The 72,089-nt window shown below is 34.3% G+C and overlaps 1 protein-coding gene across 4 annotated transcripts; it reads right to left on the reverse strand.

Moving 5' to 3' along the window:
• Nucleotides 1-4,087: 4,087 nt before the first annotated feature.
• ZNF507 (zinc finger protein 507) lies at nucleotides 4,088-30,511 on the reverse strand. Of its 4 annotated transcripts, XM_031954389.1 has the most exons (8): nucleotides 29,726-30,000; nucleotides 25,349-25,464; nucleotides 24,409-24,519; nucleotides 20,654-22,791; nucleotides 18,403-18,520; nucleotides 13,806-13,920; nucleotides 7,122-7,256; nucleotides 4,088-6,988 (listed from the first exon to the last, which is right to left on the reverse strand). In XM_031954389.1, the coding sequence occupies exons 4-8, from the start codon at nucleotides 22,784-22,786 to the stop codon at nucleotides 6,619-6,621; spliced, it is 2,871 nt and encodes a 956-aa protein (XP_031810249.1). In that variant the 5' UTR covers nucleotides 22,787-22,791; nucleotides 24,409-24,519; nucleotides 25,349-25,464; nucleotides 29,726-30,000; the 3' UTR covers nucleotides 4,088-6,618. The 4 variants fall into 4 exon arrangements, with proteins under 4 accessions (XP_031810249.1, XP_031810250.1, XP_003757242.1 ...); XM_031954390.1 differs by lacking the exons at nucleotides 24,409-24,519; nucleotides 29,726-30,000 and adding an exon at nucleotides 30,417-30,511; XM_003757194.4 differs by lacking the exon at nucleotides 24,409-24,519 and having other exon boundaries at nucleotides 29,726-29,999.
• Between the last annotated feature and the right edge of the window lie 41,578 nt (nucleotides 30,512-72,089).

Genomic DNA, 72,089 nt, shown 5'->3' on the forward strand with positions numbered 1-72,089 from the left:
TGATTTATTTGGGATATAAGTCCAGTAGTAACACAGTGTGATCAAAGGGTATGCACAGTTTGATAGCCCTTTAAGCATAGTTCCAGATTGCCCTCCAGAATGATTGGATGCATTCACAATTCCACCAACAATGTATCAGTGTCCCAGTGTTCCCACATCCCCTCAACATTCATCATTATCTTTTTCCTGTCATCTTAGCCATTCTGAGAGGTGTGTAGTGGTACCCCAGAGTTGTCTTAATTTGTGTTTTTCTGATCAATAGTGATTTAGAACATTTTTTCATATAACTACAGTTTTAATTTCTTCATCTGAAAATTGTCTGTACATATCCTTTGACTATCAATTAGAGACTGTCTTGAATTCTTATAAATTTGAGTCAATTCTCTATATATTTTAGAAATGAGGCCTTTTTTCAAAACTCTTGGATGTAAAAAAAAAAAATTCCCCACTTTATTGCTTCCCTTCTACTTTTGTCTGCAATTGCTTTTGTTGTACAAAAACTTTTAAACTTAATATAATCAAAATTATCCATTTTGCATTCCATAATGTACTCTATTTCTTCTTTGGCCACAAATTTTTTCCTTCTTCACAAATCTGAAATGTAGACTATTCCTTGTTTTTTTGATTTGCTTATTGCTATACTCTTTATGTCTAAATCATGAACTCATTTCAACTATATCTTGGTACAGGGTGTTAGATGTGGATCAATGCCTAGTTTCTTCCAGGCTCTTTTTTTTTTAATCATGATTTTCAGGTAGATTAATAATTTTTAATTAATTAATTAATTTCCTGGATTTATTTTCCAGGTCAGTTGTTCTTCCACCGAAATATTCCATTTTTTTATATTTTTAATTTTTTTGATTTTTTATTATATCTTGGTTTCTCATAAACTCATTGCTTTCCATTTGCTCAATTCTAATTTTTAAGAAATTATTTTCCTCAGTGAGCTGTTGTACCTCTTTTGCCATTTTGCCACTTTTGCTTTTTAAGGCATTCTTCTCCTCATTAGCTTTTTTATATTTTCTTTTGTACCATTCTTCGTTCTTTCCCTAATTTTTCCTCTATCTTTTTTTTTTTTTTTACTTGATTTTCAAAATTCTTTTTGAGCTCTTCCATAGCCTGAGCCCAATTCATATTTTTCTTGGACATTTTGGATGTAGGAGCTTTGATGTTGTTATCTTCTTCGGAAGTTTTGATCTTCCTTTTCACCATGTTAACTTTTAATGGTCAGAAACTTATTCTGATGTCTGCTGCTCATTTTTCTGGACTATTACTTGTCTTTTTACTCTTTGTTAGAGTGGAGCTCTGTTTCCAGGGTGGAGGGTGCACTGTTCCCAGCTTTGTGGGTTTTGTGCAGCTGTTTTTCAGAGATCCTTCTAGAGACCTGACCACAAGCACTGTTTTCTGTCCTGGAGCTGTGAGGAGGGTCCCTGCCCCACTGTAGCTGTGAGAAATAGTGGACTAGGGAGTCCTTTGCTACTGGGGCCGGGGCTGAGGCTGGCATTGTTGTCTGGACTCCCAACCAGTTGCCAGACTTTTGCTGCTGACCTTCCAAGTCCTTTTTGGTGTCTCTGGGCTGAGAGGTCTGGAAGCTGCTGATTCACAGATCCCTAGACCCGTTCCTGCTTTACTGGCATGGGTTAGAAGCTATGGCTAGGGCCGCATTCTAAGACCTTTTTTGCTGCCCTTCTAAGTTGCCTTCAGCTGAAAAATGTTCTACTCCATCTTTAAGTGTTCTGATGCTCTAAAATTTGTTTTCAAATTATTATTTCAAAGACTTTGGAGCAGTTTGGGGAAGAGGTTGGGCAATTCCTACCTTCCTTCTGCCACATGGGCTCCATCTCTGTTATCTTTTCCCTGATACTTGTCAGGGAAAATGGTATTCATCCTAGTCCCAAATATGTTGTTCAGCAGTCATTCAATACTTGAGGTGTAGTGAATAAATATAACTATAAAACAATGCGTATGGTGGGGTGGAGGCCTTTGATTGATCACACTCTCCTCTGGGATCAAAAGGCTGGAATTCCTCTTACTTTGAAGACCACCAAGAATGAGCATAATTAGGGATTGTCAATTTTATTTTTACAACAGATGGGATTAAATAACGTGTTATGAAGTAGATCAAAACAGCTGTGCAACTTCCACTTGGATCATCAACATGTAGTCAAGAAAGCAGATATCAATAAGGGAATCTTGAGTTGAGCAAAGTGTTAACACAACTGGTTTGTTACAGGGCTGAGATTGAGAAAATTGAATCTAGAGCAGGAAGTGTTTGCCTAGGCCAATAGTTCTCCAAGTATGGTCCGGGAACCCCTGAGGTGCTCAAATCTTTGGGAAGTTAAAACTTTTTTCATTACAAGAGAGAAATTCAAATGGTAAATATTGATAAAATCTGGATAAAGTTTTAAGAGAAAAGGAGTCTTTGAGCCCAAAATGTTTGATAATTACTGGGCTAGGACAGTACTGAGGGATGAACTATAAGTCATGATAAGCCTTAAAAGGTTTGGGGTTGAGGCATCAGAATGTTAGGTTTCAGGTGGACAAAAACATTCAGAGCTTTTAATCATGGAAACAGAAGTCCTATGACAATAAGAGCATATTTCAACTTTTCTTGAATATTCAGGTAGAGGAGCTGATTATAGGACTTCAATTTGGGTATCTAGAAAGCTAAGTGTTTGAACAAATGTAGTTCTTAGGAGTTACAGTAAAGAATACTATAAGTTTGTAGTAACTCATTGAGAAAGGTGGAGAATGAAGTTCTAGTAGGTAACTTCCACCAGGAACTGGATTGTGTACTCTGAATGTGAGGTTACTAAACGATTATATAGGAAAAATCTTAAGTATGAAAAACATTTGTGGGGCAACAGGTAGGAAAGACCTTTTGCAAAGTGAAAAAGTAACAGTCAACTATTTTTAGAAGAAAAATTTTAAAATTATTTGATTTGAAAAGTTCAAATGATTTGTATCAGGTGAGTTCATACTGGAATTTAATATAGTTAACAGAAAACGGTGATGAACCTCTGACCATTTACTCTTTGGAGTGATCCCAAATTAACTTTTCCAAGTGAAGATCAATCCAATAAAGACATGCATTTTTTAACAAAAAGTTTATTACCAAAATACAATATTAAAGTCAATACAAGACAAACTCCTGTAAAGCAAAATAAATTATTCTAACATAGTACAGTATCAGAAGGTAGTAAAGGAAGCATTGTTGAATTTGCTTCATTGTTCTGGTTCCATCATGAACACAATCCTAGAATTTTAGGCTTTAAGGCATGCAGCTTAATGTGCTGGATAATTTTATAAAATGCAGATCATCCTATTTTAATAAGATACAGTGTTAAAATTAACTGTAGTCTTTGCATGTCAGTTTTCTAAAGATTTTAATGCTTTGGCTATAAAAGCAGTGCCATAGTGTTATACAATGCTTATTTCTTAAAAAAATACATATATCCATGAATATTAAACTCAAATTTCTATTAAATATATTTTACATAACATTACTTTGAGCACCTGCTGTCACATTTTTAAGGATTAATGATTAAATAAGTGCTTGTGAAAATTGAAAAATCTATGAATCGCCCGATAGGCGTTTGCTCTTTCTTGTCAATCCAAGTACATAGTAGGATGATGAAATGTAAACATAGGGACCCACCTTTTTTGCTTCACTAGTACAGACAATTCAAGTGATTTTGGAAAGATTTTTCTTCTATCTCAAACAGAATTAAAGTATTTAGAACAAAGGTTAGTGAGTATCACTAAATTAAACTGGCTGGCCAGAGAACTGAAAATGTAAGGTTCAAGTATAGTACAGTAAAATAATTTTCTGGTTGTTAATGTGCCATAACACAAAACACAAAAGGGATTCTGGACTATCAGAGAAATAACAACATTGTTGTTTATAGGATTATCACCTCTCACTCAAGAAACTTCTTTCAAAAATTGCTTTCAGGATTTCTGGAAATCTTAATTGTGTAGAGTTATTCAACATAGTTTTGTATGATGATTTTGTATTACTGAAATCACTAATTTCTTTGTAATAAAAGGGGTTCCCACTTGTTATTTTGATGTATAATGCTACTGAAATTAGCCTTGATGTTTGAATATCTAGAATGCTTTTTTGTTTTTTTAAAAAGCATTCAATTACTTGGGTTGACAGTTAACCTCAGATATGTCACAGAATAATGGAAAGTAAAATGCCATGGAATCAAACTATGAGTCTTCATATAAGTTTAATGATTATTTTTGTGGCCATTTTCCATTACTTGTGACAATTTAAAAATTCATGATCTCATGTTGAAAATGTAAGGAACAATTAATAGAACTGGTTTGAGGGCCCTAAAAAAGACAAATTTTAAAAAATATACATTTTTTCCCCTACAGGGATTTTCCCCTCCAAAATAATTATATTAAAATGGGAACTATGAAAATGAATTTCTATGTTGCATATTTAAGGTGGGAATTCCTTAAAGTTGTCCTTCTACACTTAAAAAAAAAAAAACCTTAAAACTATATCCTCTAAATTAAATGACAGGAAATAAAAATGTCTGGCCCACAATATCAATGCTGACCATTGTGATGACAATGGTATCATTTAAAATATTTGTCTCTAATTCAAAATTAATTAGGTTGCATTTTGATTCTGAAAAGATGACACTAAGAAAATGTAAAATTCTTGTTACTCCATACACATTGGATTCAGTGATATATTACATACAAATGTTTTGCAATTAAAAAAAATCTCAAATGGACTTAAAAATCAATAAAAGGGTAAAAGGCAATTTTAATTAATGAACTATGACATTGCTGTAAAAATCTTAATTTTATTTAAAAAAACTTATGCATGTGTAACCTAAGTCATTGTCAAATTATAATGTAAAAAACACACATCAGACAGTGCTGTAACTCAAAGTATTCCATAAGGACACCTTAAAAATTTAATTCCATTTTGTAGACTTTGAAGCTTATTTGCTACCTCAAATAAGAAATGTATACATAACACCCCCAACAAATTCTAAGTTGCCCAGCATCACAGTCTTTGATCAGGAAGGTATTAGAAAATAAATGCAGAAATAGCACCATGAACATGGTGCACTGGGCGTACACCAGCCTTTCAGATCTGTAGTTACAGCTTACTTCTGTAACAGAAATTATGCATAAATACGTGATAATAAATACAAAAGAAACATCCTTCTTGCTATCACTCTTTGAAATACATTATAATAAAGTTTCTTACACCAAACTTGTAATTTGTGAAAAACTAGAAGGGAGAATTAAACCTATGTGATAGCAGATTTGAAGGCAATTGCCTTTTTTAAAAAAAGCTCTTCATATCTCTCCCTCAGAGAACATTAAACTTATATATTTTTCTTAGGTAAAACATATTCTTGAAGACTATTAAACCCTGTTTATTTAAACTTCTATAGGTGATTTGGATTTTTCAGGATACAGCACTTATGCTTATTACCCCACTTTTGCAGGTAAATATAAAACTATGACATTCATAAACTTCGCAAATTAAAAAAAAATAACAGAAACCCTCATTTTAAGTGCCATCAAATTTCTCCCTCTTTATCTTCTTAAATGATTTAAAGAGAAACCATATGTCAAGGAAAAAACTATCACATACTTTTTTTACTTAGACGATGACAGCTGTCATAAAAATGGTTTAGCAATCAACAAATGAAATTCTTCATATTTAAAGTTTTAATAAATTTCTATCTGGTAGCATGCCTGCTTTTACTTGGGAGGTGGGGTTGAATGGTCTTCCTATTTATACAATTACAATGCTCTGAATATCACTGAGCCTTTTAGTGGTAACATGAATACTGCACTTTTGTAATTATTTCCATGAAACTGAATTTCTGATTTTTAGAGGGTGATTACCTGTTATTTCTCTTTTATCCCTCCTTAAAGATGACCCCATACACATAAATTATAATACTTTAAAAATGTCTACTTGCAAACTAAATTTGAATATAGAGGTTGCTATGTTTTGTGTTCACATAAACATAGGATCAAATACTATTTATGTCAATCCTGAATGGATGATTATTTCCTTTCAGTTCAGGTATGGGATTCCAAATATTAACTCCAAAGACAATTAAGACTCTGAAAACACTCTACTGTCCCACTTGATCTTTGCTTCCCTTCTGATCTTGCCTTTCTTTTTAGTAACACTGAGAACAGATCTAGTTTTTCTTAGGTAAAATTCCTCTCTACCCCAAGAGTTATTATGCCATCAGTGGAAAGGATAGATAACCTTTGCCAAAAAACAAATGAGATATTTTCACTACAATCATTCCTGAAAACACTTTCTATCAATTCCTTTGTTCGTGTCTACAATAGGTATTTGGAAATGCAAACACTTGGCACAAGATAGAGGAACACAGGATCAATATCAACTTTGTTTTCTCATTTGCTCCCCCTAACTGAGACTATTTATTCCTCATTAAGTATTCCCCGTTTAGAGTTCTTCTCTTATTGCAATAGGGATTTAGTTTACCAAAATCACACTTTCCATTTACAAGAATATCACTCAAGGAATTTCCTCTTTATCCAGTACCTCAATTGATAATAACAAAGATTGAGCTGCTGCCAAGAAAATTATTCCAACTAATTTGTGCTTAGAGTTGAGCTGTGGTCCTTATTTAGAATGATGTTTATAATTTCACCCTCATGCTCTTTCATATGATCTAAGAGATTTTCCTTGCTAGTAGATTCAAAACCACAAATGCAACAACAGAAGAGCAAAACACAGTATTCCATATTGGGAGGAGCCTGTTTGGGATTCTTTTCTGAATTCTGTGAGGTATTATTCTTTGTGGGGCTAAGTTTTTTATTCTCATTGGGCCCTATAACTTCACTGGGAGACTGATTAACTGTTTCTGAATATGATGCCAAATTTTCTGAAATCCCCACAACAGAATTAGTTTTCTCATCAGTGCTGTCTGATAAAATCTTTCCAGGGGATTGTCCTTGAACCCTAAAAAACAAAAGCAAGAAATACATAAAATTTTAAATTTAAAATAACTGGCTGGGAGTGAATCTTGTGATTCAAACATGAGATAAAATGAGGGGAGGAGAGAAGGGTATATAGAGTGATTAGGATCACATACCTGCCACTTTGTGAAATGGCATCATTGATAGCCTTATTTACTTGTTCATAGTTATAATTTTGGTCACTTGCATGTTTCCACATATGGGATTTCAAAGAAGGAGGATGGCTACATACATATCCACACAAAGAACATCTAAAACCGGTTGAAGAAAAAAAAAAATCAGTGTTTTCAGTGCAATTTAAAGAAATAATACAGAACTTGAGTGTTTCTTAAATTATTTAAAGTGGTAATTTCCTACTATTTTAGCTAAAAAGAACTATATTTAACAGTTCTAAAAAGCTACCTATTCAGAATCTTGATTGAGTCACTAATAAGATGAAACATTCTTCTGCCCCAAACAAAGGAAAAAAATGCTCCTTAGAAAGGATTTCAATTAGATTTAAAATAGCCAAAAACAACTATCAGAAACAAGGCCTGTAGAAATTTGGAAAAATTTTATTTTATAAAATTTAACAATCTTAATACTCTAAACTAGCAGTCCCCAAATGTTTTGATCTCAGGACCACTTTATACTCTTAAAAATTAGGGAGGATTTCAAAGAATTTTTATTTATGAGGTTATGGCTACCAACATATGCTATGTTACAAAGTAAAACTGATAAAAATTTAAAACATGAATTTAAAAAAAACAAATTAATTACACATTAACATGAATATTTTTTAAAATTAAAAATAACTATTAAAACAACTTTAGTGAGAAGGGTGATATTGTTTTCATATTCATGAAAATCTCTTTCATGTATGGCTTAACTGAAGAAAACAGGATTTTTTTATCTGCTTCTGCATCAATCTGCTTCAATGTGTTTTTGTTGAAGTATGTGAAGAAAATGCAGCCTTATACAAATAAATATGTATGGGTGGAGGGAGAAGGGGTATTTAAATAAGTAACATCTTAGTATTATGGAAATGATTTTAAACTTGTGGACTCCCTGAAATAATCTTGGTGATACCCAGTGGTCTTAAGAATTGCTGTCCTAAAGCTTTTTTAAAAAATTCATCTATTCTCTTGTTAGTGTTGCACAAGTCAATAAACCTTGAATTTACCAATACATATTTGAGAAAGCTACTTTAATAATACATTCTATTCAATATTTAATACAAAAAAATCTGTTTACTAATTGGTACTCATCCCTAAGTAACAATAAAAACTGACAAAAAATGTATGCAAAACAAGAAAATGAGGCAGGGGCAGAAGTTGTTTTCTTTTCAGTATTTACAATAGCATGCTAAAATATAAGATGGCATGGTTCTAACATTCAGTAATAGATACTTACTTTAGGAAACTTTAAGTGATCTATAGCCTTAGTATCTAAGGCTATTAGTTTCTAGTATATAAGATGGCATGGTTCTAACATTCAGTAACAGATACTTACTTTAGGAAACTTTAAGTGATCTATAGCCTTAGTATCTAAGGCTATTAGTTTCTAGTATCTAAGAAATATTATCCCATAGTTGTTTTCTTAAAAATTATTTATTTCTATGTCAACTACTTGTCATAAGCTTTAAAAAGAAAGTAAAATGCATAAAACTATTATTCTGAATTCTTGGTCACTCAAACTTATCTTTGGCTCATGAACCTATGATCATCTTTTGTTAGTTAGTTGCAGACAATTTCATTTTTAGATACAGTATTATTCAGACAGACATCCTAGTCAATAAATCTGCAGGCCAGTATTGTGGTATGAAACACAATTCATTGTATTATGGTAGAATTACAGTAGTATATTTTGCCCAGTTTAAATAAAAGGTGCATTGTAAAATGCCTTTTTGCCACTAAAAACTATTTGGTAATTATAAAGTGAAGGTGTTCTTTCAGACTCTTTTACTTGAAGTTCAGAATTTAAATTTAAATTATTTATCCACTCATTCATTCAGCCAACTGTTACTAATTAAATGCCTATTCCAGATTAATTTCTATGTTAGAGCACACAGAAAGCAGGATAGAGGAGAATGAGTCTGCATGCCCTTAGAAACCAACTGGTTAATCAGCAGCAGGAAACCATAATAAAAATAAAGGATGAATTACCAGATATTGACAGTCTTTTGTTCCTGCCTGAGAATTTCCATTCCATGTAGACATTTTCCTATGAAAGCTGGATAGTTTATCATCATAGTAGAATTAGGAGACCTACAGGCCTAAGGTTTTGGCATCATGGATTGGTTATATGGCAATGTGGTAAAAATATCCACACTGAAAAACTTGGATTCCCTGGCTTTACTTCTCTTAATAATTCTCAATATGACCTTAGGTTAATCACATCTCTTCTAAATAAACTGAGGAAGTTGGGACTATTTACAATCTAACCCTACAGTTTCTTCCAACCTTTAACATTCTGTGACTGTGAGTTATGTTCTTAGAAGAATTACAAGCTAAGAAAGCTCCTCTTTTTCAATGTTACAGTTAAAAAAGGTATAAAATTAATACATAACCAAATATATTTAAGGAATGTTTTTTTCTTAAGTAAATCCAATAATGTCCATTAATTAATAAAACTTTTCTTATAGAGAATAACAAAAATCTGTGTATGTGTACGTACACATATATACATATACCACCATACAGCCAATGAGTTATTCATCTGGAGCATGGAGTCCTTCCTAAAAAGGACAAATCACTCTTTTGGGAAATAAGTTAGAAGATAGAGCCGGGTGTGGAGAAAATGCCACATATATCCAAGAATGTACCCACTATAGCCTTTTAAACTGGAGAAGCTAGCCAACCAATTAATTTTGTATTGTTTTAGTCTTATTAAGAAAAGGAATACTTCTCAGTTTGAGGAAAATATTAATAAATAAGACTTTTTAGAAACTACAATATATTTTTCAAAGGAAAAGTTTAAGTTGCTAGTTTAAAATAATTCATCACTCATAATGAATAGTTTCTCCCAATATTCATTTATCTTAAAGCAGACTGTTAGCAATGGAAGGAGGAATGGATTTCTACTCAGAGAACCTGAATTCAAATCTTGACTCTGTTACTTAATACTTCTGAAAGCCTATTTCTTTTGGTGTAAAATAAGGAGAGGGAAAAGACAATCACATAAGACCTCTTACCAGCTCTCACTTTATGAGCCTTTGGATTCACAAGGAATTACCTTCCTTATTGACAAATCTATTGAGACACTATCACACTCATAGTATCATTATATTTTAAAATTACAACTATAATTTATGTCTACTTTGCTTGGGAAGTCAGAATACTAGACATAAAATGGAAGTTTCTGCACTGTGTGTATATATGTATATATACATATATATAATTCCTTATAAGATGTAAATAGTATACAGTAGAAAAAAATTAAAACCAATAGAAATCTTAAAAGTCAATCTTTTAAAATTTTATGTTTAAATTTAGTCATCAGTCTTATTTAAAAAAGTAAAATGAGATACTAAGTTTAATCTTTATGGCTAGATATCTTAATTTCCTTATTTCTCTAGCTCCTGAACTCTCAAATTAAATTTGAATTTGTTTATTACCCAGTCAACTATAAATTCTTTGAGGGAAGGCAGCATAATTTTTTTATTCTTATATTTCTTCTAATATTCAGAACTACGATGGCCTTCACACAATAAGTCCTCAAATGATACTAGGATTCAATATTCGCTACAGACTATACTGTCCCCATTACAGAGGGTTCCACAACAACCTTGTCACTATTGGATACTTTCTTTTACAGGAGTTATATTGACAGTCCACAGACCTCACCACTCTGTACCACACTAAGATGTCAGTACAAAACCAGGGTTCAGATATAGATATATCACATGAATAACCTACTTCCTTTGGGCCAAATGAAGTACTTGGGAAACAAATTTAAGGAAAAGGAAAGACAATCCCTACCTCCAAGGAGCTTATGGGGGGGAGGGAGGGAGGCGGATTAGGTTTTAGGTGGAATAGATAAATTTCATCCAAAGTGATTATTTGCAAGATCAATAAATTATGTGTTCCAAGTCCTTAATTTTCACTTAATTTTTTATATTACTCTAATGAGATCAATTAACAATTTAAAGTATGCTAAAGCTAAAATTCACCTTTTAAATTAGTTTGTTCTTTGGGATATTCTGATTCTAAGAAATTCAAAGGGTGATAACAGGGGGATAGAAGTTGACCTAGCATCTATTACACTCTTATAAACAACTTGTGAAGATAAAGTCTTTTCTTTAATGTCCCCACATTACACTCACCCTCCTCACTGAGAAATGACTTATCTGTGTGGATAGGGCTAGTTTTTTCAATAAACATTCTTTAATGCACAGAAGTTCCTTAATTCCTTTAAGGGTAGTAGAAACAAAGATAAATATTACTGGCATTAATAAGTAAACAAACGATACTGTTCTATAAAAGTCCTCATCATACCATTTAGAGAAATAGGTAATTTTGAAAGCACACTAAGCCTTAAGATACAAAGGCTCCTAGAGTCTAAGCATAGATACAAATTGATAAAGTTAATAATTTACCAATTTTAATTTTTTAGACAAAAAGTAATAATGTGCAGCTACTTTCTTTTAAAGTGAAAAGTTCGCTATTCCCTCTTTTAGCCACTGGGGCAAATTACTTTAGTAAAAGTGTCCATTGAAAGGAAACCTAACTCTATATGGAAAGAATGAAAGAAAGACAATGGGAACTGCTAGAACAGTCCAAATTCAAGTCTATCTGTCAGGTTATTTCCCATTTTCACATTTACTAACAACAGGCCTTAGTAATCTCAGTTTTTCTGTAAAGTCACTGTGAATAGGGATTTTTTTCATTCTTTGTACTTGTATTTGCTCATGAAAATGAAAAATTGTGTACAACCTACCAAACATTAAAAAAAAAAAGTTCCAACACTGCTTATTTTAAATAAAGGAATGGATTCCAAAATTCAAAGAATGACACTGCTCTCATGTTAAATAGTTGATATTTTATGTTCTCTCAGGAATTATACTTTTTTTCCACTAAAAAACAAATCTTCCAAACACTGAAGGTTATGGATAATGATTCTAACCTGAAATCCAGAAATTAAACTTTTTTGGAGGGTGGTGTGGGGCAGAAGAACTAGTTGATTTAGATTCATGTATTGAAAAGGATATAATTTCAATAGATGAAAAATTGCTCAAAGTACTTCATAGGAAGAAAAACTGAAGAAACCACAAATGGGAATATTATGGATGAGGCTAGTAAATTAATAAAAAGAATCTCTTTTAAAGGCAGGAACCTAATTTGCAGCTTTTGTTCTTTAATGTGTGAATTCATGCTTTCTTCATTGTGATATAATATAAAAACCCTTTTCTATTCTTAAGAGGCACATGAAAAATTCAGGACTATATAGATGATAAGCCCTCTTTCTCAAGAATCAGTTAATTAGCCGTTTATTACTCTCTTACTATGTGAATGGTGCTAAGAATTGGTTCATAAAGACAAAACAATTTTTGCTCTCAGAGAGTTTACGTTCTACAAGTAGAGACACTACTACTTTTTGAAATGAACTAAGATATTCAAAGGAGATTCTGGGACCAGAAAAACACCTTAAAAATACCTACAATTTACTAGCTCTGTGACCCTAGGCAAGTCACTTAACCCCAATTGCCTCAGCAAAAAACAACAAAACCACCTACAATTCTCATAATGATTATTCAATTGCAAAGTAACTAAAATTAAATTTGCTTCAGGCAAATCAAACAAATTTAAAAACAAAATATTTAAATGAAAAAACAATAAAGGCAACTGAGCACATTACAATATATTACACATTTTTAGGATTATTTATTCTTAGAAGTAATTGCTCCACATTCATAGGATTTATTATATTCTTGGAAAGTGACACAAATATTACACTTGAGAATAGATAATAAGAATTTTCAAATCCCCTCTCAAAAACAACAAAGCAACAGAATTAGAGAAATAAATACAATAGACAATCTTGTACTGAAATATACACTTTTTTGATGAAACCACTATTACTCTTGTTATTATGGCTCTATCACATCTGGATAAACTGGAGTGCCTTTAAATCCTTCCCTATAAAATTCCAGCATCTTTACTATAAAAAGTAAATAATAATTTTTAAAACACTAAATTTTAAGGCTTTATAAAGCAACGAATTTTGATTTCTGAAGCTTCAGCTTTTAGAAATTCATGCTAAAAGCAGTGTCTGTGACCAATAAAGTACCCTTTAGTTGTGATATTACAAATTTGATAACCTTGCTTATCAAAAAATGACTTGCTTTAATCACATCTACAGTCAATTCTTTTACAGAAAGGCCAAAAGTTTTCTGACTTAGGCATAATTTCTATTTTGACTAAAATTTGGGTGATTGAATCAGAATAAGTTAATGAAATTAAATCAAATGAAAACTGATTAAATTTTACACAATTACTATATATATGAAATGAGATGAATTAAAATTAAATCACACAAAATGTATTGTTTTAAGACACATATTTAAAGTTTACATTCCCCAAGACAGCCTACTAAAAATCTCTGGAAGCTTCTTTTATTATAAATAACTTTCTCAAATGGATTTCAGATCATTAATAAAAAGGTTCAAAAAAAGTCATGGGTTAAAGATGGAAATATAGAAGTCCGCAATGCAGTGAATATATGCTTGTGCATTTCTGCTTAATTTTACAATTGATTCTTTTTTTACTGGCATTATATAAAATATTATCACATGCGCTGAAAATCTAGGATCACTCACTTACCTGTATGGCTTATCAGAGCTATGGATTCGCCTGTGATTCCGGACACCAACATAGGTTGTACTTGTATAATCACACACATCACATTTATATAGCCTCTGGATTGAAGATCTATTACCTAGATAGAGTATTTCAGACATTTATAAGCATTAAATTTTTAGGGGGAAAAAAAACCAAATTACAACATTTGATTTCTACTATGATAGTAAAAATGTATTTTTCTACTCTTCTCCTCTATACTATTTTGCTTGGTGATCTCATAAGCTCATATAAGTTCAATTACCATCTCCACACGATTCCCAGATTACAGCCTAATTTCTCTGGAGCTCCAGACTTCTATCAACAATTGCCTTTTGAATATCTTGAATTGGGTATCCCATAAGCACTTCAAACTCAATATGCCCCAAATGGAAGTAGTTATCTTTTCCCCTCAAATGCTTTCTTCACAATTTACATGTTAGTGTCATACATGGGTACTACTATCCTTCCAAGTCGTTCAAATCTGAAATTTTGATGTCATCCTCGACTCCTCACGTGCTGTTAAAATCTTTAGTTTTTCCCTTCATTACCTATCTCACACATGCTGGCTTCTGTTCACTAACACTTCTGCCTCTCTCATTATCTCAAGCCTGAGAACTGAAGTACTTCCCAATTGGTCCTTCTGCTTCAAGTCTCTTCTCACTCTACTTCACTGTCCACTAAAGCTGCCAAAATGATTTTCCAAATGTGCAAGTCTGACATCACTCACCTCAACTCTCATTCAATAGTGATTCCACATTTAAAATTCTTTACAACTTAGGTTCCTTTTCTGCCCTTTCCAGGCTTCTTACACTTTACACTCTCATCTGTTTTCCCTAAGTTAGCTATATTGGCCTGCTTGAAATTCCTTAAACACATCATCCATCTCATCTCCCTATCTTTGCACTGATTGTTCAATAACCTCTCATTTCCCAGGTTTCCTTTAAGGCTTAGCTCAAATCTAGCCTTCTGCATGATCTTGTTCCTGATCTTCCCCATCGTTATTATGTTCTGTTTGAAATTATCTCCCATTTGCCCTATATATATATATATCTGTCCAAAATTACTAACTTACATAGTTACTTACAATAGACTGTGAATCCTTTGAAGGCAGGGACCAGGTTTTTGGTTTTCTGTATATATATATATGACACTCAGTACAGTGCCTGGGACATAATGTTTAATAACTATTTATTGAATGAGCCTATAATTATTCTTATTTTCCAGTATTAATGTTTAACTCTATACTCTTTGTTAGATTCAATTTCAGAATGAATATTCAAACAAATTCCAAAGTCAGGTTACCTATGCCAATCTTGTTCTCAAATAATCAGTGAACAAAAGCTGAAAAATAACTTTCCCAACTTCAACAGTTACACAAAACTTTCTATGCCTGTGTGTGTAATTCAAGCTGTCATAAGGACCATGGGACACCTTAGTTTTACAGTGAAACACTACTGTTAAGAAACTCAAAGAGCGAGCTTGAAGCAAGTTTGCTTCAGGCAAGCTAAAATTCAAGTCTTATAGCATCATGAAGGGTGGCTTCAAAGGATTTTGACAAATCCTGTGTGAAAAGTTTTCTTCTTTGTGAAATTATGTATAGGGGTGTAAAACCCGTGGATTTCCTTTGTACAGAATATATTTTCCTAATTTAATATAAGATTTTATTCTATATATTTATTAATGGATATAAAGAAACTTCATAAATTGCAAAATAAATTTGAGTTTGGTATTCTAATGGATAACATGGATAAAAATCAAGAAAAATTTGTCATTAGTAAAGTTCATTTACTTGCCAGATAGCTGAGTGCCTGACTATTTAAAATCAGGTTTTGCCAATGGCCAAAGGTCTTTATCTCTCCCCCCCCAAAAAAAAAGAAAAAAAAAAGGTTTGAACCCAGTTGATTAACTCGGTCTCATTTTAGTTCCCTACACAGGATAAAGTGTCGTTTTCCCAACACTATTGGCATTCTTTTGGCAAACTCCAACACAGAGAACAGACTGTACAGAGAAGACTGAGTGTTTCAATTCCAGGACCAATCTGAGTACTAAAGCACAGTGTTAAGGCAAAGCAGAGAAGGGTATACTATTGTATAACATTTAGTGGAAAAAAAGATTTAGAGAAAAGAATACTGCATGATTTATAAAAATAAAATAATACAAAAGAAAGCCCACGCTGAAATTTCAAAGGAACAACTACAAGTTAAAATTAAGTCTTCAAAATCTGAAATTTTCTTTTACTAATAATTACTACCAATCTCAGCAGAATGTCCCGATAAAATCACATAACATTAATATACGCACTAATCATAATTATAGTCTATTTACATATGCTCTTAATTGGTAGGTTAAAAATTTGGATGTGGTTGAGAACAGCATTGTTCCAAACACAGTAAAGGGGAAAAAAATGTGACTGATGATCTTCCTGTAAGGAATATTACAGAGCTATGACAATAAAATGACACCCCATAAGGAAAAAAGTTACCATAGCAAATAATAAGAAATCCCACGCCTTTTCAAATAATTGTTTCCAATGAAAATAACTGAGGGAAATTCTGTCATTTTCTTGTTCTTCTGCCACAAAGTCTTGTACTTTTAGAATGAAGGTATGATGCACATTGTGTTGGTTGGGTAATATCCAGATTATAAGGACAGGGGCTGGACTTTAAATTTTATTAATATTGGCAAACTGCCACATGAGTAAACTCCCTCTGCCAACATAAGCTGATAGCTTCTCAGCAACTTAAAAGAGTCATAAGACTGCCTAAAACGTTAATAAGTGCTTGCCCAGCAGTAGTATACCAAGTTATTTCTGTCCAATATTTGTTCTTTGAACAAAGGAGAAGCTACATTCATCAAAAAGAAAAGAAAAGAAAAGCAACCAAAAAACCCTTTGTTTCCTTTTACTTATGTGGCTACTACAGGATTACTTCAGCACATATGTACAGGCAACATTTTCTATCTACAACTCTCTCTGTTTTGAGCAGAATAGCACCAATTATATTTATTTTGTCATATCAGGCAGCAAATTCATGTACAGAGAAATGTACATATTATCTCCTCAAATTTCATGAAAATGAAATTCACAAAAAATTTTATTATTAAAAATGCATAAATGTATTTATATATGTGTATACTCACACTATATGTGTAATGTATACACACATATATGAGAATGTTAATCAACTGATTCACTACAAAACAATTTTGTGAAAAAAACAAATTAAATTAGCTGAACAGGAAAATGGTTGAGTGCTGTGAAATACAAAATTAATATTAAACAAAACAAAACACAAAAGCACGTTCAACTTGAAAAGAGAAATGGGATATGGTAGTTTTCAAAAATAACAAAATAGGTTAGAAACACTTAATTAGACATTGAGTTTGCATTTGTGTTTTATCTTTTCAATATTTTTTTTGGAAACTATAACATCCTAAGTTTAGTTTTGATAACAGGCGGTACTGTAGTGTAGTAGCCTACTTTATTCTTTCATTAGTCATTTAGAGCCCAATCACACCCAATGGTATAATGTTTGTTTGAAAGGGGATGTACAAACATGATGAATTAAAGTAAGATGAGGCATTTAAGGCTATTTCATAAACAAGAAACAGAACTGTTTTATCTCAGACATTTATCGCAGAAACAGATGCTCTATCATAAACTCTTTTGTTTTGGTTTGGTTTTATAGGGATGACATCTGTTTGACAAGAGGATTTTGGTGCTACACTAGTGTCACAATTTGAGTCTAAAATGTTTTTGAAACAACTATTATGCATTCTAGGGTATAATTTAATGGAACATTATTGTAGCACATTTTACTTGGAAGTAGTGTTTTTTAACTTCAATTCTTAGGAAGCTAAAAAAAGAGGAGTTTGCCCTAATATGTTTTATCTCACATAAACCCTATCTACCATTCTGCTAGAGACATTTAGAGTATATCAATTAAAATGATCTGAGAAGCAGCCCTGCTTATTAGAGTTTATTCTAATGTTCTTGGGTATAGTGCCTGCTTTTTTATGGAATTCTAATTAGGTTTTTTACTTCTAACATAGGATATTAGCAAAAACACAGCCCATTAGTAACTATTACAATACAGCTAGAAATTTCTAACTTGATCTTTTACAAACAAAACATATGAAACCTGGCAGTTATACTAGGGTTTATAGTTTGAGGTGTGGGACCACCATCTGCAATATAATCTTCTCAACAGGGACACTTGGCATCATGCTGAAAAAAAAAAAAAAGGTACAGAAAAAACTTTAGGCTTCCTATTTCTGAATTTACAATGCTGACTGTAATGCATAAGGAAAGTGTCTTATAGCAAAGAGGCATTTTGTATGACTTTTATACACAGGATCTAAATTGAGAATAAGTACTCTCAATGACAATGCACTAACTATTCTAGCACTTCTATAACTACCTACATGTAAGAATCTATTTGGACTTCCTCATGATCAATGGCCCGAGGCTGAAGGTTTTCCTTTGGTGAAACCTCTCTAATGGGTCATTTTTCTTTACTCATCGGCAAAAGATTTAACTTGGTGTATAACACATGGGGAGAAAGAGGGAGTTAAACAGTACCTTCCCGAACACATTTTCCTTCAGTTGCCTCATTTGAAACTATTGATTCATTTGGATTTACTTTTGACAAATTATCTGGAACATTATGTCGCTCTCTTTCATGGTTCCTCAGCTGGCTCTGGAAAGTTGAGGGAAGTATGTTATTCAAAAAAAAAAAAAAAAAAAAATCACACACACACACTCAAATACATATTGAAAAACAAAGCATTTGAACTGTTTCAACCAAAGAATCTTAAAAAATACAATCACAAGCAATGAGATTTGGGGAAATATAACTGAAGAAACCACTAAAAAAGTGCACTATTTTCTTTTTTTGATTTCTTTTTAAAGAACATTATAGGGGCAGCTAGTTGGTACAGTGATAGAGCACTGACCCTGAATTCAGGAAGATCTGAGTTCAAATTAAGCCTCAAAATGACCTTGAGCAAATCACTTAATCCTATTTGCCTTAAAAAACACTACCATTATTTTTTTGTGCATGTGTACAGTGAATTATAAACACACACATATATACATATATTATCAGATATAAAATTACTGGTAAATTTTTCACAATGAAGAAACCCCTACAGTTTCCATATTGCCACTTTCTAAATCAGCATAATGCTATAACAATGAAAATCAGCTAGAAACTTGAGATTCTACTTAAAACTTTTTCCCTTTGGTATTTTTAGAGATCCCTAGTAAGAGTAACTTCCTCTATCAAGGCAGATCACAGCCTTTCTATATTTTCAATAAGCTGCCCTGGCTGAAATATTCATCCCAAGAGCCAACCTTCTGGTGATGATTCTAGGACCTTGGCTGGTCCTAGGCTGACAGACATGCAGTCTGTCAGCAGCCCCTTTGAATTCTTCCTTCCCTGCTGGGTGGACTGTACTCTATACTCTGCTGGCACAGGCTTTCATGTCCTCAGGAGACATTCAAGAAAGATTTAAGTAGATAGGTTTTTTCCCCCTTCAATTTTTTAAAGAAAAGGTATCAATTTGAATTTCTTATTTTACTGCCCCATAAAATGTGGAACAAAACTCACATGACTAAACTAAATAAACAAAAGAAATGAAGTGCAGATATATTTTAAGAAGAATAAATTTACTTATTTAAATGAGTTCCTGTCTAGAGGTTTTAACTTCTTCAAAAGCTTCTTGAGGAAAACCGATATTTTATTTTATTACATTTTACCCTTATTCCAGCTTTCAATTTAAATGTCATCATTTAAATAAATGCCTTCTCACCTTGAGGGTCTGGGAAAGTCTATATTGCAAGTGCCTCTTTGAAAGATATATTGAGTTTTTAAGAATGATCAAATAGTGTTTGCAATTGGTTCCAAACAATTCCTTATCCCAGGTCATAGAGATATCACACTTGAAATTCAAACCTAGGTCCCAGGCTCCAAACTAACTCTTTAGAAGCTCTCTAATCCACACCCTTCCCTGACTCCATGATGGTTAGTAAGTTAAACTCAAGGAAGAGACTGAGAAATAACCATTACATCTCTGAGATCTAACTTGACAGAGCAAACAAAATTTGCTCCTTTAGGAAAATTAGTTCAAACTCATTGGTAAACTGACAATAATTCTACTTCAATACCACTTGACAACGCAATGAATTTTTAAATATATTTCCCTCCCCACCCCAAATCCTCTTCTTAAAAAGAGATTAGCCTAATAGGAGAAATTACAAGTGTTTTTAACAATCCTATATCAGGTGAAGTATCTTATATAGACAGTAGGCATTCCACAAATGTTTGCTTAATTAAACTAGTGATTTTGAAAAACTCCAATTTTAGGGTTAGGAAAACTAGAGAACAGAGAGTTTATGTATTCTGCTCATGTTCTGCTGGAGTATTTGTAGTAATATTTAATTAATTACTAGTTCCTAGCCTTGTGAATGGCTGTTAAGGTTCCCAAGAATCCATTATTAGTTGATCACCAAGCTATTGTTTGTCAGTCTTGCTTTATAACATGCACTTGGACACTGCAGAAAGTTTTGCCTCTTATCAAAATACAAGTAATATGTAGAAGCTCAAGAAAATAGTTTCTGAGAAGACTGGACCAGCAATCAGACATTCTAGATTCTAGTCTCAGTCTTGCCATTAAAAAGCGATGTATCTTTGAACAAGGGTTTAATCTGTTCAAGTTCATTTTCTTTTTCTATCTGTAAAATTAAAGGGATGGACTATATGAACTCCAAGGTCTTTCCTATTTCTACCTTTCTGATTTCATGAAGTGATTTCACAAGGAAAAATGTTTACCTTATAATGAAAAGATTCTTCACATTGTTTGCATTGGTACATCCTGGTTTTACAGTGATTGATCATGTGGCTCTCTAGATCCTTGCTGTTGTCAGCTATGTGCTCACAAATAGGACACTGGTAAGGCTGTCGCTGCCGGTGAACTCGCAAGTGCTGTTTAATGTAACCTTTGTTACCACTAGTATAGTGACATAACCGGCAACGGTATGGTCGATCAGCATTAGGGATAAATTCTACTAAGCTGCTTCCAGGCAAGCTTGTATCACCAGTAGGCTGACACTGTGCATTGTCCTGCAATTCTTTCAAAATGTCATCATCTGAAGCATTCTGGTCTGTCCTTTCCCTCAATTTTTCAATTACAGTGAGCAGAGACATACTGATACCCATTTTAACGGGAACTTCTGACAATTCCTGTTTGTCCTCAGTTATTTCTACCAATGCAGAATCACTTTGGTTAAAGCTAGTCAACACTTCTGAAGAATTAAGTGGAGACATCAATTTAGAATATGCTGCTATAGTATTTTCAACTTGTCTCTGCCCAGTATCAGGATCTAAAAGGTTTACATCCCCATAGTGGCCAAGACTGGCTCGTGTTAATTCTGCAGCCCTTATAGGCATTGTGACCAGAGCTTCTGCTGCTAAAGAGTGCAGCCTTAAGGACTCTGAATTTGTCCTTCTCCGGCCTGGAGGGGCATTCTCATCAGCAGCCAAAACTTTATTCGAAATTATCTCATTGTCTTTCTTCTCAGGATTGCTCCATCCTATGATCACCTCTTCAATTTCAACAGTGCTTTTATCAGTATGATAAGCTTCGTCTGTTTCTTCACGTACAATCTGGGTTTTTGTGGAAATCAGGTTTTTTTCCTCTTCCATGTCAGTATTCATCAGAAAAGGTTTTTGTAATACTGTCTCTTCAGCACTAGGCAAACGTTCCACTATTACATTAACATGACCTTTTTTATTTGGGCTGCAGTTAATGATTTTCTGTGCTGATGAAAGTAGGCTATCAGCCATCAGACTGTCCTCTGTATCAGATATCACCTCCAATATTTCTTCTCCATTTGGGTCAAGGGTAGCAGACTGTCTTAGGCTTTCACTCACTTCTCTATTTTGTTCAACAGATCTGCATGACAGCTGCTCTGAACTACAGATTTGCACCTGAACAGACTGCGCACTGTGAATACCCAGCTCTTCATCCTCTAAAGCAAGAACTACTGTTTCAACCCCTTGAGCTGTGGTAGCTGAGGAGTCTGATAAGCCAAGAGTTTCATTTTCCTCTTCAAAAATTGGATAGGAACAATCTACTTCCCCTGCATGCTTCCAAGCATGTGTTTTCAACATTCTCTGCTGACCACAAGTATAACTACAAATCAAGCATCGGTACATACCATATTGTTCACATGTATACCATTTTCTCCTTCCTATTTCTGCAACAGAAGACGCTCGGATTGTTTGCATGTCATTATTGTCCAAGTTCATTGTGAGATCCTCAACTGTTTTGAGATTCCCTTCTATTGTACCCTGATGCGAGGGGTTGGAGAGGCCAGTGCACTGCTGAACTTTGGATTCAACAGGAGTCTTGGCATCACTTCCATGGTAATTTAAAATGTGAGCTTCAAGTTCTTCTTGGCTCTTAGATACAAAATGGCACTCAGAGCACATTAATATCACTTCATTTTGCTGACCATGCTGTTTGATATGCTCTTTTAACACAGACAAAGAAGAAGATAGGAACTTACAAAGACTGCATTGGTAACACATAGTCTTTCTATTATTCTCTTGAAAATAATCAGTGATATAATAATCTCCTTGCAACTTCTCACTCTTTTTGCTGCCAGTAGCAGGTAGCTCAATTGTTTTGGCTGGAATCTCACAAAGGTCTTGTGTTTCAAGAGAGAGCACTGAAGCATTTGGATGAGAGCGTTTTTTCCCAATTAAAAGGCATCTCTGTGACTTTTCACTTTCTACAATCTTGCTCAATTTCTGGATAACATCAATAAGTGGATCTGTTTTATATTTTCTCTGTTCATCACCTATTTCCAATGATGGACTGATGACAGTTTCAGAAATCAATACAGCTTCTTGTTCACCAATACCAGGTACCAATACTGCAACACTGCTGGTATCTTCCATGATATCTAAGAGGTAATAATGTGCAACAGAATAAAACTTCAAATTACAAAAAAAATTAGTTGTGTTTTAAATTTCTGTTATTAAAATATTTAACAAAAACAAGAGACCAATATGGTTAAAACGTATTTGGATTTTATATTGCTCACATTTTAAATATCACACCATGAATCTGGCTGCTACCCTACCTACTTTATATAGTTCTAAATTTTATAGGTCCTCTCAAAAATAAGCCTTTATCCTAAATTAGCTTTAACTTCTCCACATTTCCCTTCCCAATAATGTGACTACATAGGTTTCTTGCTGTCTTAATCCCTTTACTCCTCAATGGGCTACGATCCCAGCTAAATTTTCACTCATATTTTGTCCCATTTTCCTAGTTCTCAAAGAAGACCTGACCTTTTCTGTCTCAAAAAAATAAAACCCTGCCATAAAGATAAGCATGTGGAATCCATATGCTATTAGTACATTTGAGAGCGCTTTGAAATGGCACTACAAATAGCCAGTAGAGGATTGACAACAAATAGTTCTCAAATTACTTAGTAGTAATGTCACTGATTTTATTAAGAAGAAAAATAGAGAAATCTCTAGCACAAATTTTTGTTTCCTTATCTAAAATTCTTTCTGGAATTACATAAGCGCAGTAATATATTGTATTATGAACTACTATATTTTTACTATACAAATGAAACTAATGAAAACCAATGGGTCTAGTTCCTTCTTTTACTTCCTTTGAAATAACCCAAGGATAAACCACAAACACTGCTGTGGTTTGTTTCAGAGGTCTAACAGTTGAGTGATGAATTGTTGAATGGGTTTGTGTGAATATGCATGGATTTTGCTTTCTCTGATAGAGAAGGTGAGGGAGGAAAAAGCACCATATCCTACTCATCCTAAAAATCTAAAATATGTATGTGGGCCTAAGTAGGAATTAACTGTGGTCTCTAACCTATACTTTACTTTGGACAAAGTCATCACTTCACCAATGCAAAAATTCTTACATACTTGGTTATTAAAAACAGACTAGAAAAAATTTCCTCAAAGTATTTCCCCTTCAAATATCTCAACTTACACAACTGAAATTAAAGTGTTAATATGAATTTCAATTTTATGTGCAGGTTTCCCCCCTCCTCACCAATTACCAAGTCATTCTTCATTCTATCCAGATATGTTATAGTTTTTTTTTTTAATTCATGAATATTAAATATCAAAGAATGGTTATACCAAAGCCAGGAATGGAAAACAAAAACACTCTCCCTTCCCCAAAAGATGAAACATGATTTCCCTCTGCCCACACCATTCAAGTTCAGATAGTTCTATATATTGGTAGAGAGCTAAAACTTTCTACATGACTGCTGTCATATACCAGAATTTTTGTAGCACTTTACTCAAACTTTTCTCATATATCTATTATATCCTACTTCATATTATAGTACTCTATACATATGTTTAGAAGACTATTAAGTTCCTGCAGAGTCTGTTTATCTATATATCCTCAGTGTCTAGTATAATAGCTTACACCTTAATGTCTGATGAACTGAGTTTGATAACTTATTTCCCATTATAATTTAAGTCTCCTTAAGGGCATAAATCATATTACTCATTTAGCCTTGCTCATGTCTTACCTTGATTTCCATGAATCCAGTTACAAATCAAAAAATTGATTAGATAATAAGTTTAACATCTTGGAACTTTGAAAGCTCTTTAAACAAGACATTCAGAAGTCTCTTGAGATTCTAATGGATTAAAATGATAATACAGTAGATATTTGAGAGGATAAATTACCATGAAAAGTTATATCCCTATACATTTTAGACAAACAAGTAAGAATTGGCTGAAAACATACTACCCACCCACAAGGTTACAAAGGTGACTCATCTTATTCTCCCTCTATTTGATGATATAACAGAAGGGAGTAAAAAGCAATGCAAATTGTTCCTGATGAATGTTCCTTTGTGTATTATTAAGGAAGCAAAAGGGCAAAGATGAAGAAATTCATCTTATGTCAAGAAAAAATTAATACAGAAAAATATGACAAAATGACTGGTTTTTAAATCTTCTGTATCTTAAGTAGAAATGAGAATTAGGAGTTTATGGAATTTTACAGCAGTTGCTTTTAGCTGTGAATATCAACTTTAAGGCTATATAAGATTTAGATATAGGAATGACAGCAATGAAAATAGGCATGAAAATGCAAAGGATAACAAGAAACACCAGAATAACCAGTTTGGATTAACACAGTTTTTAAAAAGTAAATTTCTATTAAAACAAAAGTCACTGGGGGAAAAAGCACAAGACTGGATTACTTTCTTTAACAATCAGTAAACTACCTTAGTGGAAACCGATATCTACTGTTTATGATAAACACTCTAATAGGCTGTTTTGCCTAACTGATTTTGGAGTCTGTATTTTGTAAGGCTACTTTGAATGTGTCTGTTAGTACTCCAGTTTGTTAAATACAAACACATAAATAAGAATATTTTTTAATGAAAATGTGCCGGACCAGGAGTTTATATAAAAAGGGGTGAGGAGAAAAAGGAGAAAAGAAAAAAGGAGTGATAGTACCTTAAAATCTGCTTTTTTGAATTTTCCAAGTTGTGTTACTTCACTTGACTAATGTGGGTATATCTCAGAACTGAAGCTGTAGATCTTTACAAGTCCAGGGAAAGACAATAATACATCTGAAAGATAAGGGAATAGAATAAGGACAGACGTTCAATTCTGAGTTATGGCAAGAAATTGTACATTTATACATGAAGACCTTCCTATATACAAGACAACATATGATAAATCAGAAAAATTACATAGATTGTAAATGTCAAATAATTTCAAAGGAAGATAAGATTACTTCTGGCTGAAGACAAAAGATTCCTAGAGAAGGTAGGGGATAAGCTGACCTTTGAAGAATGAGTAGAATTTGATAAAAAAGGAATGCAAAAAGTCAACTTAATGAGCCAATATTTCTCAAGTACTTAATTTGTGTAACATTGTATTAGATTTTGCAAGGGATATAGAGCAGTATACAACACAGTCTTTGCCCTTCAAAAAGCTAATAATTAGTTTATGCCCAATAATAAAAGAAGTCACAAAGGCAGTTCACAAATATTGGAGTCCTAAAGAAGGATATTACTTTGGATTGAGCTGATATCTTCTGAGAGGAATTAAGATTTAAGTTACAAAAAGACTAGATTTGAATATATAGAGTAAAGGTGCTGAACAATAATGATGCCATGTGGGTAATCCTACAAAGGTGATAATTAAATATAATGTGTTTGGAGAACAGTAAAGTTTCCAGTTTAGTTGGAGTATATAAGGTAGTTATATGGGAGGTACGATAGACAAAGGTATAAATGAAGGTCGGGGTCAGAGTGAGAAGGGACTTAAATCTATGATGTAGCAAGAAACAAAGTATCTAACAGTTCTTAACATGAATGCTTTGTTTATAGTAGGTACTAAAATATATATTGAACAAATGTCTATGAGGATATAAACAAAATTTTTAATTAGAACATATGAAGTTGCTAAAAATGTGAATCTCAAAGTAACCATGTATACTATACAATTTTCCTTACCAAAATAGAGAGAACTAATCTATGCCAATTGTCTTAATTTCCTTATAATTTACTATCCAGTTTATATTAGCATTTAATTAGTTTCTTTACAGAATTGCATAATGGCAACCACTAAAAAATAAAGGCGAATCATTTATGTGTTATTGGACGGTTAGATAAAGGGTATAATTTTCCATGTAGATGCATGAAGATACAATTTAATATAATAAAATGAATGCCTCTGACTTCTTCAAAACTTCATAAGTAACATCTTCCCATGAAGCCACTTTTGATCCCAGAACTGCTGGTATCCTTCCCACCCCCTCAACAATTTTTACCTTGAACTTGTTGTTATCTCCCTTAATGGGATATAAGCATCTTGGACGTGGAGAAAATTTCATTTTATCTCTTATCTCTAGGGCCTAGTACAGGGCCTAGCACACTGTAGTTGCTGAATAAATATTTGATAGTTAATAATGTCAAAAGTGAAGCCCATATATGGTTGATGGGTTGGTTATTACACAACATAGAATTTTTTAGGGAGATCCCAGAATCAGTATTTTCTTAAGACTTCTGTAATCAAGGTCCAGTTCTAACTTAACTAACCAATAAAGACCTCTCACAGTAAGACCACCATGAATGTTATCTCCTGGTGTCAGAATAATAAACATTTAAAATGACCAAATTTAAATTCACATAGTAATACAAATTCTTTAACTGAAAAAGAGTAAAAGATCTGTATCTTTCAAATCAAATAAATGTTAAAACTAATAAAGTTCCAAATATGAATCTTCTGAGAGAGAGAAAGAGAATTTAGCTCCAAACTATTCAGAGTTCAGGGAAATATTTACATAGAACAAAAAATCAAATTATGTGATATAAACTTATATCTTAGTAATAACATAAATAGGCCAAGTTTTTTAAAGAGTGAATCAATAAAAAAACAAAACAAAAAACCATAACCCTCTAAGCTTCTATAAACCTCTTATCTACATGTAGAATTGAATACACACTCTTTACCTTATTTTACTGCTATTTGTGTTCCCAAAATGTTACCTGCTGGTTTTTTTTTTTTTAAATCTGACTGGCTGAACATATTCTCTAAAAGATTTATAAAAAAGTAACTCACAAATTTTTCTGTGAATTTCAAAAGAAAAAAAAATCCATCTAAACCCAAAGATGATGCCATGAATCTCACAACTTTTTTTTTTAACCTATAAGTGACAAACAGGGAAATGTGACAAGTTATTTTTTATTAAATATCTGTTAAATAGAGATATTTTGTTCTTCAATGCTATTGCTTCTGTTCTGGCCCTTTATATTTAAAAAAAAAAAAGAAGAAAAAACGAAAAACCTTCTCTTTAATAGTAACCAGAGAGAAAAAAAAAATTAGAATAGAACATTTGAATATTTTACCTAGTTAGCAACTACTCCCTCCTTTTCAGTAAACAATGCACAGAAGGGAAAGTAAAATTTCTGAGCTCTTTGAAGGTTAACATTAACCTTCAAGTGAACTGGGGAAGTAAAGTCTTCTAGATTGATCTTGTTCTAAATCACTAGGAGCATTGTGTAAAAAGAGATAGTTGAATACCAAAGATAAGTTAGGATAGAGACATAACTAGTGGATAAAACAATAGCTTGATAGCCTGCAAAATTTAGACTAAAACCAAAGTCCCTTAGGGTGAAACAGAGAATCCAATCTAGGAGCCACCCAGACCTCCCCAACTTTCATTAACTCACACTGGCCCCAGGGCTGAGAAGGGCCCCAAAGCAAAGTAAAGTGACTGGATAGGCCTAGAGACTTGAAAGGGAAACTCATTCCAGTAAGGGCAGTACAAGGATCTGGGCATTTCTCCCTGTATCAGGAGTTAGTTGGGCTAGTTCATCTCTTAGGCGCCTTCTAGCTCCAGTTCTCAATAAAGCTATACAACTTGGAGAAGCAAACCCCTGTGAGTTTAGTCATAGTTTTTCAAACAGCAAACACAGAGTCATTAGTAAGAAATCAAACTTTGTTCACCACAGTAATTTAATAAAGTTATTAAACGGAGACAGGCAATTCAAGAGTGAGTTAGCAGCTGAATAGCAGAGCTGGGGTTGTAAAAAGATGAGAAGAATGGAGCTCAGGAAGTCACAAAGTTAAATGAAACAATAAGGAAGAGGTAAATCTCTCTTTAAGGCTGGCAGAACAGTGGATTTCTCGGTAGGAGACACGACGATGTCTCCTTGGCCTAGTTCCTGGATGTTTTGGGGCTTCCATTCTACCATCAGTAAAAACGAGGGGAGCCCTTCTACAGTTTAACTGTGAGGTTCAAATGATGAATAACTCAATGATAACCTCAGAGCGGCCACGCTGTAGCCACAGGGAAAGGCGGCCTTGGTTAGGGTCCTTCACCTGATATCTCTGAACTTGCTAAAATGTTTTTTTTAAAACTATTACTTTGTCACCCTCCACAGGCTTCAGCAGACTACCCAAGGGATCCGTGATAAAAAATACTGTAAAGGGCACGTGCCTTACTTCAAAACACTGCTTTCTAGCGGCATCCACCCGAGTAATTGCCTTTACCTCTCTAGGCCTCAGTTTCCCCCACCTGTGATATGGGATGATAGGAAAACTGGCGCGGCAGGAGAGGCTGCCCTGGAGTCAGGGAATATAGGTCCGACTTCTGCCTCGGAGCACATACTGGCTGGGAGACAAGCGGGCAAGCCCCTTAAACCTTTCCCAGCTCAGGCGGTGACAACTCCAGAGGGTGCAGACCCGCTTTAGTGGAGAGGATTTCCACCACGGAAGAGGCAACCCCCGCCAAAGGCGATCTCCGGCCGCCCCAGCCCTTTCGGCCCCAAGGAGCCGAGGTGATTACCGTTAGTTGCCCTTTAGGGCCGAGGCTCCCGAGTTTTCCGCAGCTGCTGGGATGCGGGGCGGAGCATCCACCGCGCCTCCCCGCAGCCCGCGCTCTTCCACCGCGGAGCCGGAAAGGAGAAGCGGCGAGGGGCGCACTCGCCCGGCTGCACGCGGGCTGGGGGCGGGGGAGGCGGCACACGGGGGACCACACGCGAAGGAGCGGCGGCACACGGGGGACCACACGCGAAGGAGCGGCGGCACGCGGAGGCGGCACGCAGGAGGGAGCACGCGGACGGGGGGAGGGGAAGGGGCGCAGCGCCGCAGGCTCGTGCAACCCGGTCCCGGAGGCGGCGGCGCGAGGCCCGGGACCCCGCGGGGCGCGCGGCGGGGGCACATCCGGAGGCCTGAAGCGTTGGAGGAGGGGAGGATGCAGGGCAGCTCCAGGCGGGCGCGAAAGAGCCAGGGCGGGACAGGGGTCCTGGGTCGCCAGAAGCAGAGGACTGGAATGACTGGAGCAAGTGGCTGGTAGTGTGGGAAAGTGGGTCGTGATACCTGCGGGCCCGGCGGCTTCGGCAGCGGCAGTTGCCCCTTTCCCGGCGGCTCCCTGCGTTCCGTTCGCTCGAGAGCTTCTCCCCCAAACACACACTCCCGTCCCTCCACGTCGCTTCTTTCTTTTTCTTAAAAAAAAAAATTTTCAAAATAAAAAAAATTTTTTTTTCCTTTCCCCCTACTACTTTCTCCCCCCTCCCCAACTTGAGCTTCAAAATGGCGGTGATGGAGACGAGATCACATGATCAGAGGACCGAGTCAGGTGACCTCCTGAGGGTGTGCGCTTCGGGGTTCGGCTGGGGGAAGCGGCGAAGGAGGGATGTTGAGGAAAGAGCTGGGCGGGGTCTGCGGGAGGTAGGGGCGGGGATTCGGGGGCACTAATTTCCTTCGCTCCTCCTCCTTTTGGGGAGGTGTGGGAGCCCAATCTCAGGTTCGCGCTGCTAGTAACTGCCATCTTCTCTCATCTTTCTTCCTCCCCCGTTTCCCAAATCCGGGAGAAAGTCGAGCTCGACTCTCCCTCGGATGTTTCCGGGCAGTCTCAGGACTGAGCAACACTTTTTCTCTGAATTCTTCTCCGAGGCGATCCCCGCATAACCTCTTGTGGCAATGCCAGAGTGGTCGCCTCTGAGCCTATCTGAAGGAAGGTGCAGTAGCCTGTGGGTGACCCCGGCCCAGAGAGTCATGATTTACATACAGCTGCGCATCATCTGTGTTTGTGCATGTTTTCCGCCCCTTCCGATGTCGAGTGCTCTTCCAGAGAGATGAGAGCATCTTCTTCTGTTACTATTGTTTCCCTTGTGTTTCCCCTCATCTCCTTGGAGCGTAGAATTTAGACTTGAGAGGAGTTCTTGGGGTACAGTACAAAGAGAACTGTATCTGGAACCTGGTTTTAACAAATTCTGGCTCTTTACTGCATTTGCGACTTTGGAAAAAAAACGGGCTACATTACCTTTCAAAGTCTCAACTTCTTTTAAAAAAAAGGATGAACTAGGTGGTCATAGGATTTAAAGCTGGAAGGTACTTTAGAGATTATATAGTCTCAGAGACTTTAAATGACTTTCAATACCATACAGATAATAGAGGAATGCAAATTCATATCCTAGTTCCAAATCCATGGCTCTTTTTATTGCTTGTAACTGGTTAGTCAGTCAGGAAATATTTATTAAACATTTTTCTATAGACCAAACAGTGCAATAGTCGCTGGGAATACAAAAGAGAAAATAGTCCCGGGTACCTATTACTTTTAAACTCTGTGATAAATTGGGCACTTCCTCTTATCCATCAGTCTCAATGAATGCTTTTTAAAGAGCTGGCTTTCCAAGGCTACTCTAGAATGTCACCTTTTAAGATTTCTCCTGACCATGCCTGTGTATTCAGTTACTGTCTATGTCACCTGAAGCTAATTACTGGATAGTTTTTTTTTTTTTTTTTTTGGATTCTCAATTGTTGGCTTTATTTGTTTCTTTTGTTTTGGCCAACTGTAAAATAGGGATAATGCCAGGCCTACCTTCCTTACAGGATAACTGTGATGTTCAAATGATTTTTTAAAATAATAGGTGTTTATTTTCAAAATATATGCAAAGATAGTTTTCAACATTCACTTTTGCAAAACCTTGTGTTCCAAATGGTTTCTAACCCTGGGGTCTATTATTATGTAATGGGTCTCCCTTCATGATAAGAATTTAACCTGTTTATGAGTCTGTGGAGCAGTAGAATTGGAAAGCTGCCATTATTCCATGTAATGGATTTATTGTTACTTATGTAATGGTTACTACTGGTGTAATCTTGGGCAAGTCATTTTAACCTCCCTGAGTTTCAGTTTTTTCATCAGTAAAATGAAGGGGCTGGGCTAGATGGTCTCTGAGGTTCCTTTCCACTCTAAAAATATGACCCTTTCATCACAATTTTTTTTTTAGATCACAATTGGACATTGCTTCTTTTGAGTTGTGTTTCAATTGAATAGCTCTTAATAAGTGGGTCCAAAACTCTTCAGTAGAGTAGCACTTTGTGTAGGTAATATTACTTCATTGATTCAAGGATCTGTGGTTAAGTATGAGTCTTTGTGAATTAGTATAGAAAAGACAACAACAACCCTATTCTGGTAGATACTCTTCTGATAATGAATCCCTTCAAACTTGACTGGTTGTGATTATAGAAACACTTGGCTGTATCCATCTGTGCTTCACTAGCACAGTTTAGTTTTAGTGAAAGCCCAGGAGTATTTCCTTCCTACAAAGAGGCATCTCAATGTGATTTTTTTAATAGACAATTTTAAAGAATCACTTTTAGGCATAAACATTCCTTTAAAAATTGAAAAGAGAAACTTAAATATAATCAAAAAGAGCAATTCCTTATATGTATATATATATATATATATATACAGCAGAATACAAAAATGATTGCATATGAAACTATAACTATTTCATAACTCTCTTCTTAAAAGTAATACATTCCACACATTACTTTTTAAAATTTTCTGCACGTCTCTTTCATATTGAACTTCCTTACATGTATTAAAAAAAAAACATTTCAACTGCTCTCTTTTGCAGGGAGTCATATTATTGCTAAGAAAAAGAAAAAAACTTCAAATAATCAGTCAAAATTAATCCTTACAGTAGTCATTACTGGATAACTACTAACCCCTTCCCCCACTTTTGACCCTTTCAGGATTAGGAAGTGTGTTTTGCTTGTGACTATTTCCTTCTTCATATTATCTTGTCTCTTTATAACCCTTTCATTATTCCAGTTTGTTTCCCAATTGGGTTTGCTCTGTTTCTTTTTTCTTTTCTTTTTGAGGCAGTTAGGGTTAAATGGTTTGCTCAGGGCCTGAGTCCTGACTTGAATTTACATTGTCCTGTATCACCAAGCTGTCCATTTGGTATTCCTTTCTCTCTCTCTCTCTCTCTCTCTCTCTCTCTCTCTCTCTCTCTCTCTCTGTCTCTCTCTCTGTCTCTCTCTCTGTCTCTGTCTCTCTCTGTCTCTCTCTCTGTATTCAATCTTTGTTTTTGATTCAAGAGTGGTTCAATTGTTGCCCACTCCTTCTACCTGTTCCTTCATATTTATATACTCCTTTAACACACTCAGTTATGAAAAACATAACAACAGTGAAGCTTGGATGCTCTGTTTTCTTGTTTGATTCCTTTAATATCCTTTGAAAACATTGGGATTCTGAAGGACTATTAGAACATAAGAACATAATCATCATTCAGTCCCTTCTGGCTACTCAAATTACTGGGGTCATTGATGCTCCCTTGGGCTTCCATTATTGTGCTTATAACTACCCAGGGTCTTTCTCTGAGCTCAGGACACAGAAGTCTGTAGGCTGTCAATATTTCAGATCTTTTTCTGGTCATACTGGGCAGTTGATAAATTGGCCTTTTTTTTTTTTTTTAAACAATCCTTTCATGTTATCCCAAGACTGATGATTTGGGATAAGTGCTTAGATTGATGTAAAACCTTAAAGATCCCAAACACTGGATTGAAGTTGTTATTAGAACAGGCAACACAATGGAGCTAAATAAGGTTGTTTTCATAGCAGATTTTACAGAATTTTTAAAATAACATATCACAGACATAACAACAACAACATACACAGAACCAGAGAGCAAGAGGAGGAATTGGCATTGAAGGACTAAGTTGACTAAGCAAACAGAGAAAAGAAGAACCACTATAGAAAGAAAAAGTAGTCAGGGGATGCTTAGAAAAGAAGGGTGGGGAAGAAGCTTTTTTTTTTAGTTTAATCAAATAAAAATATATACAAAACATAACAATACTGTACATGTACAGGTTACTTTCCTTTTGTTGTTATATTATTTCCTAATTTGTGGCATTCTTAGTTAAAGCTTGATTTTTTTCCTCTTAAACAATGATTGTCATTCTACATGGGATTTGGATATAAAGTGGACAGAGTTATTTGGCGAAGAACAAAGGTATGGTTTTTTATTTTTTTTTATTTTTTTAGGCAATATGTGTTAAGTGATTTGGCCAGAGTTACACAGCTATTAAATGTTTAAGTCTGACTTGAACTCAGATCCTCTGAACTCCAGGACTGATGTGATTCACTGAGCCACTTACCTGAATCTGAAGTTTTATTATTTTGAATGCTGAATTAAAGAGATACATTAAAAGGAAGAATACTGCAATCATGTAACTAGTCAGTAAATCTTTAAAGATAACTGGAATTTAAAAGGGGGAAAGATTTCCATCAAAGGGAAAGATAAAATGAGTCAGAAGAAAACTCTACATTGCATGTAGAGAGAAGTGATAATGAAAGATGAAGCAGTATTTTGATTTATAAGGTTATTTGCTTAAGATATTGTAACATGGGAGCTATTAGTAAAAATAATAATTTCCAAAGAGAAGCTATTTATTGAACAAACACTAATTGGCTTGATAGTATAGATAAACAATTTCAAATAACCAAGGGATCCAAATTCCAGTTTTAATTTTTGTCCTTCAGAATGGAAGTGGCAGCACAAGATAGTCAATCTTGTTATTTGTTGAATCTCTTTCTGTAAGGGATAGAGAAACAATGGAGTTCACTGTGAGCAGAAAAAACCTGGGAAATAGACATCCAAGGTTCAGAAACATTAAATGACTTGCCTAAGCTTATACAAATAAATAGTAGAGGTTGCATTTAAATGCAGATTTTCTGCTCTTTTCAATATGCTAGGAATCAAGGATTTTAAATTGGGGAATACATGGAAACCTTGAAATTCACTTTCAGAAGTTTATGGGTTTTTCACTTAACCTCCTCTAATCACTTTTCACCTATCTTAGAACTATATATATATATAATTATTTAATTAACCCATCATCTCAAGGGATTTGTTTTAAAGATATGAAACTTGCTTACTCTGTTATCTAACCTGTGTACAGTGGAATCCAATACTGCGTCTAGATGAAAGATATTGTAGATAACCAAATCACTATCTCACTATATTATTCTTTTTTTGGAGTAGTTAAGTTGATGAAGGAAAATTTTCACTTGGCTGGCAAATATCCTGGCTACATATCTTGTGTGGGAATGAGGGAGTCTGACAAGTGACAATATTTTACAGTTTAAATGAGTGTTTTGTTTATTTAAGCAAAAATTTTACTGGTAAAGTTGGGATGAAATAGCCTAGGTTATGCTTATTTACATATAAGGAAGGCATTTAAGTGGGTAAAATGAAAGGAAGCAAATTACTTATCTGCTATGCATATGATAAAGACCAAACACTTTATCTTGACATTAAATATAGAATCATTTTTAAGGGATAAATAATTCATACCTCTCTATGAGGTAATAAAATTGTTGTTTTTAAGCTTATAATTTAATTAATGTTTCAGATATTTTTTTATGAATATGATCTCAACCTTGTGTGCATTTCTCCTGTTAATACCAGTCATATTTCTTTTTCACTTTTTTATGCTATGCGATTATTGTCCACATTTTCTCAAAAAAATTTTCTTCCACTTATGTATTATGATTAGCTAGTGATATGCTATGATAAATAAGCAAGCATTTGCTACTATGCTTACTATGTATTACTATGCTTACTGTATCAGGCATCATTCTAGGTAATGAGGGTTCAAATAAATATTGAAATACTTCCTGTCCTCAAGAATTTTACATTCTATTGGGGTAGATAATAACAATAACAATAATAATAATAATTATATACAAAATTAATACACAGTAATTTTTTTGAGAGGGAAGGAAATTAGAAGCTGGTGGAGAGATCAGATAATCAGCATAAGTTCATGAAGACAGTGTGTGTTTTTTGAACAGAATTTTGAGGGAAAGGGATTTTAAAGTGTGGAGGAGGTTGAAGTGGGAGTGTATTCCAAACTTGGAGATCACTTGGTGCAGAGGCACTCAAGAAAGGAGATGGAGTATTAAAGTGGAGTTTATCCACAGCGAAGTTTGGCAAGAATGCCAATTTGGCTGGAGTACAGAGTACATAGAAGGGAATAATGTAATGAAGTTGGAAAAGTAGGCTGGGGCTAGCTTTAAAGCTAAACAGAAGGCTTTGTATTTAAAGCTAATGAACAGAGAAGTTTATATTTATTCTTAAAAGCAATAGTCATTGGAGTTTATTGAGTAGGGAAGTAACATATTCAAACTTGCACTTTAGGAAAATCACTATAGTAGGTTATATGGAAGATAGACAAGAAAGGGGATAGGTTTGAGGCAGGGAAGACAATTAAAGGGATTTTGCAATAATCCTAATGAAAACCTGAACTAGGGTGATAGCTATGGGACAGATGCTAGAGATATTAGGGAGGTAGAATCCACAAGAATTGGCAACTAGTTGGAATCATAGCACGCAAGAGAGAGGACTCAAAGATAATGACTTTTTTAAAGATTAATTAGAAAACGGGGCAGCTAGGTGTTGCAGTGAATAGAACACCAGCCCTGAAGTCAGGAGGACCTGAGTTCAAGTCTGGCCTCAGACACTTAACACGTCCTAGCTGTGTGACCCTGGGTAAGTCACTTAACCCCAATTGCCTCAGGGAAAAAAAAAAAAAAAAGATTAATTAGAAAAGGTTTTCTATTTTTTAGGGTTTTTTTGATTAAAGCTTTTGTTTTCAAAACATATGCATGGATAATTTTTCAACATCAATCCTTGCAAAATCTTGTGTTCCAATTTTCCCTCCTTTTCCTCTATCCCTTCCCCTAAATGACAGGTAGTCCAGTATATATTAAACATGGTAGAAATATATGTTAAATCCAATATATGCATACATAGTTATAAAATTATCTTGCTGCACAAGAAAAATCAAATCAAACTGGAAAAAAATTAGAGAAAATAAAATGCAAGCAAACAACAAAAAGAGCGAAAATGCTATGTTGTGAACCACACTCACTTCCTATGCTCCTCTCTCTGGGTGTAGATGGCTCTCTTCATCACAAGATCATTGGAACTGGTCTGAAACATCTCATTGTTGAAGAGAGCCACGTCCATCAGAATTAATCATCATATAATCTTGCCATTGCTGTGTATAATGATCTCCTGGTTCTGCTCCTTTCACTTAGCATCAGTTCATGTAAGTCTCTCCGGGCCTCTTTGAAATCATCCTGCTGTTCATTTCTTACAGAACAATAATATTCCATAACATTCATAGACCACAATTTATTCAGCCATTCTCTAACTGATGGGCATCCACTCAGTTTCCAGTTTCTAGCCACTACAAAAAGGACTGCCACAAACATTTTTGCATATGTGGATTACTTTCAATCTCTTGGGATACAGACTCAGTAGAGACACAAAGGGTATGCACAGTTTGATAACTCTTTTGGCATAGTTCCAAATTGCTGGCCAGGATCTGTTCACAGTTCTACCAACAATGTATTATTAGTGTCCCAGTTTTCTCATATCACCTCCAACATTCATCATTATCTTTTCTTGTCATCTTAGCCAATCTGACAGGTGTGAAGTGGTATCTCAGAGTTGTCTTAATTTTCATTTCTGATCACTAGTGATTTGGAGTACCTTTTCATATGACTAGAAATGGTTTTAATTTCTTCATCTGAAAATTGTCTGTTCATATCCTTTGACCATTTTTCAATTGGTGAATGGTTTGAATTCTTATAAATTTGAGTCAATTCTCTATATATTTTAGAAATGATGTCTTTAAATAATTTTTCTTAATATTGAAATAGCCTTATATAACTTCATATAAACACTGTCTGGTCTTGATGAGAAGTATTGTTGTATTCTATTTATTGTTATTTTATTTAATATTTTTGCATTTGTACTTGTCAGGGAAATAGTTCTATATTTTTCTTTTTAGTGCTATACTTACATATGTTAAAATAATTATAATTTTTGACTCATAAAGGATATTAGGTAGTGTTTCTTTTTCTATGTTTATGAATAATTTATGTAATATAGAGATTTTTTTTTTCATTTTAAGAGAATTATTTTGTGATTTTGTTGGGGAATGGATTTTTCTGAGGGCTTTATTTGTTTGAAATTTCCTATCATATCCTTTTCAAAATTTATATTTTTTGTAGATAATTATCAATTCTTTTAAATTCTTTGATTTTAAAAAATTTAGCTAAATATAATATTCAAATGAGGAAATTCATATAATGAATTTTGAAAACTTTAAAGCACAATATAAATGAAAGTTATTATTACTATTCCTTAATAATATTATTTATTTCCTTGGTCTTTCTTCTTCCATTTTCAATTTTAGTGTTGTGCATTTTTTCTTTCCTCTTACAAACTAAAGTTCTAATAGTTTCCTAATTTTGTTGCCCTTCAAAAAAACCTAATTTTATTTATCAATTCAATTGCTCTTTCATTTCTGATTCTATTTATAGAGGCATCTATGTGATAGACTAGACCTGAAATCAAGAAGCCATGAACTCAAATATGGCTTCAGACGCTTACTAGCTGTGTGATTCTAGGAAAGTTACTTAACCTTTGTTTGCTTCAGTTTCCTCATGTGTAAAATTTAGATAATAGTAACACCTATTTCCCAAGATTCTTGTGAGGATAAAAATGAGGTAATATTTGTAAAGAGCTTTGCAAATCTTAAGATATTATATAATTGTAGTTATTATTATTTTATTCTTATTTTCTAATCTCTCATTGACTTTTTTTTTGGTAACTGTTTTGTATTTGATTTTAGAGGTAATAGGTAATAATGCACTTTAATGAATAGAGGAGTTTCATGTCAGATATGTACCTTAGCTATATCCTTTTGGTAGCTACATGCAATATAGATTAGTGAGACAGAAAGATCAGTTAGGAATCTTTTGTAGCTAGCAAAGTAATAATTTTCTAGGGAATGCAAGAGATTGTGGGTATAGAAACAATAAGATTTGGCAACTGATTAGCAAGATGAGGAAGAGTAAGGAGTTAAGAATACTGCCAAGATTGCGAATTGGAAATGTAATGGTTCCCTTAACACTAAGAAGGAAGATTGTGAGGAAGTTTGGTTTTGAGGAAAAGACAATGAGTTTAATTCTGATTATACTGAGATTGAGATCCTTATGGACTACCTATTTAATAGGCACCTAGAGATGTCCAATTGGAGCTCAGAAAGAGACTAAGGTTGGATATTTAGGTCTTATGTTTTTTATATGAAGATGGTAATTAAACCCACAAGAACTAATGAAGTCACCCAATGAAAGAGCCTACAGATGATAGAAGATGGTCTAGGATAGAGTTCTGGAGGTGTAATCATAGTTAGGGGGCATGAGATGGAAACATCCAAGCAAAGGGAATTAAGAAGGAGCAGTTAGATAGGTATGTGGAGAACTAAGAAAGGGAAGATTCATGAAAATACAAAGAAGTGAGAGCATCCAGGAAAAAAGAGTGAGTAACACTGTTAGACTGAGTTAGGTTGAAGAGGATGACTGATGAGAAAAAGGCATTGGATTTGGCATTTTAAGAGATCCAAGTGATCTTGGAGAGAAAAGTTTTATTTGAATGATGAGGTCAGTGCCCCCTCTTTTTTCCTTTAATTTTCTCTAGGTTGCTAATGCACTGCTCATTATGTTGTTTTATTTTTGCTATGTAACCTTCCCTTTTCTTTTTTAAGTCTTTTCTATCTTCTATAATATATTTTATGATCCTCCTCACAAGAAAGTCAGGGTTGGTAATATGCTACAGGATGTGGATGTTCATTGTGCATCTTTTCATTGCTCTTTGGGTTATTAGAAATTTTAATTTTTCTGAGATGGTAATGAAAAAATTATGATGTTTAGAGACTGCTAAGAACCACAGGTTTAGAAATAGAGGAATTTTAAAAGTAATTAAAAATATAAAACCTTTAAAAGAAGATGACAAAAAAGGAAGAGAATGCTAAGTATGGAGATTATAGGGAATCTTTCCTCTTTGACCTTATTACTTGTCCTGTGACTTTGTTTGTAGTTTGTTCTCTTTGACATTTTTGCCCTGGTTGTAATATTGGAAGCTCAAATTACCCCTTTTTACATCTTCACTTGTGTGGTATTATGGAAGTGCAAAATATAATTATAGGTGTCCTCCAGGTTCAAAACATGTTTCAGTCATTAAGATGAATGGCAAGCCTTGATTTTATTAATGAATGAAGAGATTGCTTGATGTAAGTAGTCAAGAAATGTAAGATTAACAGACATGATATATTATTATATATACAGCTGTCAGTAATAAATTAACCTTAGCTGTGGGTTTCTTAGACTTTGAATCTTGAATATTCACCTAGAAATACTTCATAATTATAGTGCAGGTCTCCAGAATCACCATAAATTAGCTGTCTGTCATTTAGTCAGTGCTAAAAGCCATAAGACCTACATTATTTCAGCAGCATACCATCACTGAAAATCCCTGGTGTTACTGTCACCTCTCCTTAATTAATTTATTTTTAGCAAGGGATGAAGTGAACTAGGAGCTGTGGAGCCACACACAATGACCAGTTGAGTATTGGGATGAAATGTAGAACCAGGTGAAGTACTAGGCTGACATTTTGTGTTTTTTCTAGGGTGGGGTTTTCCTTAACTAGTTGTATTTACTGCTATTGTGGGAATTTTCCCCAATAACTGTAGGCACCAACATATGGTGAAAAAGGGGTTTGATGGGCACAATCTCTGAGGCATAGAATTTCCCATAAAGCCAAACTTAAGGCTGTATTAGAAGGGGTGGGTCAAATTTTGCCCAGAATTCTTTCTGACAGTTTATGACATACAGCCGTCTTCTGTTTTAATTAAGTATGTACAGGAATAAGTATTGGCGACATCTAGTGGTTTGCTTGAAATCTGCAGTCCTACCCCACCTGGCTTTGGAAAAGTAGAATTGGAAATTTGAATCGCCCCACTTTTAGACTAGACCTCTTTGGCTCTGATTTATCTATGAAATTTATTTCTGCCAGAGATTCTCACTATTAATTTTGATTCATGATTTGGATGCAGGAAACATACAAGTAAGAAAGTGGCGCGGTGGAGAGGAGCTGGTTTTGAAGATAACAGAAGGCTCCATTGAGTCTGGTTTGGAAATACCACAGAGTGATACCACAGTCAAGCATGAGGCAGTGGTGTTATTCAGTGGAGCAATGAGTTGGCTTCAGCCAGACTGTTTCTCTGCTTTGAGGCAGACTTACTATTTGAATACTCATTGCCATTTTCAGTTGTCTTTGTCAATAGAAACAGTCTCTTCTCTATCAGGAAGACGAAAATATGATTTAAAACCCTCCAACATTTCCTAGCTAAGTCTGACAGTCTTTTGACACTTCATCTAATGTGAAGTCTTAGAGACAAGAGAGTGATGCTTTTCAGCCTATGTAGGCAACAACTATTTGTTATATTTGCAACTCTTGATTGAGTTACAAGTAACATAACTTGTTTTGGAAAAATAAAAGATCAGTTAGTCTCCTATCAAAAGTAATTCACATTTCTTTAATATTTTAAGCCTTACAGTGCATTTTCCTTACAACAGTCCTTTGAAGTAGATAGTGCAAGTATTATCATTCTCACCAACAGATAAGGAAACAAAGATGCAGAAGGATTTAGTGACATATTCAGAGTTGTACCAACCACTAACTATTGCAAGTGGGACTTGAACCTAGATCTGCTTCTGATTTTTGGTCCATTGTTACTTATCTTTTAATAGTGGAAAAGGAGCAAGATGGAGATGAAGACAAGACAAGCAGAAAAGAAATAGTTAAATAGAATACAGGAATCCTAAGCAAGAGATAACTGTGAGCCTTAAAAAATAGGGCTAAATCCCTATTTTATAGTATGATAGCTGTCTTTAAAAAGATAGATTAGAAACAGTCATCCTCATCACCACAAAATCACTGTCGAACATCCACTTCATATAGGGTCCCACATAATACTCTAAGTACATTAAGAAAGTTGTGTAGAAACTAATGGGAATTTCAGATCTGCATTAAAGTAATAGAACTGCCAAATTGAAAGATATTTAAGGACAGAGGAATCAAACATGGGATCCCTTGGGACACAGGTTCTGCAACATTCTTGAGTATAGCCCAAACCAGTTTAAAATATAATTGGGAAAATTTTGACAAGATAAATAAAAATCCATGAAAACATAGAAAGCATATTTTAAAACTAAGTAAATAGCTGTCTTTCATATATCCTTCTGTAAAGGTCAGTGATCCTTATTTTTATTTGAGTTTGATACTGCTGCTTTAGGAGATTATTTCAATTCTCTTAATTAACTGAAGAGAAAACAGGTCTTGGGACTTGAAGTGACTTGTTTGAGGTCCTGCTGCTGGTGAGAGTTAGAGAGTAGACTGAAACCCAGGCCTATAGATGTCTCCAGCTGAGATATTTCTATTTGTCTATGCTATCTTTGACAAGCTCCCTCAGCCCTCCTGATAGAGATGCAGAGCTGAGCAAATATTAACAATTAGCAATATAAAATGTCTAGATGTCTTGGGGATTGTTTTTCTTATGAGAAAGAGGACAAATGGAAGCAGAGTATATATATATATATATATTTTTAAAAGAATGCTGTCATTATGGTATATGAATGTTATGGAATATTATTGTTCTATAAGAAATGACCAGCAGGATGAATACAGAGAGGCTTGGAGAGACTTACATGAACTGATGCTAAGTGAAATGAGCAGAACCAGGAGATCATTATATACTTCAACAACGATATTGTATGAGGATGTATTCTGATGGAAGTGTATTTCTTCGACAAAGAGAAGATCTAACTCAGTTTTAATTGATCAGTGATGGACAGAAGCAGCTACACCCTAAGAAACAACACTGGAAAATGAATGTAAACTGTTCGCATTTTTATTTTTCAAACAAACCGGGTTATTTTTACCTTCTGAATCCAATTCTTCCTGTGCAACAAGAGAACTGTTCAGTTCTGCACACATATATTGTATCTAGGATATACTATGACATATTTAACATGTATAGGACTGCTTGCCATCTGGAGGGAGGGAGGGGAAAAATCGGAACAGAAGTGAGTACAAGGGATAATGTTGTAAAAAATAGTTTATAATGCAAATAATGATATGGATAAGCAATCTATGTCTATATGATAATACAGATCAATTACTAAAAGAAAAATCTCTATTGTGGTAATTTAAAACTAATTTTATTAAGTAATTTTAGTTTTAAAATTCTTATATTAACTCTCATTTTTATAGCTTGCAAAACTTTTTCCTCACAGCACCTCTGTGTTAGTACAATTATTATTATTGCCATGAAAACTAAACTCAGAGATGGAAAGCAACTCAACCATGTTGTGACATAGCTAATCAATGTTCCTAGTGCAATTTGAACACAGATCTTGTCCAACACAGGCCTTCATCCAGGAGGCATCCAACAACTAGATAGTACTTCTACTAATCCTTCAAAATCTCTTTCCCTTCCTGCCCCCTTTTCTGTCTATCTCTCCCTCCTTTCCTCCCTCCCCTCCGTCTCTCTCTGTCTCTGTCTCTCTCTGTCTCTCTCTTTCTGTCTTTCTGTCTCTCTCTTTTTCTCCCCTTTACCATACCCCTAAGACAATATATATTAAAAGCTAAGATCAAAGATTCAGCATCTTTGGGTTGCTAGTGTCAATTTAAATTTTAACTCCAAAGGAGTACCTCACTTTCATCTCCATTTTGAAACTAATCTTTTAGTTTGGTTTCATTATAGAGGTAACTTCTTCTTCCAGTCATACTTATAGAACAACCCAACTGACACTATTAAAGGAAAAGGACTTTTGTAATACAATATGACTTTTTCCTAACTTAGGCCTCCAAGAAATTTTAAATTAAGGACCATGAATCTATGATATTATTTTCTTTTTCTTTTCAGGAGTTTGGGGTACAAGGAAACTGGCAAAGATAAAATTATGTTTAAATCCAATTGCTCTAATCTAAATAATACAAAAACTGCTAAGGAACCACTTGCTATTTTACTGAGATTTTCTAAAATTACAATCTTTAGGCTCCCCCCAAGACTTATTAAGACAAAAGGTTAGGAGCTTTTGACTTTCATTCAAACTTATTAATGCATATTAAATATGGTATTTCAGATGATTTTGAATGAAATAGACAGGTCCAGACATGGGCAATATAGTAAAATAGGCAAGATGTTCATTTAAGGGCAATGGAATGAGTAAAGGAATTTGGGATAAGAAAACCTGGTTTTAAGTCATTGCTCTGCTACTTATTATTTTGGGCAAGTCAACTAATCTCTCTGGGCCTCAGTTTATTCTTGAAAAATTAGAGAAGATGACCTCTAAAGTTCACTTTTCCCTTTTCTTTGCATCTAGGCTGGGTCCCATTCTGAATTTCAATTTGATAAACATTGTAATATGCAAGATGATGCTTAAGCTATTGTGGGAGAGATAAAAAGACTACAATAATCTCTTTTGCATTGGTCCTCTTCTCCCTGATTCAGCTCCACATTAACTTAGTTCTAAACTATTGATATTACTTCCTATTGGATCTCCATGCCTTGTATCTTTTCCCTTTCTCATTCATCCTACACAGAGCTGCCAGTGTAATTTTCCTGAAGCACAAGTTGGATCATGTCATACCCCTTATTACTCCAGGACTATGCCTTATTTACCTCTAGAATTAATTATAATTTCTTTTGGAATTTCAAGCCCTTCACATCATTTCAATTCTGTCTTTGAAATCTTACTATATAGACACTGTTCCAACCAAATTGTGTCTACAAAGGCTATTTAAGTCTGGCATACATGCCCTTCCTCACCCTACCTCATCTCACTTTTAGAATTCGTAATTGTCTTCAAAGCTCTTCACAAGGGACATGTACATGGAGTTTTTCCTGATGCCTCCACCTGAAAGTGCCATCTCTTCTCTGCCAAATTACCTTATATTTTGTTTTGTAGATACTTATGTATTTATACTTATACCTTTGTTGTACTTATATATTGTTAAGCATATTTACAAGTTGTCTTTCCCAGGAGAATGTAAGCTCTTTGAGAGCAGAAGCTATTTCATTTTTGTAATGGCTGGTATGTGGCAGGCATTTAAATATTGATTGATTGATTGATTGATTGATTCTGTTTATCTGCTAAAGGTCTGAAGGTCATCTAATCCCTGCTATGGCACTAGTTATTAAATAAGATGTTAGCTAATAGTGCTTAAAGTATGGTACCATGTCAGAGAGATTTGCATTTTAATGACGGATTGTAGGAACAGTACTGATAATGGTCTATAGATTCATCCAAATCTCCCTTCTCTGGCTCAAATTACAAGAGCTGCCCATCTTCTTTATCTTCCTGGGGAAATGAATAAATAGGCACTCAGTATGCTCCACTTGAAAAGTTGCTTACTCATGATCTATTTAGTCTTCCATCATACCTTACAGCTCAGAAGGAAGAGTCTTATTTGGTAGCAGCATGCAGTTTCTCAAGTTGATAAACAGCTAGCTTCATACTTTTCTTCCTTCTCTCATATTAGCTTTGAGTATACTAGTCTGAAACATTTTAACTACTATAGAATTAGTTACCTTGTAGGCTTATTAATGGAGTTTGGATTTCTGTCCATGCCTGGACAGGCATGTCTGTGGCTTAAAACACAAGACAAAGATTCTTGGATACAATTCATCTAATAAGAGTAAAATTACATTTTATTAGAGTCTTAAAACTAAGAAAAAGAGTCTAATGAAAATGGAAGGGAAAAGTCATAAAAATTAGAAAGCAGAATACAGGGAGAAGAATATCAGTAAAAAGAACCATAATTTATAAGAGGCAATACTCAGCAAGAGAGCAGGTCAAACCCAACCCAAAACAAGCAAAAAACAAAACAACCCCACCAAATATGGATAACATTAGAACATTAGAACATCCTAAGTATATATAATAAACAAAATGAACTATTGCTTCTAATTCTAGGAGGCAAATTTAAGTTAATAGATGTTGTAGTATACTGGCTGATTATTGATGGCAGTCACACATAAGTGTGACTTATAGTGTTAAGAGTAGTTTAGAGCAAGCCTGCAGTAGACTTTGGGAATGACTGAGACCACAGACAGTAAGTCTGTAAGTAAGTAAATTGTCCTGATATTCTAGAACCAGAGGGTCAAATAGAAATTAAAAGAATCCACTTGTAGAGGGTTGAAACTATTGAGTTGATGCACTGAGGTCAGGACTGCCTAGCACTTGAGACTAACTACCGATTGGACAATACTCTATGGGCATATTCTTGGAAAATGGTCCTTTCCACTATCCGTGCTGGCTCAATGATTGGTGTATACAGAGGATTGTAGGAAGGACTAGGGGGTGGAGTAAGACTAACCAGGGTCACACTTGGGCGGTAGATGAGGGAGAAGGGGGTCGCAGAGATTTTGCTTCCATCCTGTTCAATCCTATGTCTCAGGACCAAGAATAAAATCTCAGGACTTTTGCTTATCCTGACTCCAGCTGATTCTGAGGTATCCTGGGTGCTAGCGTGGTTGCCACATTCACTGATCACCTCTTGAAAAAATATTCAAAAATGAAAATTTCCAGGATATTATTACCAAATTACAAAGTGCCCAGGTCAAGGAGAAAAAAATGCAAACAGCCAGGAAGAAACAGTTCAAGTTTTGTGAAGCCACAGTCAGGATAGCAAAAGATTTAGCAGTTAGTATATTAAAGAATCAGAGGGCTTAGTCTATTGTTTTGTAGGCCTTTAAAGAAACTTCATAGCCCTGGGTGAGGGGGATAAATGTCCTCAGCTGTTGCATATGGCCCGCAGGCTGTAGTTTGAGGACCCCTGGTTTAGAACATGATATTCTGGTGAGCAAAGGAGCTAGAATTACAACCAAGAATCATTTATCTACTCAGCAAAACGAAGCATATTTTTTCTTAGGAAAAATGGATATTTAATGAAATAGAAGACTTTCAAGCATTTTTGATAAAAAACAGACTGAATAAAAAATTGACATTCAAACATAAGACTCAAGAGAATCATAAAATGGTAAGAGAGAAATAAGGGATTCAATAAAGTTAAACTGTTTGCATCATACATGGGAAAATGATACTTTTAACTCCTAAGCACTTTTAAAAATTAGGGCAATTAGGAGTGTATATAAACAGCATAGATGTGAATGGTATGATGAAATGATACAAAAAATAAAAATTAAAGGCTGAGAAAAAGAATATACTAGGAAAGGGGGGATGGGAGAGGTAGTTTGGGGTAAATTATCTCATTAAAAAAAACTTTTATAGAGGAGGGTAAGATGGGGATGGTGATAGGCATTGCTTGAACTTTACTCTCATTGGAATGGCCTTAAAAAGGGAATAACATTTGGGTATAGGAATCTTAATCTACAGAGAAGGGAAGAAAATAAGAAAAATATGGGATGCTGATAGAAGGGAAGGTGAATTTGTGGAGGTGTCTGGTCAGAAACAAAACACTTTTGAGGAGGGACAGGGTGGAAGGAGAAAGAGAGTGAATGACAAGTGGAATAAAAAGCTGGATGGCGGGAAATACATAGTAATTACATGTGTTATTGTGAATGGGATTAATTTATCCATGAAACAGAGATGAACAGGAAAAATTAGGTATCACAGTAAATAGAGCATTGGGCTTGGAATCAGGCATATTAGTTGTGTGGAACTCTGAAAAGGTGTACTTGAATGTAAGACAGCAGAGCACTTAAGGCCAATTACCTACTCTACATGAGATAATTGTTCTATAAGCATATACTTAGATGATATGGTAATGTGATGGTTCTCCTTGATTGGCACTTGCCTAATGTGTGATGGTGAGATAATCATAGGCAAGAATTGGAGGGCTGAGAGAGAGAGAGATCAGAGTCTCTATGCCATAGCACGCTGAGGAAGGAAGACTTCAGGCTCCAAACTCGAGTCTAGGATTTATCTTTAATGAGCCACGTGGCAGCTTGCTTGCCTCCTTCACTTATCCTAAAGAACAAGGACTTTGACTGATCCTGACTCTGATTGATCCTGAGGCCCTCCAGAGAGGTAGCCCCAAAATTATATGTGACCCTCAGGAAAGTTACTTAACTTTTTTTTTCTTGCTTCAGTTTCCTCATCTGTAAAATAAGCTAGAGAAGGAAATGGCAAACCACTTTAGTATCTGCCCCCAAAAAACCTTAAACGGGGTTATGAAGAGTCAGGCATGTCTAAAACAATAGCAACAGCAACAAAGTAAGGAAACTACATTTTGACAAAAGATATAGACAATGAAGTAATCTTACTACTAAACATATATGCCCCAAATGGCATAGCATACAAATTCTTGTAGGAAAAGTTAAATGAAATATAGGAGGAAATTGATAATAAAAACATATTAGTGGGGAACTTTAACTTGCCCCTTTTAGAACAAGAAAAGTTTAACCAAAAAAAATAAGAAGTTAATGAATAGAATTTTAGAGAATTTAGAAATGATAAAACCCCTGGAGAAAATTTAATGGGAATAGAAAGGAATATATCTTTTTCTCAGTGATATTTGCATCCACACAAAAATTGACTATGCATTAAGGAATAACATTTTCAGAAATGCAGAAATATTAAATATATCCTTTCAGATCATAATACAATAAAATTACATTCAATAAAAGGCCATAGAAACAGAATTAATTAGAAACTAAATAACCCTAAAGAACAAATCATAGAAACAATTTCATTAAAGAGGATGATAACAATAAAACAACATACTAAATTTTGTGGGATGCATCCAAAACATTAAGGAAATATTTATATTTCTAAACCCTTTTATCAACAAATAGAAAAAAAGAGCAGATCAATGAATGGAGTGTACAACTAAAAAAAATATAAAAAGAACAAAAGCCTAAAAATCAAAGATGAGATTAATAAAATTGAAAGTAAGGAAGTCATTGAATTAATAAATAAAATGAACTGGTTTTATGGAAAAAAAACCCCAACACTATAGAAAAAAACAGGTTTTAAAAAGAAAACCAAATTAGCAGTACCAAAAATGAAAAAGGCAAATTCACTACCAATGAGGATGAAATTAAAGCAATGATAAGGAGCTATTTTGTCCAATTATATGCCAACAAATCTAAAAACAGGTATAATGGATGAATAGTTGCAAAAATATAAATTGCCTGTATTAACAGAAGAGGAAAGAGAATATTTAGATAACCTTATCTTAGAAAAAAAAAAGTAATCAATGAGTTCCCGAAGAAAGAATCCCCAGGACCAGGTGGGTTCACAAGTAAATTTTACTAAACATTTAAAGTACAATTAATTCTCATACTATATAAACTATTTGGAAAAATAGGCAAAGAAGGAATCTTACCAAACTCTTATTGAGATACAAATGTGATGCTGATACCTAAGTCAAGAAGAGCAAAAAAGAGAAAGAAAACTATAGGCCAACTTTCCTAATAAATATTGATATAAAAGTTTTTAAGTAAAATACTTAAAGTATTTTATTTTTAAATAAACAATATATCACAAAAACCATACAATATGACCTGGTGGAATTTTTACCAGGAATGCAAAGTTTGTTTAATTTTAGGAAAACTATTAGTATAATTAACCAGATCAATAACAAAACCAAGAAAAATTATATGATCTCAATAGATGCAGAAAAAGCTTTTCAACAAAACATGACATCCATTGTCATTAAAAAAAACCTGGAAAACATAGGAATAGATGGAGCTTGCTTTAAAATGGTAAGTTGTACATATTTAAAATCATCAATATGAAATGAGGTTAAGCCAGAAGTTTTCCAACAAGATGGGAGGGGAGGGGGAATCAGGAATGCCAATATTATTCAATATTGTACTTGAAATAGCTATAATGGAAGAAAAGGAAACTGAAAGAATTAGAATGGGCAAGGAAATATTATCTTTGCAGATGATATAATGATAGATTTAGAGAATCTTAGAGAATCAACAGAAAAACTAATTGAAATAATGAACGATAGCAAAATTGCTGGATATAAAATGAATCCACATAAATCATGTATTAATGACGATGTCTAGCAGGAAGAGATAGATTCTATTTAAAATAATTTTAGAGAATATAAAATACTTGGGAGTCTACCTGGCAAGACAAATCCAGGAACTATATGAATACAATTACAAAATTCTTTTCACACAAAGTCAGATTTGGACAACTGGACAAATATTCATGGGTAGGCTGAATTAACATAATAAAAATGGCAACTCTACCTAAATTAATTGACCATATTAATCACACTACCAAAAATATTCTAAAAAGTTAGAAAAATTAATAAAATTAATCTGGAAGAACAAAAGGTCAAGAACATCAAGGGAATCAATTAAAAAATGACAAATTTTATCACAAAGAACAAAAAGGAATCAGTGAAAAGAACGTGAAGGAAGATGACTTAGTCATATTAGATCTCAAATTATATTATAAAGTGGTAATTATCAAAACAGACTGGTACTGGCTAAGAAATAATAGTGATGATCAGTAGAATAGATTAGTCACACAAATAAAATAGTAAATATCCATAGTGATCTAATGTTTAATAAACCCAGTTAACCAAGCTTTTGGGACAAGAACTCACTGACAAAAATTCCTGGGAAACGGGAAACAGCTTTGCAGAAACTAATTATTGACTAACATCTCACATCATAAACCAAAATAAGGTCAAAATGAGAACATAATTTTAAAAATAAAGGGCAATATCATAAGCAAATCAGGGGATTAGAGAATATCTTACTTGTCAGATTTATGAGTAAGGGAAGAATTTATGACCAAACAAGAGATAGAGAGCACTGTGAAATTAAAAATGGATAACTTTGAATATATTAAAAAGTTTCTGCACAAACAAAACCAACATAGCTAAGATTAGAAGGAAAGCAGAAAACTGGGGAACAAATTTATAGCAAATGTCTCTGATAAAGACCTCATTTCTCAAATATATAGAATACTGAGTCAAATTTATAACAATACAAGTCATTCCCCAGTTGATAAATGTTCAAATGATATGAACAGGAAATTTTCATATGAGGAAATAAAAGCTATCTATAGTTATATAAAAAAATGGTCTAAATTGCTATTTATTAGAGAAATGTAAATTAAAACAACTCTGAAGTACCATCTTATAATTATCAGATTAGTCAACATGACAGAAAAAAAAATGGCAACTATTAGAGGGGATATGGGAAAATTGGGAACTAAAGCATTGTTGGTGGAGTTGTGAACTGTTTCAACTGTTAGGTAGAACAAGTTGGAACTATGCTCACAGGATTAAAAAACTGCATATCCTTATATCCTTTGATCCAGCAATAATACTATTAGGTCTGTATCTCAAAGATATATATATATATATATATATATATATATAACAACTAAAGGGACTCATTTGCACACAAATACAAAAATTTGCAATAGCTTTTCTAGAAGTGACAAAAAATCGAAAATTGAGGGGATGCTCAATTGGGGAATGGCTGAAGAAGTTATGACACATGATTGTAATGGAAAACTATTGTGCTATAGGAAATGATGAGCAGGTTACTTTCAGAAAAACCTTGAAAGACTTACATAAATCGATGCACAATTAAGTAAACAGAAACAGGAGTATATTTTATGTAGTAATACCAATATTGTATGATAATCAGTTGTGAATGACTTGGCTATTCTCAGCAATACAAAACAATTCCAAAGGCGTCATAATAATAAAAAAAACTATCCACTTCCAGAAAAAGAACTGCCAGAGTCTGAATTCATATTGAAGCATTCTATTTTTCACATACTTTATTTTTTATGAATTTTTGGGTCTGTATTTTCTTTTACAATATGACTAATATGAAAAATGTTTTGCATGATTGCTCATGTATAGCCTATATCCAATTACTTCCTCTCTCATAAAGGGGGGTTTGGAGGTGAGAGAAGGAGGGAGAGAATTTGGAATTCAAAATAAAAAAAGAAGAAATGTTAAAAATTGTTTTCACATGCAATTGTAAAAATAATAAAATATTATTATTTTTTAAAAAAATAGTTTACAGGATTGCTTCTATAACCCTGAGAATAGTAGCTGACTCTCTAGAGCCTGCAGATAAGCATTTGTAAAAAGAGGAGGGGAAAGGGGTCAGAATAGATTAACAGTATGATTTCTTAATAATTGAGTTGGGTCTACATCATTATTCATTCATCATGTTTAAATGTGTGTTTTCAACTTATTTTTGCTAGGATCTCATTTGGTTGTCAAGCAAAAGTGTGTTAAAATTCTAGCATTTTATTACACTTGAAAAGTAATACATAAGACTTTGGGCTTGGTGTTGAAAATTTTTAAATGAAATGAATTTGTATTAGATAGATGACTTTTTCAGACCAATACTGTTATCTTTTCAAGTTAAAGACCAAAGAATTTATATTTCAGCTGCAACAATGACATCTAGGGGTTGGTTTCTATGAATTTAATCTTGGGTATGTATCATCTACATTTTATAAAAGAAACATAGTAATATGTTCATTAAATCCAAATTATCTGCTGAGAAGTTATAAATTCATTTGTACCCTAATATTATAACAGTGGCCATGACATTTTTCCTTTTTTGTTTTGTTAGGTCTTGTCTACAATAGAGCTTCTTCTGTCATTTAGTGATTCTACTTCCTTTTTAAAAGTGCAAAACAATGAATCTTTCCGTTTGCTTAATACACTCATTTTTTCCTTGACACTTTAACAAATGATTAGGCATTCTTCTTTGTGAATTGTTCTTCTCAGTCATTCTTTCAACCATTATATTTGATCTGTTCTAAAAACAGGCTTTACTTTGTAGTCCTTCCTTCCTGTTGACTTCAGGAACAAGTGCCATGAATTGAAAGGGTCTATGAGTTCAGACTTTTGCTCCTTCAGACTTGTTACTTTTTTGCCCATCAAGTGATTCTGTTATTTGACAGCCAGTCTTGCCTCTATCTCCTGTCTTTATTTGATTATTTTAAAACTGGGCTTTGTTCAGCTGTGCTGGTCACTTGACTTCATTGTTTTTACTGTCAGACATCTAGACGGCCTCTTATTAGTCAATCACATAGCAGCAGCACTGAGTAAATACCCTCTCTTCAGAGCCTTATATTAGTCTTTAGAGGTAGGAGTAGGATTAAAGACGATGAGGAAGGGACAGGGTATACAAGGGAAATAAAAGACGATTTCTGGCTTTGTGGAGCATGGAATCTATTTAGGGAGACTAATATGTCAAAATGTGTAGTGAAATATACATGAAAACATATATAAAAATAAAAGTACTATAATCCTTGTATCATTTTGACCTTGTCATTTGATATAACAAGCCCAGGTACAACTTGACAAAGGCCTCTTACAAATTGCTTCTTTTTTTCTGCCAAAGGTAACTCTGGAAACTTCAATGGCTTTTTCGTTTTATTCTCAAGTGTCACATGTAAATAGCAATGCATGGCACTTTTTCAAAAGGGAGATTCATGCCAGTACTCAGGTTAACAAGACATGAAAAATAAAGTGGGTTTATTTAATATAACTACCAAAATCTCCCCACATCCCAGAAATGATTTGTTACTATCCTTTTTGGTGGGCTTATTCCTCTTGGGATTCCTCAGGATCCCTATTCATTACTGATTTATAGCCTTATACTCAATCAAGGCTATTTTAATTTGGAAAAGAACTTGAGTTTGCTAGAGAATCACTTCCTCAAACCCTTACAGTTTGCATGTCTTACAGTAACAGTATGGGGCAGTAGTTGGATTTACTTTTCCAGGTCGAAATTCATTACCTTGTGGCTTCTCTGGTCACCTTCTGTAGATTTCTAGCAAGTTAATTTTACTTTCTTTTCAGTGACATCAAAACACGACTTGTTGATTGGTTGTTGTCCATTCTCAAAGAGGACCAAAATGACTTTCCTGTCAGAGCTGAGTTACGGTGTGTCAAACTATGGCTGTTCAGACCATCACAAGCTGGGAATGCTCTGCCTCAGGTTGGACACAAATAATTCTAGGAACATTTGGGATGACTTTTCTAATTTTGCACATCTGTTTCTTCTGAGCTAATTCAATTCTGCTTTGCTCATAGAGCACAGTACCTTCTCTGATGAGGGCACACCATGCTGGGAGTCCTGTGCCAGTGTCTCTTATGTCATATAATAAATTTTAAAGTTTTTAAGAGAGACCTTAACAGTGTCCTTGTATAACTTTTTCTGACCACTTTGTGAGCACTTGTCCTCTATAAGTACTCCAAAAAACAGTCTTTTTGGTAAGTGTACATTTGGCATTTCAACAATGTGGCCAGCCCAATGGGGTTGAGCTCTCTGCAGAGAATTTAAATGCTATAAACCCCTTGGCTCCCTAACTTCTTTGATAATCTGTCCTCATGAAGTGACTATCAAAACTTTTGACTAAATGTTTTCAATAAAAGCTCTTTAATTCTTATTACTCCTAGACGAGTTAGGGTGGCAATTTTGTTTATCTTTTTTTTGTTACAAAATTCAGGGGATGTGTACCACCAGTATCTCCTACTGATTTTTTTTGGGCTGGGGAAAAGTACCTGGTAACTCTTTAAATTCTGTTTTCCATCTCCCATCCTATCCAACTTCCTGAAGACAGGGCTAGTTACCCATGGACTCAGAGAAGATGGGGGAGGAAAAAGAAAGTAAGATGGAAGTTTCTAGGGGAAAACCTTCTACAATGGCAAAAACATGTTCTCATCCACTTTGGTGATGTGGAAGGTCTTTTTTTTTTTCTGAGACAATTGGGGTTAAGTGACTTGCCTAGGGTCACACAGCTAGAAAGTGTTTAGTGTCTGAGACCAAATTTGAACTCAGGTCCTTCTGAATTTAGGGTTGGTGCTCTATCCACTGTGCCACCTAGCTGCCCTAAAGTCCTTTTAAAATTATTATCTTATTGCATTTGCAAGAGATATTTAATTTAAAATTTAAAAGGACCCATAGGATACTGTTATTCTGGAATTGTGATTCCTTGGCTTCTATAGGTATGAAATAAATGGTTAATGACTGTTAACAGAGAGAAATTTAACTGGGACAGGAAGAAGCTTAATCTTGGGGAAAAATACAATTCAGGTTGCAATCAAAGAGAATAAACCAAAATAAATACTAGGTTGTGTTGGGTTAAACCAGAATCATAGCATCACATGATTCAGAAGTAGAAAAGATCATGTAGTCATTCTGGTCTCTTTGTTTTACAGATGAGGAAACAATGCCCAAAGAGCTCAAATGACTTTCTGAAGGAAAGTATATAGGTATAGGTAGTAGGGCTACAATTTGAATCCAAGCAATTTTGACTCCAATCTGGTGTTTTTCCATCATACCACCATTCATCAGAATATGAAATTCAAAGAATAAGGTGGGACTCAGAAGAGGAGTTCATTCATTGTAATGATTTCAGAATTGCGAAGCTAGCATAATACCTATCAGGGTGAATGTACTACAATGAAGATTGGGAAGCCATGATAATTTATTTCATATGACTTTTCTGCCCTAGGAAACATTCTTATGTGATGATGGTTGGCTAGACATATTCCTGCCTTTATTCTTTTGTGTTGGTAGTGCCCTGGGAACAAATTATAATACTGGTGTTGGAGAACAAAAATAATATGCATACTATGGATTTCTTATATTATAATAAAAGAGAGATACTCTCCTGTGTTAAATATAGACTGTTATAATATTATCCAAACTTTGAAGGTACTTTGTACTTTTGTTTTGCATTCCTGTATAGTGTGAGCTGCATATAGTAAAACCCTGATCAGCTACAAAGTACTTGGATAACTGGATCTTCTGATTAACCTTAAACTTTTATTTTACTTTTAACTGTTGGAGATTAAAAAAATATATATATTAGCCCATGTTTCTGGCTTAATGAGTGAAATATATTGAACATTATAGATTTTTTCTTTGCTTTTTGAGGACTTTCAAAGATGTTAATATAATCATTCTTATCATTTACTCTTACAGAAAGGCCATGTGGAATGGGAAAGAATATTGGATTTAGTGTCAGACAAAGTCTGGATTTAGATCCTGCCTCCATCACTTTCTAGCTATGTGGTCATGTGCAAATCACCTCACTGGGTCTCAGTTTTCTCATCTTCAAAAATGGGAATATGGTACACACACACACACACACACACACACACATACACACACACACATATACACCTATATATATCAACCTACCTAAGGTTGATAGAAAGATCAAATGAGATAATATATGCAAGACACTACATAAATGTCAATTATTACTATTGATGATTATAAAATGAGTGGGAGAGTAGGTGGAATCTGTAACAAATTCAGAAACTACCCAAGAAGTTTGTCTTTCAAAAAAATCCCTGTTATCAACTTAACTTGTTGTCTGTTATTTGTGTCTTTCTCTTAAAAGTTAAGTGGAGAAAAACTCTTTTAACTAATTGAATGTACCAGTTAGTCAAGGTTGTTCCACATATGAATGCTGAGAGAATTTGGATGAAAGGAGCACTTTGGTAATTCCAATTTTGTGCTGGTACCTGGAGGCAAAATTCATTGAGTTAATTGGAAAAAAACCCCCAGAATCCCATAGTTGGAAGAGACTGCACAGTATCATTTATTCTATCCTCATGCCTCTGGGAAGAATCCCACCTAAATCACTCCAGAAAGATAGCGAACCATTCTTTTCTTAAAAATCTTCAGAGATTTGCTTCAGTGATCTCAAATTTAAGATGTTGCATTTCTTCAATGCTAAATTTATGAACTGAGAGATTATCAAATGGGTTTGGAATTTGGAGGGGGATATTTGTAATTTGTAATCTGCCTCGAGTCTGTTAAATGAGACTTCCAGCTGGGCAGATAAAAGAAAATCAACATGTAAAACCAGTGGAATGAAGGGTCATTGCCTAAATGTCTCCCTCCTTTAGGAGATTTTTTTATCCCCTTTATTTTTGTTTTAATTTGCATACTCAGGAAGCCTACAGGAAGAAGTAAAACTGAATAGTTTGTGGTTATATCCTCTGTTAGAGATAGAAACGTATAAATGCTTTTATCTGTGAGACTATATGGTTAAGGGATTCAGATAAATCATGCTACAACCCTAAATTTATAAACACTTAAAAAGACCTAATGTAGGGCAGAACTGACATCAGTTCTGGGGGTAGAGAGAGAATGGTAATAAAGATAGATGTAGACCACATTTCTTGCCTTCAGTGAGGTTATGATCTGTTTGGAGAAATGCATGTTATACACAGAAGAAATGACTGAAAAATACAAGCAATTTAAATTCAATTCAATATATATTTAATAAGGATCTGTTACATGACACATTTTAAAAACCCATAGTACTTGCTTTCAGGGATTTTCCAATATGGTAGGAATAGATGATTCAGTTCAACTCAGTTCTCATTTATCAAATACCTACTATGGGCAAAGCATTGGGGTAGTTAAAATATGAAAAAGTTAATATGCAACTTATATATAAAGAAGGTAAAATATGATAAGAGTAAAGGAGAGGGACAAAAACATTTAATTGAGGAGTGAAGGCATTATGGAGGATTTGCTCCCAGAGCTAAATCTTGAAGGATGAAAAAAATTTTAACAGGTGGAGATGAGAAGGGAATACCTTCTAGGCATGGAGGACAGTCTTCATGAATGTAGCATTATGAGAATGTAGGTTGAAGATGAGATCAGAGAATAGCACTGTGCCAGTTTAGTTGTAATACAGATTGCTAAAAATAGTGTTCAGTAAGAGTTAGAAAAGTAGGTTGGAGTTAAATTCCAACAAAGTAGGTTGGAGTTAAACTCCAAACATTATATTCCCAGCTAAGGATTTTTAAATTTATTCTATAATTAATGGGGAGTAGTTGAAGGTACTTTTAAAGTTTATTATTATAAAAGAAGTCACATGTTTTTTCCTACTAGGAAAATTATTTTGACAGATAGATTGGAAAGAATAGAGATATGAAGTAGGGAAAACAGTTGATAGGTTGTTCCAATAGTTAAGGCAAGAGGTAATGAAATACTGGACGAGGATCATAGTAGAGTGAACAGAGAAAAAGTGAACATTAAAGATTCTGTGGAGGATGAGTATTAAGGCTTGACAACTGTTTGGGTCTATGAGGTGAGAGAGAGTCAAAGATGACTTGAAAATTTGAGTCTGAGTGAATGGTAGGGTAAAATAGTAACATACATTTATATTTAAGGTTTACAAAGGAATAGTACTCCATTTAGTAGAAGTATAGTACTTCAGAGGAAAAGCAAATTTTGGGGGACCAGTTCAGTCTTTGATTTGCGAAGTTCAAGATAATAGAGAGACATCTAGCCAAAGACCTTAAGTGGGCAGTTAGAAATCAAATTGTAAAATTAAGGGGGAAATTTCAAGGCTAGATTTATATATAGATGTTAGAGTTGTCTATATAGAGATGATGATAGAGGCCAGAGGGATGGATAAATTTGCCTAGGGAATAACTAGATAGAGAAAAGGCCATTTTAGAGCCTTAAGAGACATATGAATTTAGGGGGAAGGTGAAGGAAAATGGATAAACTAGATTAAGAAGGAATGATTAGACATGTAGGAGAAGATTGAAGAGACAATAAGATCTAGGACTACAAGGGAAGAAACTATCAAGAAGGAAGGGGTAATTAATAGTTTAAAATACTGCAGAAGAGATGGACTTTGACCATTAAGTTTGTTGGTGATCTTGAGAGAGGTTGATTTTAATAGAGTGGGAAGCATAGAGAACAAATTGCAATTAGGGATCATATAGTATAAAATATATTATATAGGTAGAGATAATAAGAAATTCTTTTATATAAGTACTGAGAAATACAAAGCATGACTGATCAGAATAGGCCAAGAATTGTCAAGAAAGCCTGAGAGGAATTGAGTATTGTATTGGGTCTTGAAGAAAGTGATTGACATAGAGTGTCAGAGATGGGGTAGGAAGATATTTCAAGGAAGAATGAAATCCTTAGCAAAGACCACAGAGATGAAATGATAAAATAATATGTTGGACATAGGGAGCATTAAGTATCCTTTAATATACTCAGTTTTATATAGTGTGCAATGTTTTGAGATTATAATATGATTTTGGGGGGGATAGTTCAGATAGATAGAGATATTTACTGAGAGGACAAATATGTACCACTTACCATTGTGTCAGGTTTTGTCTAGTATACCCAGCCAAATAAGAAAGTATTTTTCTCATTCTTCTCATGTCACCAGAACTGTATTAAAATGGAGTTCACTTTATTCTTCTATTCAGACAGTTTTCAAGCTGAAGTCAGGTACTGTAATGCCATCAGAGAGCCTAAGAGCAAATGGGATTTTAAAGTTGTTAGGGCATTTTGGCATTCAGTTCCCTGAGATGAACAAAGTGTCTTGTCTGGTAATTGCAATTAATGGCTCTGCTATTCAAGCATATCCGTCAATAAATCTCCTCTAATAACTTATTGGGCACAGTAGTTGCCATAGTTATGTCTTTAAATTGAGCACTAGGTAGTTGACTATGACACTGACCTTATTGGGGTCAGAATTGCTTCCTGATTGTATGACTCTATATCCCAAGAATTAAAGTTACTCTCTGTAATATTGGCCTTGGGCCAATTTAAGGACAAGCTTAGCCTCTCAGCTTAACTACTAGGATATTTCCTGTAAATCTTTTAGATGTTGAATAAGAACAAGAAATAATACCTCCCTTCTATTGACAATTGCAACAATTAAACCTGTCCAGCCCCTATTTGTGAAGAGCTGCAATATAGTCAACAAGTTTTCTTATTAATAACTAGAAGGGTTCCTATAAGAATCAAAACCATACTATGACCCAGTAGTGTTTCTGAACCATGACTATTTCTTGTTATCCTCAGGTGAATATTTCACACACTCGTTACATGCATCATGTCCTTTTGTATCAAGGTCAATTCCTTCTTACTTAACTCTTCATTTGCTTTTTTTCCATGAACAATTCTTCTTTGCCATGTGACTCTCTTCAGATGCCTCATCTCTTGATCTTGCTTTTGCCTTTCTGAGTTTCTATTTTCTTTCAACAATGTTCTCCATACTGTTGTCTTTGGTAAACACCTGAATGCTTCTTTTCCAAGGCCATTTATTTCAAATTGACTCTTTTCCCCTGCTATCTTTTCTCTTTTACTGTGTCATACCAGATTTGCTATCTTCAGAAGACCTTGAAATTTTAGAGTGCCATCTCAAGACAGAGTTCATATTTGTAACTTATGATGAAGTGGGGATATTGTTTTATTTATCTTTTTCTGTATGTTAGATTATTGCATATAATTGAACAGAAAGTAGGAATAGAAATTAAATAGAAAAAGAAGGTAAAATATACTCTATTACTTTAATACTCTGCATGTTGTATAAAATCTTCAAGGGAATATGAGAGCTTTCATGTCTCTTTCTTTTAATTACAAACTAGACCCTACTATTTCTTGAACTGTTAATTTTATTGTACTCTCTTTTCAAACTTCTTGTCTTCATTCTTTAACTTACCCATTTCCTTTCTGAGAGTTTTTTAAAGAATTCAATTTAAAGTTTTATCAGTGACTTGATTTTTTTCTTTTTACATCAAGCCAAAATAGTACCTTGTAATGAAGACAATTAAGCAGAACCAATTAGCCCAGAGATCTCTTCTGACAGCATATACAACATTCTACCTTTGTAATGTCCTTTTTTCCCTTCTTCCTCACCATATCCCTACTAAGTATAGGGAATTTTTCATCATCATGAGTGATTTTTCTAATATGACACTACTTAACATTTCCATGTATATTCTTGGTGGGGACCTTTCTTCTGGGAAACAGAAGAGATTTCCATGTATTGGAAACCTAATTAGGATATCTCTTCAAGAAAGTATGGGCCTTTTTGTTATTTCTCTGCTATAACCTTTCTTCCTTCACTTCCCAAAACATATTCAAAGTGATTATTTCTATTTTTAAGGAAAAGGGTTGATGGAATTCTCAAGGAATTCTAAGGAAACTTGCAAATTGCAACTCTGTTGCTGACCACAAGGATCATATTATTTTGGAATTAATACAGAATGATTGGCAAGCTTGTTCCTACTTGAGTTTGGAGGTAGAATATTGTCTGCCTTTAAAATGTTGCTAGTTGGTATTTTAGAACAAAAAATTACCTTGTTGGGTGTTTGAACATGAATTATGAAATAAGAAGAAGAGCTTTGGCTTCAGTATTACGATGCTGTCATTGAAAGGAGAAGTCAATGTAAGTTGCAAAGAGATTTACTTTAGAGAATGGGGAGCAAGAAGCAAAAGAGCAGATTAAATCAAAGATATAAAGTGAGCTATCTTATATTCATCTGTCTTTCATTTCTTCCCATTTCTTCTTTGTACAGTGTCACCACGTGATTCTCATTAAATCAGATTGAGGCCCAGCTGATTCTTGCTTCAGAAAGTCAAAGACCATATATAGGCTTACCACATATCTCCTAGATGTGGGGAATGTTCCCAGTTTACCATTCACTCATCCCAAATATATTACTTTGGTACCCTGTCTAATGCTTTCTGATACACAAATGTATCCTTCCTCACCATATTCTTTAAGAAGTTTTAATGGGAAATAAGGCTTAAAGTAAAGTATTTATCAGGTGATTTGAGGATTTTACTTCCTTAGAGCAAGAATCCATAACACTGCTCACCAGTTTTTCATATTAGCTATTAAACTGAGAATTATTGACCACTTTATTTTATTTTATTTTTGGCAGTTTAGGACATAGATAGCCTAGTTTTCCAGTTAAGGGTGGGAGTGGTTGTTAACCATTATGTAGCCTTCTTACATCATTTGTATAACCATGGGGTGCATAGGGAAAAACAATGTGGCATAACTGATTAGAACTGGCTGTGGAATCAAGAAGACCTGGTTTCAATTCCTGTCCTAAGAATATGAGTTCTTTGAAGCCAATGAAAGTCACATAAACCCTCAATTCCCCAGACAACACTCCATGATTGTAAATTGAAAGGAAGGTATAGATGCATTGCTAAAAGAAATTTCCTCACTGGAAGCTCCCTATATCAATGGAATCACAGGTCTAATTTTTTTTCTTTTAAAGGTATACATAGTATGTATAATGGTAAACTATAGCTGATTTTTTGTTTTTTTAAGGGCCTAGAATAATTTGGTATAGAACAGTAGTGTCAAACTAAAGTGTAAATGGGGTCTACTGATCCATACATAAGGTTCCCTGTAGGTCACATATTGACTTAGTTTTAAAATGTATATTATATATATTTTATCATATTTTTATTTATATTGTTTTCTTAATTAATTTCTCAGTCAATTTTAAATTGAATCTAGTTCAGCTATTCCGGGGAGTATTGGAGCCAAATGAGTGTTTGACACTACAGGTATGGATAACTTTATGGATAATTGGGAGCAGATAAGGAATGGGATAGGATTTTTGTTTCATCAAAAAAAGCAACTTTGATTTCATCTGATAGTACATAACCCAGACAATCACATGTGTGTGGTGTGGGCAATGCTGATCTTCTCATACATTATAAGTTATTGTAATCTTCTTAAATCTCTCCTGCAATTTCTAAAGCAGGAAGTCTTTCCATTTATGTTTAAAATTAGTACTTAAATGAATTTATTCTTACTACTTACTTATTAAGTTTATATCCCAATAGTGCAGATAACATATATAGGGGAGTACTAACAAAAGAAGAATGTTTTCGTTTGAGAAGTCACAGGAATGGTGAGTGGAGCCACGGGGGAATTGAGTGTTATTGTTCTTTATAATACCAATGGCAACATTGATTTAATCACTATTTCTGAGTTAGGGTAGATTGAGGAGAGGCAGAAGGGTATATTGAGATGCATAGCATTATGGATCATAGCTGAGGCTGGTGAGATATAGTGGTCTATGAGACACATTCACCAAATCAGAAGGGGTGGTGGTGGTGAGCTTCAGCCAGTCTTGAGAGAGAGAGAGAAATCCTCCAGGACCTGATTTCGGGTAGGAAAGTATAGTCTTAGGGCAAGTGGTAGGCTCCATATACAGATCTTGTATAGAGAGTCAGTCATTTTTGTTGTAGTACACAAGTTCATAAAATAAACAAGAAAAAACTCAGTGAGACAACTTCAAAGTTCAATTATGATACCCATCATGCCTGCAGTGAGGTTCTCAAATGCTATCACAACAAGGAAAAGCTCCAGCATGTCCTCTTAAGATGGTAAAAGTCTGAGTATGGCGACAGTGGTATTTGTTGTACAAAAACCAGCCTATGTAAGTTTAGGTAAGTTCATCATCAGATGGTTGGTCACTGGAAAGTAATTTTCCCCGCCCCTTAATTTATAATGGCTGTTTACTGAGACACAGATGGGCTACACTCTCAATCAGGGAGATGGGGTCAACATCAAAGAAATCACTACTCTCATGATTTGAATGTATATACCTTCATGGAACTAGACTTAAGAGAATGTAGAACAAAATGATACTTGGACTAGGAATTAGGTTGAGCAAAAATAACTATCTTCCAGGGGACTGTCGGAAAGAATAATACGTTTAGAATTGTATGGAGGAAAATGGAATGAGAACCAGGAGTAGAAGAGAGGAGAAAATTTTGCTTACAGGCAAAGGTTAGAAGAATAATGTCAGAGAGAACAATTAAATACATAAAAAAAGCAATCAGGGTTTAGTCCAAAATATGACCAACAGTTGTTCATAAGTTGAATAATTGGTAGTACTTCAAGTGGATACCAAGTTGGATAAACAATGAAAACATTCAGAAAGGGAACCATTAGGTCAAGGAATGACAAGATGTGGTAGGGAGGGCAATTAAAATAAATGGTAATAACTCAAAGAGAAAAAGAAATTTGTGGTGGTATCTTAGGGGACTTTGAGGCAGAGGAAAAGAAAGGGAAGTAAAAATATTGAGAAGAATGCCTAGGCTATATCTAGGAGAACCACTAGACAAGTATTCATTATTTTTGAGGGACAGGGATGAGAGTAGGATATGTTAGAAAGAGAGAATGATAGCATTAGAGATAGCAGGAAAAAAAATAAGGAAAATTGTGCTATTTAAGAAGGAAATGGTAACAATTTTTATAAAATAGACTTCTAAAACACCAGAAGATCAAATGCTGTCTTTATAACATCTTGCTCCTTCCTTTGTTCCTTCTTTCTTTCATTGATATCTTCAATGTTTTTTTCCTTCTTTCCTTCTATCAACAAAACGTTTATTAAGTGCTTATTAAGTTTTAGACACTGTGCAAAACACTGGGGATACAAAGGAAAAACAGAAAGAGTCCCGACCCTCAAGGAGCCTGCATTCTAATGAAGGAGACTATATATACATACATTGATGGCAGAGAGGGAATAAGCATTTTTATAGTACCTACAATGTTCTAGGAAGTACGTTAAGTGTTTGACAAATATTATCTCATTTGATCCTCACAACAATTTGGATTAGCAGTACACACACACATACACATACATATATTATTCTGATTAAAATACAAATAATAAAATAAATATATATGACATATGCAAAGTAATTAGAAAATAACTCTAGAGAGACATACACTGCAAACTAGAAGGATGTGGGAAAGGCCTCCTGTAGAAGATAGTACTTCAGCTGAGTTTTGAAGGAATTCTGAGACATGGAGGTGAGGAGAAAATTCCTGGAATCCCAGTAGGCAGTGCATAGGCAAAAAGAGGTTATATGTTATGTATGAAAAATGTCAAATAGGTATGAATAGATTGTAGAGTAGCTATGAGGAAGTAATATATAAGAAGATTGGGAAGAGGAAGGGACTTAGTTGTGAAGAAGTATAAATGTTGGGCAAAGAAGTTTATACTTGATTTTAGAGGCAATAGTGATCCCCTGGATCTTATATGACATGGTAAAATCTGTATTTTAGCAAAATGGCTTTGGCAAGTATATGTAGAATAAATTAGATTGGGAAGAGGCTGAAATGGGGAGATCAATTAGGAAGCTATTTCAGTAGTCTAGTGAGAGGTGTTAAAGACCTGAATAAGAGTTGTGACTGTGTAAGTAGAAAAATGGGATTGGGAGCCTTGTTTTAGAGAGTTGGGGAGGGAATTAAAAGATAGAATGTTAGAGACATTAAGAGTAGATGACTTTTTCTAGGAATTTAACCTAAAAGGGAAGAAATATATCAGGTAATAGTGAGGATGATAGGATTTTATGAGTTTTATTGTTTGTTTTCAGAGGATACGGAGATTTAGATGTTTGAAGGCACTAAGAAAAGACCTGAAGATAGGGAGGGATGGAAGATTAGAGACAGAAAGGGGATGATAATGGAAGCAATCTGTTGGAGAAGATGGGAGGAGAGGGGAAACAAAAGGTACATATTGGCCTTTGAGAGAAAACCTACCTTATTATCATATAGTGCCAAAAAGGAGAACATCATGGAGATTGTCATCTCAGGATCAGGATGATGTGAACTGAGAAGGGGACAAAATGAAACTAAAAAAAATGGCTTTTTTTAAGTGAAGAAAAAGATGAGGTGCTCAGTTGAGGTAGGGAGAGAAGAGGGTATCTTCTTAGAAGCTTGAAGAGAAAAGAGAAAACTTATGACAACTTCTGTGGTGAATGGGATGACCACCAATTAGGAAGTAGTAAAATGATTGCCTTATTGCAGCTAAGAAACTGCAGGTCCCAGTTGAGATTAAATAGCACAAAATTGAAGTGAATTTAACCAGCTCCTTTCAGTAGCATGTGAATAGGCATGAGGAGATGGATGTTTGTAATAATTTATAGCAGGTGTTTGGCAAGACATGATAGAACAAGGAACCAAGAAATTTGAAAGGAGAAGGTAGTACAGAGCTAAATAAAGGGGTCAAGATTGAGAAGAGAGGAGATCATAACTAGAAAAGGGGATGCTGGCCTGTGAAAGTGCTAAGGGGTAGAGAGGTTCCAATTCATGCTGAAACCAAAGAATAGGTTTAGAGATAATGAGGTAAAAGGCAACATAGAATAGTACAATTTTATGTTCTGATAAAAGAACTTCTGAGATCTTGAACTCCACATGTATTCTATTTATGGGTGAAACAAAGATCAAGAGTATATGATCATCCTCCTGTGTAGGTTAGGTGGAATAGAGGAACAGATCATTGGAGTTGAGTAGATTGAAAAGCAAGAAATTTAGGATATTTGAGAGATTGAAAAAATAGGGAGAAATAGTTAGGAGTGGCAGTGATGGAGAAAAGTTAATAGAATAATCACCAGAATCTGGATTGGGTAATAGATTTGGATGCAGTAAAACTAGAATAATGTGTTCCAAGCTTTTGTCTCCTTTAAAATAGAAGATGAGGCTCTTATGTGATTTTGACTGAGATTTTTTGGTACTTGAACTTTTGCTCTGTGGCTATTTGCAGAATTTTAAAAACCTGGAAACTGAATTTTGACTGTGATATTCTTGGGAGTTTTAATTTTGGAGTTTCTTTTAGGAGGTGATGGGTGGATTCTTTCTATTTTTATTTTGTACTTTGATTCTAATAGTTTTGGTCAGTTTTCATTCATTATTTCCCATATTATGGTATTATTGTTGAGGTTTTCATCTAGTCTTATGCTATTTAGATGATATATCCATGACTTGTTTTCTAGTTCAGTTGTTTTTGACAGGAGATATCTTATATTTTCTTCTGTTTTTCATTCTTTTTGGTTTATTATAATATTTATTGTTGTCTAATGAAACCATTTAAATTTAGCCAGTTCAATCTAATTTTCAAAGAGTCTGTTACTTAAGTGGGTTTTTGTACCTTTTGGACTATGCTCTTTATTTTCTTTCCAATCTTTTCCTATGAAAATTTGATTTCCTTTTCCATTCCTTCCTTCAGAGTTCTCATTTAATTTATAATAATAATTTTAAATAATTGATTTATTTCTTCTAGGAATTCCAGAAGAGTTTGTGACCAATCTTTGATTTTCTCGAGGCTTTTACTGCAAACAATTTGGAATTATTCTCTTCTGAATTTGTGTCTTAGGGCATCCCTACCTCAATAATTTTTTTTTAAATCATTAGAGTATTTTTTGTTTGTTCCTTTTTGAGTTTACTTCCTAAACTGGGATTTTGTGTCAGTGCTTTGTGTACTTTGGGAAGAAATGGAGGAGGTCTTGTGTGATCTGAGATCTGGGTAAAGGCTATTATAGTCTTCAAAGATCTAAAGCAATTTACAAGAGGTGGTCTAATGCAATATAAATAAAGATTGTTGTCCTTCAAATATGAGCCCCACAGGCTTCTTAGCCATGGTTCCAGCTTAGTATATCATAATTGCAGGCTTTTCTGGCTAGTTCTGGGACTAATCTCCTATCTTCCTGCTCTTGGGTACATACTGGCTGGCTCCAGGTTTCCCTGAACTTGCCCTGATGCTTGAACTATATGATTTTCTAAGTGCCATGCTCCTGGACTGAGATTGAATAGTTGGACATCTTTCCTAGGGACTAAAGGCTTCTGAATGTTTTTTTTTCAGATTTGGGATTACTATAGTTTCTCCTTGGATCTTTTGATCATTGCTTAATTTCTTTATATTATAAGAGAATTTGGTTTTTCTACTTCCAGAATAATATCTTGAGGAGAGTCCTGAATAGAGTGAGCCTTTGTTTCTGCCACTAGGACTGGGAGTTCAATTAGTACTGGAATGGATGAGCATGGTATGGCAGTAATCATCTGAAATTTGGGTCTCAGTGAGTTTCAGAAGTTGGAATGAGAAAGAAAGGAAGAACTCTAAAAGGAAATGTGCATTATAGAGTAAGAGTTCTTGCTCAGGTACAGTGGAAGAAGATATTGGATCTGGAGGGGGACAGTAGAGCAGTAGGATTGCTATGGATGGGAAAAAATGTACAGATAGCTGGAGTTGGGGAGAAGGGGTAGAAGGATATAGGACTAAATTAACTTATGGGGAATGAGTCCAATCATAATATCAGTAGATGAAAAGAAGTCTTCTGATGAAAACAGGTGATAATAGACTTTAGGTTTTGGGGGAACTCTAGCTACAGCTCTCAGTTGGTGATTGTTTGTTCTTCATTCTTGAAGAGAACCAAGATGGTATCACTATGTTAGAATCGAATTACAGTGTTTCTGACTGGCTGATCAGACCAATACAAGCTCATACTCCTCTGCCATAAGTTGTACATCAACAATCCATATTAGCATTTGGGGTAACTTCTCTAACTTTGTGTGTCTTCTGTTTCTTCTGGGCTAATTCAGTTATGCTCTTCTCATAGAGCACAGCACCTTTTCTGATGAGGGCATGCCATGCTGGGAGGTCCTGTGCTAGTGTCTGCTATGTCAAATAAACAATTCTGAAGGCAGCAGGTGGCATTGCTGTATCCTGGAATTATCATTCCTCCTTCTTTGATTCCCTTTTTCTTTTTCTCCTTCCTACCTCCATTTCCCTCCTTCCTTTTCTTTCTTCCTTTACTCTTTCATTTTCCCCTTTCTTTTTTCCCCCTTATGCTATTGGAAAAGCAATGTTCTTCTCCTTGAATTTATAATCAAAAGGAAGTTTTGATGAAGAAATCATCAAAGCTGGATTAAGTAGAGTCTGTATAGTTAAAGGAAAGCAACTGAGAAAGTAACAAGGAGAGGAGGGAAGCAAGTCAGTTCTAAGATGTTTAGCACTAAGTAGTTTTGCCCTTCATTGCTTGGAGAAAAAGAGAGAAAAGAGGGAAGGAAGGGTCACTAATAGAAAATTGTGCTTTGCAGTTATGATATGTCTTTACCAGTGCCTCTCTAGTTTGGTGCATTATGTTGCAAATTCCATTCTTAAAGATGTCCTTTCTCTCAAACCTGGTGCATGCAAAGACATGCCAGCAGAACTTCTATGTATTTTCATTGGAAATCCCGTGTAGAATTCATTGCTTTGGCTGCAAATAAATTTAGATTTACTGTTATGTGACCACAACGTGCTATTTTCATCCATAAAGCCCCAAGTTACTTAAACTTGCTTTGGTATATTAGATACACTAAAATGAACCATCTCATTTTCAGTAAGTGACCTTGAGGTGGCAGCAGCATTACATTCAATTTTGTTATGCACCAAGTCCATTAAAAAGAGAAAGTAAAAATTGCAATAAATCAAAATAATACTGATTGTTATAATTTTATTACCAGAGCATTAAGTCAATAAAACTTATCTGAAATGTCATTTGCATTGTATACAATTTTTACTAGTTATCCAGTATGTTTTAAAAGCATGTTTAAAGCAACCAAATGAAGAAATCAGTGATAAATTGTTCAAAAGCTGGGACTTGTCTCATGCTGTAGTAAAATGAAATTCTATTTTGATCTCTTGTATTGTAAAGGATCCTTTCTGCAATCTTCTGATTGCACAATAATGCCTTATGTCTTCCTAACTGTATTTAATGCCCTAATGTCTGATTAAATATTTTCCTGCAAGTTGTCAGGCTCTTTTTCATTCAAGATTTTATATAGGAAGGTCATCTAATTATACGACATCCTTTCAGGGAAGGAGAATGTGTTTGTTTCTTTTAATAATGAGGAATAATGAAACTTATTTATGAAGGAAGTCAGAGAAATTTATTGAAGAATCACTATAAGAGAAACATGAAAATAAAAACCACACATACAAATACATGCACATAACACCCCCAAACTAAACCCTAATCCCCTCCTAATAACATCATTACCAGAAAGCTTCTAAGGAATGAAATAGGTATATGAAAAGCCAGATATTGGATGATGTAATATTGCTTATGTCAGGCATAATACATGTTTACTATGAATTTTCTTTCTTGTCAATTACTATTGGATTAACATATTATTATTGTATAATACTTAAGATTTAAGAAATTATGTGTTTAGATACATATATTGATAACTTTTTTCATTGTATTTTTATGAGGTTACTTAGTAACATATTTTAGGTACTTTAGAAATCTATTGTTCATTTTTTCTCTTTTTATTATGTTAACTGCATCTAGCATTATTTGGTGTGTGGTTGCCACTTTTGGGTGCAGTGAAGTTGTGCAGTGAATAGAGTGAAGGGCTGACTTTGTGATCTTGTGCAAGTCACTTAACCCTATTTGCCTTAATTTCCTCATCTGTAAAATAAACTGGAGAAAGAAAAGGCAAACCACTTTAGTATGTTTGCTAAGAAAACTCCAAATGGGGTCATGAAAAGTTAGACACGACTGAAATGGCTGAATAACTGAATGCCATCTTTGAACTTCAAACCAAAGAGAACCAATTTTCTTTAAGCCATTTCATAAAAAGTTAAATGTGTTTTATTTTATTTTATTTTTTGTTTTTTATACCATGATCAACATACTGTCCTCAGCTGGAACTCTCTCATGTAATAAAAAAAAGTAGTTAAGCAAAACTAATAGTGATTGGGTTTGAATGTACATGTGCCAATCTACATCTATTATACCCTGTCTTTAAGCTAAGAGGAAGGAATAGTGTTTCATCACTGATCTTTTAGAATCAAGATTGTCACTGCATTTTATCTGGTGCCTTATAGGATTGTTTTCATTTATATGATGAAAGGGGCAGCTAGTTGATAGAGTGGATAGAGTGTCTGGTGTTAGGAAGACCTGAATTTAAATTTGACCTCAGATACTTTCTAGTTGTATGAGCCTGGGCAAGTCACTTAATCTTTGTAAAATGGGGTTAATAATACCTCCTTCCTTAAAGGGTTCTTATGAGTATAAAATGAGATCAGATTTTTAAAGATCTATGTAAACTTTACAGTCATATATAAATTTTAGTTATTTACTTAATAGTATTTATTATTATTCTCATGATTTCTTTCTTCTCTTTTTTCATACAGATCTCCTATTTCAAAAAATCCTTCCTATTCATGAAGTATAGTATAGTATAATAAAAATACAATATATTCCATTATAATCATATATCATAATTTGTTCAGTCTTTTTCCAAACAATGGACATTACTTTATTTCCATTTTTTTTGCTACTACCAAAATGCTACTTGAATATTTATGTGCATGAGTTTATATAGAAACATACACATATTCATGTACATTATTATATGTGTAGGTACACATATATACTAAATATATATATGTACACACATATACATATTTATTTTCATATACGATATTTCAGTTATTGAGTTTCTTGGGTTATATAAAAGGATGTTTGGGTCAAGAGCTATGAAGAGTTAATAACTTTTCTTATATAATTCCAAACTGTTTTTCAGAAATGTTGGACCAATTCCCAGCTCCATCAACATAGTGGAAGGCAAAGGGTTTGTTTTTGATAAATCCATTTGTAGAAAATGTTAAATAATTTTTAAAAACCTATATGTAAAATATAAAGTAACTCATGACAAATTAAACAGTATAGTAATATAAGAGTACTATTGGACTGGGAGTAAAGAAATCTCTTTTTCAATCTCAGGTCTTAGACCTGGGATCAGATCTAGTCTAATTATGTGCTCTTGGTTGGAGAATCATTTCATCTTTCTGGACCTCATTTTCCTCCTTTATAAAAAAATTAAATTGAATTAGATTATATGTTTCTACACTTATATTCTGTATATTTTATATTCCACACTTATGTTATTATTTTTCTGCCTGTGCCTTTTTTTCTATTCTTTCATGCAATAACTTGTCCAAACATCTATAATAAGCATTAACTCATTCATTTTCCTTGCTGTTTCCTTTATAAATAGTGAATGATTTTATTCTCATTTTAGATAGAGCAACCAGAGCCCAGGGGTAAATGGTGAACCTGAATTTTTATTTTCCATGTTAAAAAGTTTAACATTATAAACTTATTTAATGTTGTGGTAGATGATCTCTAAGGTCCCTTTCAGTTTTAAAATTTCTATGATCCTACAATTTTCTGACTGGAGAAACTTAATGGCAAGTGAAATACTTGAAGTGATAGAGGGCTGTTGCAAGAATATGAGTAATTTGTGAAGGGAGGACACTACTTGCATTGATTGCTATATTTAGAAATAATCTTTTCTGTTCGTTTTCTCTTAGGTTTATGGTTTTCTTGAAGCCAACTGATTTGGCGTTTAAAAGGATAGGTAGATATAGATTATTTAGGGACTACATTTTCTGTTAGATAAACTCAAGTCTAAACAACCATCATTGTGAAGTTACAAATAGGATTATTGAATAAAATATACAACCATACTAATAATAAGGGTGTTAACTCAGTGGAATTGATAAGACAATGGTTATCTAGTTTAGCATGGTGATTAATAATTCTCTAGTTCAGTACATGTACTTAGTACTTATTATAGTTCTACAAGATTCACACCTATGATGATGTAATTATAATAGAGCATATAAGCTGGGACAAACTCAGCCAGAGACATTCATTCCATTTCCCACCTTTGTGATAGCTGGAGGTTGGAGCACAAGCTCTTGGACTGACACAGACTTCAAGACAGAGACTGTCGTGGTGGTCCTCCTACCTCCCCCACAGAAACCAAGATACATTCCGGAGGACCTCCAGAAAGTTAGCCCAGGCCCCAGGCAAGGAAACTAGACTATGAAGGAGATAATAAAGAATTTGGACTTTAACACCTGGCTATTCTCATGGTGATTATTGAAA

The sequence above is a fragment of the Sarcophilus harrisii genome, chromosome 2 (genome assembly GCF_902635505.1).
Source record: "Sarcophilus harrisii chromosome 2, mSarHar1.11, whole genome shotgun sequence".
NCBI lineage: Eukaryota > Metazoa > Chordata > Mammalia > Dasyuromorphia > Dasyuridae > Sarcophilus > Sarcophilus harrisii.

What these genes read in the sequence shown, in the direction of transcription:
- ZNF507 (XM_031954390.1), bottom strand. Translation starts at nt 22,786, where the DNA reads ATGGAAGATACCAGCAGTGTTGCAGTATTGGTACCTGGTATTGGTGAA. An exon ending in AAGAATCTTTTCATTATAAG is followed by an intron (nt 18,521 to 20,653) that starts GTAAACATTTTT and finishes TCAACTTTCCAG; the next exon opens with AGCCAGCTGAGGAACCATGA. An exon ending in AGCTCTGATAAGCCATACAG is followed by an intron (nt 7,257 to 13,805) that starts GTAAGTGAGTGA and finishes AACCGGTTTTAG; the next exon opens with ATGTTCTTTGTGTGGATATG.